Below are 72089 nucleotides of genomic sequence, written 5' to 3' on the forward strand. Positions count from 1 at the left end.
CATACAACGTATCTCCATAGAAGGAGATTTTTTTTTTTTTGAGAAACAAACTAATTGCTAAACGCACATACACACATTAATTACACTCTCTCGCCAAGCTCACCATAAAAAGAGATTGAATCCACTATTCCCAATGCAGATTAAAACGTTTAACCTCTCTTATGTAACTCTCATTATATGTATTCTATCAACCCAAAAAAACTACTCCTTTTGTCCCATTTTGTTTGTCCTGTTTAAAAAGTTAAACTTTTTAAGGGAGCATCATTTATTGTCTTGCCTGTCTTATATAAATGTATAAGTTTCCAAAACCATCCTTAAATAAATTTATCAAAAAATAGTTTTGAAAATAAAATAGGGGTATAATAGGAACATTAGTAAATTAATGACTTATTTTTAGAAACAGGACAACATTTTGGGACATCCCAAAATGGAATAGAGGACAAATAAACTGGGACGGAGGGAGTATTAAATTGCCTTTTTCTATAGAGAACTAATACCTTTTCTTCTAATGTTTTTGCATTCAAGATAATTTAAACCAAAAAAAAAACTACTAAAAGACTTCTAAAAAAATTTACTTATCTAAAAAAAATTAAAATAAATTCAAGTGCTGCCACAATTCTTTAAAAATTATATATCAATGTTGAATAAGAAAAAAGGAAAAAAAGCCCAAGTGTTTGTCACAATTATTTCCAAATATTCATTGTCCTACTACTAAAAGAGTACTTCTTAAGAAAGTTTAAAACAAGTGAAAGTGGTGGTATATATATATATATATATATATGTTGAATAACCAAAAAAAAGTGCAAGTACTATAACAATTTTTTTTATAAAAAATATTATCCTATTATTAAAAGACTTCTTGAAAAAATTTACTACTTCTCTAATAAAATTTTAAAAGTTCAATTGTTGCCACATTCTTTAAAAGAAATATACAAAAAAAGTGCAAATGTTGCCACAATTCTAAAAAAATTAAAATTACTTCTATAAAGAAAATGATAAGAAGATTAACTTTTGCCAGAAAGTTTTTTAAAAAGAAAAGGCTAATGAAAAAGTATGGTTGCAAACTTAAGCAATCCCATGCCCAATATAATGTCGTTTTTAAAAAACCATGTGCTCATTGACTGAAGCTGACGAGAGCTTATATATATAAGGCAATCATGGATCCATGCACTGGCTAACCGGACAAGTCACCGGCAAGGGATTAATTTTGGCTACTAGCCAAAGGAATCTCACAAAAAAAAAAAAGGGTAATTGTCCAATTCTGCTTAAAAGAGTGTGTTGTGGTGGTATTGTTTGAGTGAAGTTTGTGTTTATAGTGTGTCTTTGTATTCAAATCTCTTTTACTCTTTCTTGTATGTGTGTTTGTTTCTCTTTTAAAAAAAAAAAAAAATAATAATAATAATAAAAAAATCTTATTTTACATATTTTGTTGAAAATTTATTTAAAGTTGAATAGTAATAAAGAGTTGTATTTGGGCATTGCATATTTTCTAGTTTGCATAATATTGAAAGTTGATCGTTTGTCCTTAGCCTTAGTACTATAGTAGTCTAAGATTTTTTATTTTTTATTTTTTATTAGGGCCTGTTTGGTAAGGGATTCCAAACAACAGTTTTAAGTGTTTAAATATTAAAAATTGCGAAAAAAAAAACGTGTTTGGTAAGAGATTTCATTTAAGAGTATTTGAGTTACGTTCTTATTTTAGGGTGTTTAAATACTGAACTTAAAGAATTCCTCCTACTAGTTTTCAATTTTCAAATAATATTGTTTAATGACAGTTTTATAAATATTTATAAAAGTGTAGGACCCACGAATTTGACAATACCCAACCAATTTTCTTTCTCTCTCTAGACTTTTTTTTTCTCTCTCTCTCTCTTGCACACTATTATTATTATTTATTCTTCTTCTTTCTTTTTCTTTTCCTCTTTCTCTTGCATGGTACCACTCTCTCTTCTTCTTCTCTTTATTTATTCTCTTTCTCTCTTGCACACTTTTTGTTTGTTTGTTTGTTTGGGTCTTCTCTTGTTTTTCTTTTTTCTGGGTTTGGTTTCTTTCCTTGTCTTCTCATGTTATTTTTTCTGGATTTAGCTTCTTTCCTTGTATTCTCAACTAAAAAAAATAGCAATTTGGCTTTGATTCAGTTGGGTTTGCATTGATTCACTGAATTGTTCAAGCTTGGACTTGCAGAGTAGAGAGATGGGACAAATAGGAAAGAGAGAGAACAAATAAATAATTACATTTGATATTCATGTAAAAAAAGTTAGACTTTTTTTTCCTTAAAAACACCTATACATACCAAACACACAATTATGTTTTTTTGCTTTTAAAATTTTTTTATTAGAAATACGGTATCAAACACAATTTTTGTATTATGAAAACGTGTTTTCACAACACTTTTTATACCACAATTTTCACTTTATTTTGAACAATACTTGAAATCTGCTACCAAATAGATCCTTTGCTTTCCACTTCATCAAACCTTTACATTTTTGTCAAAATGCTAATCCATTATCATATGTTAATGATATATAAATTAATATTTTGACAAAAATTCAAAGGTTTGATGATGTGCAAAGGTTATTGGGTAGATATTTATTAAAGTTACACAACTTAAAATTTTTTTATTGGTTAATATATTTAAAATCTTACAATTGGATTACACATTTTCATTGCCCTTAATACGTATGTCAAATTTTGTATTAATTGGATATTATTTACTATTTGATTAATTATTTTACAAATAAATAGTTATTAATCTCTTATCATCTCAATATTTTGCAAATATAGAGATAATATAAAGAGGTAATGTAATATATAATCAATAATTTATATTTTTAACTTATTTTTAGTGAGATATAATACATAATTTCTAAATATAGTGGAGTAATATTACCAATTTAATTTTCTAATTATCATAACACATAATGAGTATTAATTATACATCATAAAGAGTATTTCTTATTAAAATTTTAAAAAATAAACTAATAGCATATATATTGTGCGGTACATCAACTAGTGGTAAATAATTGCACATATCTTCAATACAAGATAGAACATTAATACATTATTGTAGTTAGAGTCAACATATTACTGATAACACAAATGAGCACATAAGAAACCAAAATATAATAATATAATGCATACATGAAAATCCATCAAACTTGAAAGAGCTTATTAAGGAAACACTTCAATAAGAGCCCTTAAACCTAGTATGGGGGTTATCTTATAGTTACTAAAACCAGGATCCATAAATAGCTTAGCCCATTCTTTCTCATTTCTCTCTCTTCCTTTCACTAATACCATCATCACCATGTCAAAAAAGATTTGTGTCTCAGTTGACTTTTTATCTTCCTATTGATTCTCCATCATCAACTCTATGATAATCACTTTTCCCTTCTTATCATTGGTAGTGATTGCCTCCTTGCATCGCTTAAGCAGTTTCACGCAGTCCTCTTCATTCCAATCATGCAGTATCCATTGTTTCCTCATTTGCAAGATCAATCAAAAATACTAAAACTGTATGAGGTTAAACCCTTAGACATACTGAAATTTTATATTCTTTTATGATTATTTTATTTAGTCCATGCTATTAAAATAAGCCTGGTTAGGCAAAGAAACAAACTAATATACCAAAATTGGAAAAAAGAAAAGAAAAAAAAAAGCATGAAATGAAACATACCTAGTTACATGAAACAAACTTAATATTTTGAAAATTTTAAGAGTGTATTACATTCTCATTATATTCTTGACATATATGTCATATTTTGTATCTATTGAATGTTATTTACTTTATATTAATAAAATCATGTTTCATACCAAATTTTAAAATAAAAATTTTGAAATGTAAATTATTTTATAGATGAGACAATTAGTAGCCTCTAAATAGTATTGATGTTTTGAATACATATAACGCATAACAAGACAATTTATTAGAATGGTGGATTTTTCATAAAAAAAAAAATCCAAAAGTTACACCATAAACCATGTGTAACTTGAAGCAAATTTTATGTGTGTGTGTGTTGGAGGGACATGATAATTTTTATTGAATAGAATTTGAACAAAGTTTAGTTACAAAATTGGTTGTAATCTAAAACTATTCAATAAAATAAAAATTATTACATATTTTAAAAATCTAACCTTTAAATTGTATGTTCTTTGCATTCTTAATACACATGTTATATTTTGTATCAATTAGATGTTATTTACTATATAATCTATAAGTTATTATTTTATGCATAATTTTAAATTACAAAAACTTACAATTTAAAAAATTTATTGATGAGATAATTTTTAATTTTTAATTTTATAGAAAATTTGCAAGCATGGAGGACATAAGATGAAAATATAATCCAATACTGGATTTGTTAAAATTTACCCCCCATAAAAAGATATTGAGTATGATTATAGCCTAAAACTACGACAAATTTTGTAATTAAACTTTGTCTATAGAATTTTCAAAAGGATAAAAGAAAATTTTGAAGACTTTAGGAGCTATAGTGCGGTTCTCCCAAGTGGGTTTGCCACTACAAGAATAAAGTTGATCCACAATATAGAAATTTGGAAATAAATTGTGAAAATGCCTCTAATCACCGAATGTAAACCATATGATATGTACGACCATTCATGTACTGGGTGGAAATAGCACTAAAATATATTTTACCTTCATAAAAACAGCGTCAGCAGGAGGAACTGCCTCAAACATGTCCCCTCCAACATATTTCAAGTTCTTACTCCCTTGAAAGTCAGCAACTACGTGTGGGAGATCAAATACAGTGCACTCTATTTCTGGGAATGTATCGGCAATGGCCTTGGTCACAGTTCCTGTGCCACCTCCAACGTCAACAAATGACTTCAGTCCCTCAAACACCCCCTTACACTTGTCAACCACAATGCTCATGACTAAGCGTGCATCGCTAGCCACAGCATCATTGAAAATATTAGCAAATTTTGGTTCATCGCCCCCATAATCCCAAAATGTCTTCCCATGAGCCGTGTCAAATGGTGTAAGATCCTCATTTGGGAACCAAGTGGTCAAATAATTCCATGGCGTTGTCAACATTGGATCAACCATGGCCGGTAAGAAAGGTGTCACACTCAAGGGATTGTCCTTAAGGAGGAGCTTGGAAGATTCAGTCAGTACATACGCTTCTTCTTGGTCATTTTCGTTAGTTTTTTTTGGAGCAAAGAAGCCAGAGTGGATCAAAATGCGCATGAGGCGGTAGACATGGGGAGCTTTTGCAGGATGGATTGGTAGTGCAGTGATGAGCTCAGAGAGAGTCATGGGTTTGCCATGGTTTTGGATGATATCTGGTATACCTAGTTCAATTGCACATTTAAGAGACATAAAGTTTACGAAGTTGAAAATGTGGTTCCATATGTGGGCTTGAGCATCAAGTAGCTCAGTAGTATTTCCACCTGGAACCAATTTGAAACTAAGTTGTTTAGTGCTACTCATTTTGTTTTTTACATACCAACTCTTTAGAACATTGAGCATTCACAGTGGACTTGCAATATGCCAAATACAAGCCCCATTTGGCATTCAAGTCCAAGACACACCCAACAACTGGACGTGAAAAACTGCACTATGCCAAATTTTTTTGGCATAGTGCTACAGTACCATATCATCTTTGAGATGGTACTGTAGCACTATGCCAAATCACAATAATATATTTTAATCTGTTGAAGCCACTCTCTCTCTCTATCCGGGTTTTTGCTCTCTCCATCCTCTCTCTCTCTCTCTCTCTCTCTCTCTCTCGTCATTGTCAAGCTTCGCTCTTTCTCTCCGAATCACTGAGCCGCGGTTGAGTCCGTGCCGCCGCTAGTGTCAAAAAGCGCAGCCGAAGAGTCTTGCGATCCAGTTTTTCACCAAAATAAAAATACTTTTTTTTTTCTTCGGTCTGACTCATTTCTCTCTCTTTTTACTCATCCTCTCTCTTCTCTATTTTCTCTCAATCTCCCTCTTCTCTGTCTGTTGGCATGGTGGCTTTGCTGCCATGGTTGATGGATTTTTAGATCAACAACAGCAAGATTGGTGGTGGTTTTTTGTGGGTTTTTCTTGGTGGTCGTTGGCGTGGGTTTCTCTCGTGGTTGTCGGCGTGGGTTTCTCTTGATCCGGTTCTTGCGGTGATTGATTTTTGTGGTTTTATTTTTTGGAGAAACTTTTGTGGTTGTTGTTGGTAGTGGGTTTGGTGGTTTTTTTAATGGGTTTTGGGGGTGGCTACTGTCATTATGGTGGTGGTTGCTGGCCGGTGTTGTGGTGGGTTTGCTTGGTGGTGGCTGGGTTTGTTTCCTTAGTGTCGTGGCTGGGTTTGTTTGGTGCCGTGGTGGGTAATTTGGTGGTAGTGTGGGTAGTGGGTTGGGTGAGGGTTTTGTGGTGGTGTGGGCAGGGGTTGTAGTGGGTTTTGTTGGTTGGGTGGTGGTGGTGGGTTGGGTTATGTATGGTTTTGTATTTTAGTGGATATATTATTTTATTGAGTAGAATAGGAAAATAAAAATTGGGTTGTTGGGTGTATTATAAAATGATATTGTATAGTTAATAAAATAATTTTTTGAAATGGTTAAATAGAATGTGATAGAATTTTCAATTGTGAATGCTCTAAGCTGTTTAGTGCTACTCATTTTGTTTTTTACATATCAACTCTTTTGAACATTGAGCTTATATATATAATATAGAGAATTGAGTGATTTGCTCTTATCCTACCGCCAGCCAACAGTGAACATCTTTTCTTTATAAATTAATACCGAAAAGACAAAGAATGAAAAAGATATGTATCCCCTTCAGGAATTCAATTAATCAAAAAGAGGGATTGTGAAAATGAATGCAGCTAGCGCTTTCGGAAAATGGGCCCTACGGCCCCTACGCTATTTTGTTTCTTTCTGGCATATGGTGGTTTGTAATTCTGTGGCGCATTATGTTCATTAAAAAAGGTAAAATTCTGTGGCGCATGATTCTTGCATGATTGGTTTTGTTTAATGAGAGATAAAGTCCCATTTAGCAAAAGATATAAGAAATAATTAAATCATTTCATCTTTACATAATATGTCATATAATTTATTTTGTTGAAAGAATTATAAGTAATGTCTTCTTGTTAGAAATGTTCTCAAATTCTTATTTGGATTATGTTTCATTAATGGGTTTTCTTCATAGGGAAGTAAAGGATTTTTAGTTTTCATCGTTTAAGAATTAATTGAATATTTTTTGTCCATCATAGAAGATAATTGAAAATTTATAAATAGCTATTATTGTAAATGGTTTGATGGCTTTTGCTTAAGAAAGAGTCCCCCCAAATAGGGAGATGAGAAAACTTCTAAAAGAACTCAAGCGAGTGGGATTTTTTGAAGAATAATTTAGTAGATTTTTTTTTTTTTTTTTTTGGAGGTTGAAGGATAAGGTGGCGACTCTAGAAATTTTATCTAGATGGTTCATTAAGAAATATAAGTTAAAACAAAATTTAATTAAAATAAAACTTGACTATATCAAGTTACTAACAAAAAAAAAAAACATAAATGCATAAAGTTCTACAATTTCTTTCTACACCACCGCACATCCTTGGTGCGATGACACTCCACACGTATAAGTGCTTGTGAGGTGTGGAGGGTAAGAGTCGGGATTTAAGTTTCTAGGAATAAGTTTCACAAACATATATACTTAGATTTGACTAAAGTAAAATTTCTATCTTGAATATAAAATATATAAAAAATATAATTTATTTTAATATTTTGAATCATTACAAATCCTCTGTATTTCCTAAAAATTAAATTATATAAAGTTATATTATGCTTATACTATTCATGCACACATTCGCACACATCACAATTCATACAAAAAAATTATTAAAAAAAATGTTCATAATTAGTATTAAACACACTCACACATATATTATAAATTTCTAATAAAATAGACACACAAAATTCAGTCTTTATTCTTAGAGTTGAAGATACCAAGATAATTGATAATTAACTGAGATGAAATGAGATTCATGAGAGATAGATCTATATAATCTGTGTTGTTATTTGGTTTTAAGATGTGCTAATCTGTGTTGTTTTAGTTTTGGATTGGGTTGGTCTGTGTTATTGTTTAGTTTTGAGTTAGACTTATCTGTAGGGTGTGCAAAATTTAAGTTAAATATTCAAAAATATTTTTTTAAAGTAAAATAAACTAATAAAAAAATATTTTTTTATATATAATATTTTTATTTTCAAGTTAGGGGGTTCATTTGAACCCCTGAACAACACTTAATGCCGCACCTGGAAGGTGGATACCCATGATTGTGTGTTAAGAGATTGTTTATTTCATGAGCATAAGGTTTATGAGATATTGTGTTTGTGAGTATGTAAAGTTCGGTTAAATGTTGTTGTAATATACCTATATTGTTGATAGAGAATTTTGTCTATAATTTCACGTAGATCGATGTAGGTTTGGAATTAGGCGAATTATGTTAAATATTGATGTTTCTGAAGATATTTATTTCTTATTTGCCCCAAATCACAACACGTTTGTTTTTTGCCCTCACTGCACGTCTTAAATGCTTATTTAAATTTTGTCAATTAGATTTGCTACATCTGTGATTCTCAAAAAAAATAATAAAAAAAGGATTTGGTAGATCTGCTTTCCTCGTCAGGATAATTGAAGCCAGATAGATTATGGAGTTCACGTGATAGTTAATGAGAAAATACTATAATAGAACTGATATTAAATGTATATATATATTCAACAGAAAAAAGAACTCATTTTATATTATATTAGATATCAATCTTTTAAAACTAGTGCAGTACATGGTTTCCCTTCTGTTATCCGGAACTCTACCACTGCCATCGATATCATCTGGGTAATCATATCGTCTCATAAAAACTCCAATCTATTTCAGATTGGCAGTTCAGAACTTCACATTAGTTAAAATTTATGCCATGTCTTGTACAATTATTAGCATCGGCAAAAATTTTCCATTCTAAAATTTATAAAGATCCTCAAGCTTCAAAAATGAAAATGGATTGGTTTAAGGCTCTAGAAGACTAGAACACCCACCAATCACCTATAACCTTTAGAGAGAGGTGAAGAAAAGGCTAGGAACTAGAGAAGCTCTATCAAAATCCACCCTTCAATTTTCTTATGTAAATCTTTCTTTCAAAGTGTAGAAATTCATTGTGTCTTGTTCTATCAATATCCTTTTGATGTTTACGTGTATGATAATTCAAATGGAGTTAAATTTATTGCACACAAATTGTTTTATACTGTCTTACACACACCTCAAAATTACCTTCCCTTCCTCAATTAGAAGTTGTTTTTGGAGGTGCTTGTAAAAAATATGTAAAACAGTGTGTAATAAACATGACTCATTGAAAAAAAAAAATTGAAATGTCTTAGGCCTATTCTTGGTATCAAGTGTCCATCTATTTCTTTTTAAATATGGAACTTAACTAAATGCTCTCTCTTAACTGTTCTTTCTTCTAAGTTTGAAATCAATAATCATTCAAAAGTCACCGGTATACACCTTAAGAAAGGTTGCATCTACAGGAACTGCATGAAGTATGTCCGCTATATAAGAGAGTGGGAGCACTTATACCTTGTTACCTATCAATTTTTTATCATATATAGTAAAGTAATTGAGGGGGAATACATTGGCATTGGTAATGACCTTGGCTACAATAGGTGTGCCTCTTGAAACATCAATTAATGTCCTTAACTCCACGAACACACCCTTGCTGAGTTGGTCTTGTAATGCTTATGCATTGGCTAGCTCCTGGCCTGCAAGAGCAATCGGAACCCGTTGTTGACAGGGTTAATGCCATGACTTCGTTAAAATTTAATATAGCATTATAAAGAGGAGTGTTGAGTTACACTGAGGGATTATCCTCGGTGAGCTGAGAAGCATGAGTATCAAGAACAATACGTTAGAAAACGTATTTCATTCACATTGGTGTTATTCCAAGTAAATGCCTATTGAGAAGTGCACCAATGAAAGAACGTTCTTTCATTCACATTGTGTATATATTAGTACATCTATGGATAGGAATTCTTCGTAACTAGACCAATGAATTTGCATGGTTTGGTGGTTTATTGTTCTCTTGACGGCTCGCATGGGAGCAATATATATATATATATATATATATATATATATATATATATATATATATATATATATATATATATATGTATGTATGTATGTATGTATGTATGTTAAGGACATATTTTATGTAATTGGCTAATTTTTTGATAAAATACACTTTATTTGTAATTGGATAGATCTAAGATGTGTTTAGTATTTCAAGAAATAAGAGTTCAAGTCAAGTATTAAAGCCATGAAGATTGGACTAAGAAACAAGTGAAGAAAAGCTATTTATTAAAGCTCAATAGAAACAGTATCTATCGAGATTTAAGAACGAAACTCGACAGAAACTCGATAAAAGCTAAATCTGTCGAGCTTTACGAAATTAGAATTTTCAAATCTGATTTTTGGCCCTAGCTGACATGTATGTGTAGAGTTTCTTTTCCCACAACCCTAGACATATATAAGACTTATTTTAAAGGTCGTTATACATAGAGAACACATGCAGAAAGTAACTTAGTGTCTTATTCTCTTTGCAAGAAATTACGGCGTCTTTTGCGCCTTAGAGTTTTGTAACCAAGTACTTCTTGATCTTCATTGTTGATGAAGTGAAGAACTTTGCAGCCAACAACTTTCTTCAAGTTGCTGGAGTTAGTCATGTATTGGGATCCATACAAAAGGGTGGCATTCATATATTGAAGAGTTCAGAAGTTCTGATGCGGTAGAAGGTTTCTGCTGTAAGTTCATCTACGGAGATTGTACAGTCTAGAAACAAATGTTTTGTACTAGATTTGAAACTTCTCATTACTATACTGAATTATATTTGGGAAGGTTTCTCCCAAGTTTTTTACTGTGAAACTAGATTCTTTTACTGTTTTCTTAGGTCATTATATCTTGTCTTTTTTATTTCTCCTCTATGTATTATATTGACATGATATTGATATTTGTTTGTTTTAACAAAGTTTATTCATAATAAATCTAATTAATAACTTGGGTTTAAAACTTGTTAATTCTATCAACCAAAGTTTATATTTCCCAATATATATATATATATATATATATATATATATATATATAAAGAGCTTTTAACTCTTGCACGGAAAAATCATTAGTAGGATTCTTTTCATAATTTATTGATCATTATAATTTGCCGCTAAAAGTAGATATAAAGCAAAAGATTCTGAAATCTTAGACCAAAAATTAACATTAGCTTTTTCTCATGAACCATTCATCATCGTCACAATACTTTCAAGGTAATCTTTACCGATGCGGTTCATATTTCATTTGGTTTCGTTAATGTTTTAATTATATAGAGAAAGTGGAGTGAACATAATGAGAAAGATAAAGTCTTGGTGATGGTGTAGATGGCCAGACTTTCTAAGTTTGAAATCAATCAACCCAAAATCATTTTGACTAATTCAAAAGTCACTAGAATACACCTTAAGATCGAGAGATTGCATTTGCAGGAACTGCAAGAAATATGTTCACTATACAAGACAGTGGGAGTACTTATACATTGTTACCTATCGTTTCTGGATCAAATATAGTGAAGTAATTCATGGGGAACACATTGGCATTGGTGAGGCTACAATATGTTTGCCTCCTCAACAGCAATCAATATCCTTAACTCCGCAAACAAACTCTTGTTCTTGGAATGGTTATGCATTGGCTCCCGGCCTGCATGACCATCTGGGACCAGGTGAAACATGATTATTGCCATGGTTTCATTCAATCTAGCTCATCCTTGATGAGCTATGAAGCACGGGTGCGTTTCGGGATTCAGGTGTGGGTGCGGGAGCAGGTGCGGGACTCGGCAATTTCTGAAAAAGTAGGGTGCGAGTGCGGCGATTAAAAAATTATTAAAAATATTTTTATTTATATTTTTAATATATTGCTAAACATACTTTTTTCACATTATATAAACATATACCAAATTTAAGAACAATAGTAAATAATAACTAGAATACAACTTCATTATATTGTTGAAGAGTGAAGGACTGAAGGTAGAGAGTGGGAGAGACTTGAGAGCACTAGCTTGAAGAGGCAGGGGCTGGGGCGGCTGTTTGAAAAAAAATGAAGAGAGGTTTATGGCTGCTGGGAGCTGGGACGACTGATCTGTGAGGGAGCTTACTGCTTAGGCATATAAGGGTTTCAAAATTTTTTTTACAAAACGCAACCGTTTGGCCTTTTTTTTTTTCTTTTTTTTTTTGGGCTAAGTAAAACGGTGCGTTTTGCACCTGTTTCTTTTTTTTTTTTTTTTTTGTTTTGAATTTCGGCCGGTATCGGTCGGTATCGGCGTTGCGCCCGATACGGACCGATTCAGGCCGAATCGGCGCGCGTCAGCCCGATTTCAAGCGCGTCGGCCCGAATCGGCGCGAATCGCGCAGAAAAAAATGATTTTTTATTGCCCGACGCGGCACGGACGCGCAGGCAGCGGCGTCGCCTGCGCGTCGCCGCGTCGGGCCGCGTCCGACCCGGGTGCGGCGGCCCAAACGGCGCACCCGTGCTTCATAGTTGATGAGCTGACCGAGAAGCATGGGTAAGCATACATGAGATGAGTGATTACACCATAACAATGGTATTCTTTCTCACACATTTGGTCTTCTTTTAGGATTAGATATTGCAACATTAGACCTACACCCATTAATTTTCCTGAACCCAAAAGAAATGTACGCATAGGGCTTTTTGGACTCATAAAAAAAAGGGTCAACTTGAACTCAACCTGTTGAAAAAGAACAATTGAGTTCGGTTGGCTTGTGACTTGTGAGTCACACTGATGGACCCTGTTTTTTTTAATAATTTTTTTATTTGACTCTATGGATTTGTAATTTTTTAAAAAAAATATTAGGAATTTAACTTTTAGGAAAGTCCATACACACGCACACAAAATTATAATTGATTTGGAAATCCTAGACTACATTGTGCAAAGTTGAATGTATTCTTATGGTGAAAATTGCATTACAATCTGTTTTTGAGCCATCTTCAATGGCATGTGATCTCGAGTATCCCTATAACTGTTGTTACATCAACTTTTAGCATTAGAGGTAAAGTTAGTATCAATCTTGTATACTACCAAAGATTGTTGAAGCTTTGATTTGCATTTGAAATTTGTTGTGCACTAGTGGAAAACACGAGACCACTTGTTGTGCAATATCAATCATGGCTTTGAACAATAGTAAAGGAAAATAAATCAAGAAGCACCACATAGAGAATATATGAATTTATGGGGTTCAACATACAATGTACGTACCTCCATGGAAAGAGAGATTGAATCCATTATACTCAATACGAATTATAACGTTCAACTTTTCTTACCGAGCTCTCATTATATGTATTCTATCAACCAAAAAACTATCAATGACTCTATTTCTACAGAGAACTATTACATTTTCCTCTAATGTTTTTACAGTCCAGATAATTTTGTTAAACTAAAAAACTAAAGTAACTTGTCATCACCTACGTACAAAATATATTAAAACCGAAATCAAGAGAAAGTTCAATTAATTTTGAAACCCTATAATACACCTTAGGTTACCCCAAAGTAGCATAACTAATTTTGCACAAAAAAAAAAGTTTATTCATAACAGTAATACAATTCTTAAACTTCTTAATGACAAGTGATATATCTAAAATGATATAAATTTGCCAAGTGACTGGAAATTTTTGTGAAAATCATTTTCCTAATACTAAAATACTTTTAAAAATAAAGGAATTTTCTTATCTAAAAAGAATTAAAAGAATTTCAGGTGTTGCCACAATTCCTTAAAAAATATTTATTTCCATGTTGAATAACATAATTAAATGTCCAAATGTTTGTCTCAATCATGTAAAAATATTCACTGCCCTACTACCAAAAGACCTCTTAAAAAAATTAATAGAAGTTAAGGTGGAGTCACAATTCTTTAAAATAAATATACGTTGAATAACCCAAAAAAAAAAATCCTAATGTTGCCGCAAATCTCAAAAGAAAAAATAATTCTCCTAATACTAAAAGATTTATTACAAAAATTACTTCTATAGATATTAAAAAAAAAAAAAAAAGCTTAAGTTTTGTAACAATTCTTTAAAATAAAAGGCAAATAAAAAAGTCTAGTTGCAAACTTAAGCCAATCCCGTGCCCATTGACGCTTATATACAAGGCAATCATGGATCCTCACACTGACTACCCAAGTCACCCTCTAGATAAGATAAAAATCATTGCAGAAATCGGATTAAGATTTAGTCAAAGGTTGAAATTTAAAATCAAAGATTGATATTTAAAATTTCAAAGTCACTTTTATTCTCACCCATGAATATATAAAAATATATTTAAACTTCAACTTTTTACTATTTTACTTTTATATTTTATTTTTTAACTGCTCTATTATTCCATCAGATCTCAATTCTTAGAAATTTGAAGCTTAGAAAAATATTTTTTTTTAAAATCTTTGTGATATTATAAGATTGGGTATTACCACATACAGCTTTAACAGATAAAAAATAAAGAAAATTTTCCAAAAAAATTCTAAGAACTTAAAAACAATTTTGTCTAAGAAAAACAGTGCAAATGATCTACTTTACACCCATTCCAATTACTCTCTAGCTATCTTCCCCATATTTTTTTTTGTTGAATCATAGCATTTATTATTGCTACACTCCTATTGAGCCACATTAGCAATCGCATCATCCACTTTGTTGGGAAATTTAGATCCCAGTTAATAGAATTGGCAAGTTTGAAAATAAAGTTGTTAATTAGATCTATTATGAATAATTATTGTTCAAACAAATAAACATCAATATTATGTCAATATCATGCACAACGGAATAATAAATAAGACAAGATATGATAATCCAGAAAAACCAATGAAATAAACTAGTTTCACAGTAAAAAAACTTGAGGGAGAAACCTTCCCAAAATATAAAAAAGAAATCCACTATAGTAAAGAGAAGTTTTAGATCTAGTACAAAATCTTTATCTCTAGACTCTACAAACCTAGTAGATGAACTTATAATAAAAACTTTCTACCGCTTCAAAACCTCTTAACTCTCCAATATATGAATGTTCCATCCATAATCACAATTGGAACCTCCAATTGATTTCAAGAACCCATTGAAGGTTTTCTTCACAGTAGCAAGTATGTGGTGATTGCTATGACTTTAGCTTCTTCACTAACAGAATATTTAGATTTGCTTTGAAACTCTTTGGTATGATGAAATAGAGAAAACTTGGTTACAAAACCCCTGCCTCATAAACGGAGTGCTTCTCTCTCTAAAAAGCCTTCTTTCTAATAGATGGCTTATAATGTACTTTAAATACCAGTTCAAATGGATTTCAATTCGATCGGGCTTCAAAAAAATAAGTTATGTGTTTTCTTCACATTGCTGATTTTTGCTGATCTGCGAAGCTCGATGTATTGAGAAGGTGTCGAGCTTGTGTCGAGGAGGCAGTAGGTTTCGAGCTTCTACTAAGAGTAATATGTCAAAAAAGTGTTGAAAGTGTGTTTTTCTTGAGCAAACTTTGTGTCTTCAACTTGGTCTTTAATTACAACTTTAAGACATATCAAAACTCAATAAAATACACATGATTTAGCATGATTTGACAATATTTACAACCCTTGATTTTTATTGAGTAATTCATGTTTATGTGTGTTTCATCACAGATTGCCAAAGGCGAAGATTGTCAGGTTCTAAATATTTAGGTTAAATGTTTAGATTCTAAATTTATGTATGTTGGAAAATCAAAACAAAAACATGTCTAGATTAGATGTTAGACATTGCTCAAGATTGTTCAAGTCAAGATTTAAGAATTGTCAAACGGCAGAAAGAAGAAGTAAGTTTTTGTGAAGTTCAACCAATTGAAAGAAAAGTTTGACCGATTGAAAGTTGGGCCAAAATGGGCTTTTGCCATTTCATTTTAAAAAATCTAGCAAAATGTCTCACGTCTGAAACTAATTAGGAAAATGTCCTTGTTTTAAAACTCGATTTTTGAAACATTGAGTTATAGCGAATGTGGACTTAGAATTTTTTTTTTATAGAATTCGAGTACCATGTGAAGTACTCGAGTTCCACTTGAATTTTTTCAAGGAACTCGAGTTCCATGAACTCGAGTACTTCACATGGTACTCGAGTGCACGGAACTCGAGTACTTTACATGGTACTTGAGTTTCATGAATTCGAGTACCAAAATATATATATATTTTTTTTAATTTTTCAATTTGCTATAACTTGATTGTCCAAAAATCGAGTTTTAAACTGAAACTTGATTTTTAGAAAATCGAGTTTCAAAACAAGAACATTTCCCTAATTAGTTTCAAATATGGGGCATTTTGTTGAAAAGTTTTGGCGAAATAGGCAAATGCCCATTTTCTTCTTGAAAGTTGTATTCTGCAGAATTTAAATCAGGCTTAAAGCCTGTGAAAATGTTTAGGGTTTCAGTCCAATACTACTAGTTATAAAAGGAGAACCCTAAATACATTTCAGATCTTTTTGGAAGTCTTGTGAGTTACTCCTATGAGATTTGTGAGGTTTCTAGAACCTTCTAACTCAACAAGCATTTACCAGAACGAGATCTACAATCAAGAACAGGTGGAAACAAGTTGCTGTATAAAGATCTACTACTGATGATGATCTAAGATCTTTGAGTGAGATCTCAAAGTCACAAATGTGGGTGTTTGTGTTCAGCATATTCAAATAGAAGAGTCTGTAGACTCGAAGCTATACATGGTTGTGTGAGTAAGTTCTACAAGGGTTAGTTTTAGATTTCAGAGAGAAAATCTATTGTAAACTTTCATTCTATCATAGTGAATTTGTTTACCTTGAGGAAAACTAGGTTAAATCATTCTCATATTTTTACCTTGAAACTGTTGGTTTCATTGGTTTTTCTAGATCATTGCTCGCCTTCTTTACTTTTCCGCACTAAGTAATATGATCGTATGTGTTTAATCTAGATCTCATAATAAACTTATGTATCAACTTGGTTAATTAATTAGGTTAAACAATTTGAGTATAAAAGGGTCTAAACAAACAATCACATTTGCTTCTTCTTGGTCATTATCACCCGTGTGTTTTGGAGCAAAGAAGCCAGAGTGGATCAAAATGCACATGAGGCAGTAGACATGGGGAGCTTTTGTAGGGTGGATTGGTAGTGCAGTGATGAGCTGAGAGAGTCATGGGTTTGCCATGGTTATGGATAATATCTGGTATACCTAGTTCAATTGCACATTTAAGGGACATAGAATTTTCAAAATTGAAAATGTGGTTCCATATGTGGGCTTGAGCATTAAGTAGCTCAGTAGCATTTTCTCCTGGAACCAATTTGAAACTAAGCTCTCTAATGCCACTCATTTTGATTTTTTGACAACGACTCTTTAGAGCATTGAGCTCTATGTATGATATCGAAGTTTGGGTGATTTGCTCATACCCTACGGACAGCCAATAATATTTCGACACGAGAAAATGTATAAGAAAACATCATTTCGTTATAATTGATACAGAAAAGACAAAGAATGAAAAAGGGTGATTTGCTCATATCCTATGGACAGCCAATAATATTTCGACAAAAGAAAATGTATAAGGAAACATCATTTCGTTATAATTGATACCAAAAAGACAAAGAATGAAAAGGATATGTATCCCCATCAGGAATTAATCATGAGTGATTTTAAAAATGAATGCAGCTCACGCTTTAGGAAATGTCGTTTTGATAGAAATGATCTCAAATTCCTATTTTGATTTTGTTTCATTATTGGGTTTCCTTCGTAGCGAAGTAAAGGATTTTTAGTTTTCATCACTTAAGAAATAAATGTGTATTCCTTAATTTTCCATCAAAGAAGATAATTGAAGCCTTATAAATAATCTCATCTTAAGGGGATGTTGTTCAAGAGTTTATATACATATGTTTAAATTTGCATTTAAATAATGTGTGACACTTGGATTGTAACATGCAACTATTATTAAAGGTGGTTTAATAATGTCATTTTTTTTTTATGTACTGTGGTAATGTGGTTTGAGATTTTTATGCAAACTATAAATCGATTAAATGCTAAAACAAAGGTAGAGGTAATAGATGCCACTAAAGTATCTTAATTTTTTTGAATGAATACTTTGTGTCATAGAATGTTATTTTTATATTACTCAATTTTCATTTTTTTCCCTCCTAAAAGTCTAGGAGGAACTTAGAAAATTTTATTTAGTCATTAAGTTGTTGTATTTTGGTGTCTTATGTCTCATAAAATTTTAAACACCATAGAAACATTAGAAGTGTGCTTTTGTTTCATCATATAAAAAAGACACAATATTTTTTTTTTGAAATATGTAATCTTTATTTAGTATTATAAATATTGATTTTCATTCATTTTCAACTAATTGTTGCATTGAACATAATAAGATATTTAACCATTGGGTTAGTGACTAGTGTTGAATAATGTTGAAAGTGGTTGTCCCTTTAACAAATTGTGAATTTGCTAGATGGCTAAGTCTGTTTCTTGATGACTTCTTTTTAATAATTCATATATAATTTAAGGTTCTTTTAAGTGACACATTACTTAGCAATTTTCTTTTCTTTTTTGATAAGATAGCAATATTCTTCATTTAACCTTTCACATTATCAAGCATTTGCTTTATGTCAAAATATTAATTAATTATCATATGCTAATGGTACATGAATTAATAATTTGACATAAATGCAAAGGTTTGATGATGTACAAAGGTAAGGTTAATGGGTAGCTTTTTATTAGAGTTGCATAACTTATTATTTTTATTTTTATTTCTTTAACATATTCAAAATTTTCACAATTGGATTATACATTATCATTGTTCTTAGTACGCATACCAAATTTTGTTTTGATCATATATTTTTATTATTTAATAAAATATTTTACAAATAAAATAGTTATTAATCTTTTATCATCTCAACATTTTGCAAATATAGAAAATATGAAGAGGTAATATAATATCTGACCAACTAGTTATATTTTTTTAAAAACTTATTTGAGTGACATATAAAATATTATTTCTAAGTATAATAGGTGACATGTAATATAATCATATTAATTTTCTAAATGTCATAACACATAATGAGTATTATACACCATAAATATTATTTCTTATTAAAGTTTAAAAACAAATTGATAGCGAACACGCACATTGTGCAGGATATCAACTAGTGGTAAATAATATTACACATACCTTCCGTACAGGATAAAACACTAATCAATTATTTTATTTGGAGTCAGCATATCGCTGATAACATACATAGGCACACTAGAAACCAAAGCATGCATGCAAATTTATCAAACTTGCAAGAGCTTATTAAGGATAAACTTCAATAAGAGCCCTTAAACCCAGAATAGGGGTTATCTTATAGTCACTAAAACCAGCATCCAGAAATAGCTTAGCCCATTCTTTCTCAGTTCTCTCTTTTCCTTTCACTAGTACCATCATCACCATGTCAAAGAAGAGTTGTGTCTCAGTTGACTTCTCATTTTCCTTTTGATTCTCCATCATCAAGTCTATGATAAATACTTTTCCTTTATTATTATTGATTGTGATTGCCTCCTTGCATCGCTTAAGTAGTTTCACGCATTCCTCTTCATTCCAATCATGCAATATCCACTATATTTTCATTTGCAAGAACAATTAAAAAACACTAAAACTATGAGAGGTTAACCCCTTAGAAAAAATTATATATATTTTTTATATATATATTCTTTTTTTATTATTTTCTTTAGTCCATGTAATTAAAATAATCCATTTTTGGTGAAATGAAACATATGTAATATGGGGCAAAATGAAATGCATTAAATGAAACATACCCAATGACATGAAACAAATGTAATATTTTGATATTTCTAAACAAACGTAATATATCCAAATTTCTATTGCCATGTTTTCTGAACAATCATGTTCTTTATATTCTTGATATATGTGCCATATTTTGTATCAATTGAATGTTATTTACTTTTTATTCATAAACTCATGTTTTACTCAACATTTTAAATTAAAAAAAATTGAAATTGAAATATTTTATAGATGAGATAATTATTAGTATTTAATAGTATACATTTATATTTTGAAAACACACGGTGCATTATGAGAAAATTTATTTCAATGGTAGATTTATCATGAAACACATCTAATAGAAAGTTATTGATCGTTGATATAAGTTACACATTGTAACTTGTACCAAACTATATTTATATATGATCAAGTTACAAGTGGTGTATCTCTTTATAGTATTACACTACGTAATAATTTTTATTAAATTAATATTTTGAAACTCTCACTATTACATTAATTATATGTACTTTTTTTTTTCTTTTCTTATTGCACACCAAACAAATAAAAAAAAAAATTGTGTTAATCAAATGTCATTTACTATGTAATCAATAAACTCATGTTTTGTGTATAATTTTAAAGTTTAAAACATTTGGTATTAAGTGTTTCATAGATGTTCATTATTAATTTATAATTATTATGATATTTTGCAAGTATGAAAGAATATAAAAAGACTATATAATTGTAGAGGCTAGACTACACCCGCTTAAGACTGGGGCAAGAACTTGTAAGTTTTGGATTGGAAGTTGACCAAACGCAATCGAAGCCACAAGGGAGGACTCAAATCTAGTTAGACGCCTTTAACTACTACAAACCATAATAGATAGCTGTTCAAAACCAGTGACACCATTCCCTCCTAGCTATTGGATCGCAGTGACATTCATCCCATCCTCTAAAAAACCTAGGATCTTGGGAAAGTTTTGGACGAAGAAGGAGGCATGATCTTCAACTATATAATGGGGTCTCTCACCCCAACAATGGTATGAAAAAGACTTTTGAGAAGTTTATAGTCCATTCTTATTAATCTTAGATCAGAAAAATAATTTAAATATTAGAGTTGTTTCGACCAACCATTTCGAGGAGGCCATTTCACTAAGAAGGTTTAGCATCATAAAGGTGCGACAAGCTATTAATCGAATTGTTGATCATCCTCTCTCTGTGTGGTTTTACCCTATAAAAGATTTACTCTTATTGTCTCACATAGTAATTTAGTGGTGGATTTGTAAAAAAAAAAACAAAAAGAAAAAACATTTATATATAAAGAAAAAACATATTTATTAGAAAGTTATTAAGGCATGTAATATTTACAACTCATATGAGTTGTAAATATTACATGCATGTATTACATCGAACATGCTTCTTGTCTCAGTATAATAGTATATCTATTGTCAAAATAAAAGTGTGGTGGGGCCCAGTATAATATGGTTTTCTGTAATAGGAGATACATGCAGTGGATTTATCACTAACACTACTCATTTTAGCACGTACATATCACAACAAAGTAGGTAAGTTATTTTGAAAAAAATTGATTTTTGCCTAGATTTATCGATCATTAAAACTGCCTCTCTTGATGCTTTCAAAAAACCCCCTCTTGTCTTTTCTCTTAAGGTACTGAATAATACGCAAAAAAAAAAAAAAAAAAAAAAAAGGTGAGACAAGATTTTTATTCTAATATAAGCAAATATGAGAATAGTCATGCAATTAATTTATATATATACAACCATTCAAGTACGGGTGTAAACAGCACAAAAATATATTTTACCTTCATAAAAACAGCATCTGCAGTAGGAATTGCCTCAAACATGTCCCCTCCAACATACTTCAAGTTCTTACTCCCCTGAAAGCCAGCAACTACGTGTGGGAGATCAAGTACAGTGCACTCTACATTCGGGAATGTATCGGCAATGGCCTTGGCCACTGTTCCTGTGCCTCCTCCAATGTCAACAAATGACTCCAGTCCGTCAAACACCCCCTTACACTTGTTAAGTACCACGTTCGTGACTAAGCGTGCATCACTAGCCATAGCCTCACCGAAAAAATTAGCAAATTTTAGATCATGCCCCCCATAATCCCAAATTGTCTTCCCATGCGCCGTAACAAATGGCGTAAGATCCTCATTTTGGAACCAAGTGGTCAAATAATTCCATGGCGTTGTCAACATTGGATCAACCATGGCTAGTAAAAAAGGTGTCATACTCAAGGGACTGTCCTTAAGGAGGAGCCTAGAAGGTTTAGTCAGTACATATGCTTCTTCTTGGTCATTTTCACTAGTGTTTTTTGGAGCAAAGAAGCCAGAGTGGATCAAAATGCGCATGAGGCGGTAGACATGGGGAGATTTTTTAGGGTGGATTGGTAGTGCAGTGATGAGCTCAGAGAGAGTCATGGGTTCGCCATGGTTGTGGATGATATCTGGTATACCTAGTTCAATTGCACATTTAAGGGACATAGAGTTTACGAAGTTGAAAATGTGATTCCATATGTGGGCTTGAGCATCAAGTAACTCAGTAGCATTTTCACCTGGAACCAATTTACAACTAAGCTGTTTAGTGCCACTCATTTTGTTTTTTTACATACCAACTCTTTAGAACATTGAGCTTATATATATAATATAGAGAATTGAGTGATTTGCTCATATCCTACCGACAGCCAACAGTATTTGGACAACAGAAAAAGGTGTAAAAAAACATCTTTTCTTTATAAATTGAGACAGAAAAGACAAAGAATGAAAAAGATATGTATCCCCATCAGGAATTCAATTAATCAAGAGGGATTGTGAGAGTGAACTGTTTAGGAAAATGGGGCCGTAGGACCCCTATGCTATTTTGTTTCTTTCTGGCATGTGGTGGTTTGTAATTCTGTGGTGCATTATATTCATTTAAAAAAAAAAATAGTAATTCTGTGGCGCATGATTCTTGCATGACTGATTTTGTTTAATGAGAGATAAAGTTACATTTAGCAAAAGATATAAAAATAATAATTAAATAATTTCATCTTTGCACTATATGTCATATGATTCATATTGATGAAAGAATTATAGGTAATGTCGTCTTGTTAGAAATGTTCTCAAATTCTTATTAGGACATTAATGGGTTTTCTTTCTAGGAAAGTAAAGAATTTCTAATTTTCATCATTTAAGAATGAATTTAGTATTTTTTTTTAACCATCAGGAAAGATAATTGAAACCTTATAAGTAGATATTATGTAAACGGTTTGATGACTTTTGCATAAGAGTCCCCCCATATAAGGAGATGAGAAAACTCCTAAAAGAACACAAGCGAGTGAGTTTTTTCGAAGAATAATCTAGTAGATTTTTTTTTTTTTTTTTTTTAAAGTTGAAGGATAACCATGATTATGTGTTTAAGAGTTTGTTTGTTTGTTTTATGCGCTTAAGGTTTATGAGATTATTTATGTTTGTAAGTAGGTGAGGTTTGGTTAGATGTGGTTGTAATATGTCTATATTGTTGATAGAAGATTTTGTCAAGAATTTCTCGTAGATGTAGGTTTGGAATCACAACATGTTTTTTTGCCCCCACAGCACCTATTAAATGCTTATTTAAATTTTGTCAATTAGATTTGCTAGATCTGCTTTCCTCATCTTAATAATTGAAGCCAGATGGATTATGGAATTCACGTGATAATTAATGAGAAAATACTATTCTACTCAACATAAAAAAGAACTCATTTTATATTAGATTAGATATTAATCTTTTGATACTAGAGCAGTGTATGGTTTCCCTTCAATTATCGGGAACTCTACCACTGCCCTCGATATCATCTAGGTAATCATTGTCTCATAAAACTCTAATCTATTTCAGATTGGCGGTTCACAACTTCACATAGTTAAAATTTATGCCATGTCTTGTACAATTAGAATGGGAAAAAATTTTCCATTAAAATTTATAAAGATCCTCATGCTTCAAAAATAAATATGGATTGGTATAAGGCTCTAGAAGACTAGAATACCCACAAATCACCTATAACCTTTGGAAAGAAGTGAAGAAAAGGCTAGGAACTAGAAAAGTTCTATCAAAATCCACCTTCTAAGTTTCTTTTTTAAATCTTTCTTTTAAAGTGTAGTTTTTCACTTTATTTTTGTTCTATCAATATTCTTTTGATATTTGTGTATGATAATTCAAAAAAAGGTTAAATTTGTTGCACACAACAAATTGTTTTATACTTTTTTATACACCCCAAAATCATCTTCCCTTCTTCACTTAGAAGTTGTTTTTGGACGTGCTTATAAAATTTTGTGAGACATTTTATTTTGTGTAATAAACACTACTGATTAAAAAAATATTTAAATGTCTCCGGCCTATTCTTGGTATCAAGTATCCATCTATTTCTTTTTAATTATCGAACTTAACTAAATGCTCTATCTTAACTGTTCTTTCTTCTAAGTTTAAAATCAATAATCAACCCCTGAATTATTTTGACTCATTTTAAAGTCACCGGTATACACCTTAAGGGAGATTGCATCTACAGGAACTGCATCTGCATGAAATATGTCCGCTATATAAGAGAGTGTGGGAGCACTTATACCTTGTTACCTATCATTTTAGGATCAAATATAGTGAAGTAATGAGAGGGAGCACATTGGCATTGGTAATAACCTTGGCTACAATACGTGTGCCTCTTGAAACATCAATTAATGTCCTTAACTCCACAATCACACCCTTGCTGGGTTGCTCGTGAAATGTTTATGCGTTGGCTCCTGGCCTACATGGAAACTGGGATCAGGTGCTGACAGGATTAATGTCATGGCTTCGTTAAAGTTCAATATAGCATTACAAAGGGGAGTGTTGTGTTATACTGAGGGATTATCCTCGGTGAGCTGAGCAGCATGGGCAAGCATTGCAGACATGTAATGGGTGATCAAACCATAACGTATCATATCTATATAATATATAAAAGCCAAAATTGAGAGAAAGTTGAATTTTAAAACCATATATATATATAAAATAATACCTTAGGTTATTCCAAGTGGTATAACTAACTTTGCAAAAAAGTTAATCACTACAAGAAAACTGGTCTATTGCGGCGGGTGCGAAAACTGCCGCTATAGGTCACCTATTGCGGCGCTTTTTCAGCCTGCCGCTGTACATGAGATCTATTGCGGCGGGTCAATGGCCCGCCGCAATAGACCTAGTATATTGCGGCGTACTATTGCGGCGGGCCAGTGACCCGCCGTAATAGACCCGCTTTAGTGGCATTCGGCTTAGATATAGCGGCGGGTCAATAACCCGCCGCAATAGACCCTGAAATTGCAGCGCGCCTATTGCGGCGGGTGCAAAAACTGCCGCTATATGTCGCCTATTGTGGCGCATTTTTGGCCCGCCGTAGTAGATGAGATCTATTGCGGCGTTTTTTGTGACCGCCGCTATAGGTAAGGTTTTTCTATAAAATCAAGTTTTTGTAGTTTACAATAACGCATAAAAGATAAGTTTAAAGATCAAATGGTAAATTACATCCGATTGGCATGAAAATTGGCATGCATGTTAAGAACATATAGGAAATGTGATCCAACGGTTAGATTTTCAAAATATGAATTCAACAATAAGTTATTAGTTGATGTAACAGTTTTTAGAGTTACATCAAGTGTAACTTGAATCCAACCCTATATTTCTTAATTCGATGTGAATTTTGACAAATCTACTGTTAGATTACATTATCTTCATATATTTTTCATTCTTACAAAATTTCAAGGTGATCAAAGATTAATAGCCATGTCATCAATCAATTTTTTGAATTCAAGTTTTTGTAATTGAAAATAACGCATAAAGGATGAGTTTAAAAATCGAATGGTAAATTACATCCGATTGGCATAAAAATTGGCATGCATGTTAAGAACATATAGAAAATGTGATCCAACGGTTGGATTTTCAAAATATGAATTCAACAATAAGTTATTGGTTGGTGTAACATTTTTTAGAGTTACATCAAGCGTAATTTGAACCCAACCCTATATTTTGTAATTCGATGTGAATTTTGACAAATCTACCGTTAGATTATATTATTTTCATATAGTTTTCATTCTTAAAAAATTTCAAGGTGATCAAAGATTAATAGTCTTGTCATCAATCAATTGTTTAAATTCAAGTTTTTGTAATTGAAAATAACGCATAAAGGATGAGTTTAAAGATCGAATGGTAAATTATATCCGATTGGTATAAAAATTGGCATGCCTGTTAATACCATATAGAAAATGTGATCCAACGGTTGGATTTTTAAAATATGAATCCAACAATAAGTTATTAGTTGGTGTAACATTTTTTAGAGTTACATTAAGTGTAACTTGAACCCAACCCTATATTTCTTAATGCGATGTGAATTTTGACAAATCTACCGTTAGATTACATTATCTTCATATATTTTTCATGCTTACAAAATTTCAAGGTAATCAAATATTAATAGCCATGTCATCAATCAATTGTTTAAATTCAAGTTTTTGTAGTTTACAATAACGCATAAAAGATGAGTTTAGAGATCAAATGGTAAATTACATCCGATTGGCATGAAAATTGGCATGCATGTTAAGAACATATAGACAATGTGATCCAACGGTTGAATTTTCAAAATATGAATTCAACAATAAGTTATTGGTCGGTGTAACATTTTTTAGAGTTACATAAAGTGTAACTTGAACCCAACCCTATATTTCTTAATTCGATGTAAATTTTGACAAATCTACCGTTAGATTACATTATCTTCATATATTTTTCATGCTTACAAAATTTCAAGGTGATCAAAGATTAATAGCCATGTCATCAATCAATTTTTTGAATTCAAGTTTTTGTAATTGAAAATAACGCATAAAAGATGAGTTTAGAGATCAAATGGTAAATTACATCCGATTGGCATGAAAATTGGCATGCATGTTAAGAATATATAGAAAATGTGATCCAACGGTTGGCTTTTCAAAATATGAATTCAACAATAAGTTATTGGTTGGTGTAACATTCTTTAGAGTTACATCAAGTGTAACTTAAACCCAACTCTATATTTCTTAATTCGATGTGAATTTTCACAAATCTACCGTTAGATTAAATTATCTTCATATATTTTTCATGCTTACAAAATTTCAAGGTGATCAAAGATTAATAGCCAAGTCATCAATCAATTGTTTAAATTCAAGTTTTTGTAGTTTACAATAATGCATAAAAGATGAGTTTAAAGATCAAATGGTAAATTACATCCGATTGGCATGAAAATTAGCATGCATATTAATAACATATAGAAAATGTGATCCAACGGTTGGATTTTCAAAATATGAATTCAACAATAAGTTATTGGTTGGTGTAACATTTTTTAAAGTTACATCAAGTGTAACTTGAACCCAACCCTATATTTCTTAATTCGATGTGAATTTTAACAAATCTGCCGTTAGATTACATTATCTTTGTATATTTTTTATGCTTACAAAATTTTAAGGTGATCAAAGATTAATAGCCATGTCATCAATCAATTGTTTAAATTAAAGTTTTTGTAATTTACAATAACGCATAAAAGATGAGTTTAAAGATCAAATGGTAAATTACGTCCGATTGGCATGAAAATTGGCATGCATGTTAATAACATATAGAAAATTTGATCAACGGTTGGATTTTCAAAATATGAATTCAACAATAAGTTATTTCTTGGTGTAACATTTTTTAGAGTTACATCAAGTGTAATTTGAACCCAACCCTATATTTCTTTCGATGTGAATTTTGACAAATCTACCGTTAGATTACATTATCTTTATATTTTTTTCATGCTTAAAAAATTTCAAGGTGATCAAAGATTAATAGCCATGTCATCAATCAATTTTTTAAATTCAAGTTTTTATAATTTAAAATAACATATAAAGATTAATAGTGAGTCATTTTTTTATATATAAAAAAAAATCTAATGTGAGGTTTAATTATAAAAAATTATAATTATTTTTTTAATCATAATTCTAAAGTAAGTCAAAAATATCAGTTTTATATTATATATAGATAATAATAATAAACAACTAAAATGTATGTAACCTTAGTGGTTAACCCGCGTGCCTTGCATATTTTTCAAGGTCTTGTCCAAGGTTCTAACCTCCATGACAGACCCCTTTTTTTTTCCTTTTCATTTTTAAAATTACTATATCCAAAACTACGTTGTTTTGGTTCTATTTAAAACTAAACATAAAAAAACCCTACACATCTCTTTCTCATTCAGCCGCCCTCCTCATTCCCCTCCCTCCCTCCCTCCCTCCCTCCGAACCGCCGTCTCCGCCGCCTAAAACTTGAGTAGATCGACTGCTCAAAAGCCAGCAATGGACGCCGATTTTGTCAAGAGAAACAACGATCTTCAAGGCAAGCGCCTCAATCTCATCGATGTCTCCTCAGAGGACGATTCCCACATATTCAGTTCCTCCTTCTCTAAATCACTCCACCATTCTTTTTCAGGTTCTAAATCCACAAGTTTCTTTTTCATTTTCGAATTAGTGTGTTGTATGTGTGAGTGAATCTGATTGATCTTGTTTGTTTATAAAGAGAGCGTGATTTAGGTTTTTGAAAAACTTACTGCTTCATACTAAACCTATGTAAAGAGAAAACAGTTTTGATCTTTGCTTTTTTCACTGAAATTGAGTTTTTGAATAGCTTTGAATCGAGCTCGCCAAAAAGGAAGCTTTTTTCATTTGGTGGCTGAAGTCCCTAAAATTGTGCAATTTCTTCTTGATCGTACTCTACTTAGTTGTTTTGAAATGAAATGAAAGTGTTTCCTTGGAGATTCTAGGGCTGCCTTTCCAGTTTTGCTTTTTTCGGATTCAATTTTTGGGTCGATAATTTTCCTTCATATCGTCTAATTTGTTTAGCTTATTGTTTATTTGCATTGGTTCTTAGAAAATAAGTTGAACAAAAGTACAGTTATCCATAGAAAGAGTAAAGCAAATATTTAATTGGATCTAAATCTATTTTGATTTAATATAATGTTCAGAAAATGAGGAACATGGAAGTGTTGAGTTGTTGGAGTCCACAGGATGCGAACACGTTAGAGGACACATTTGGCAGTTTTGATCATATGGAACAGGTGCCTCAACCATCTGAATCAAAGGAACCCGAAATGACAACAAAAAATCACAAATATAACTTGCGCAAGAGTTCAGCGTGGGATAGTGCTTTCTTCACAAGTGCAGGTATGCTTTCTGCATATTCTCGAAAAATATAGAAGCTTATTGTTTGAAGTTCAATTGTGAGGAGCATGACTTTGTTGGTATATATATGACAGGTGTTTTGAAAACAAGGAAATATTCAAGAGGCTGAAGCTTCATTACAGGAAGGCTTATCACTCAATTTCGAGGTTCTTTTTTTATTATTTTTTTTCCATTTTCATCTTCAAATGTAGTTCGTTTTTTAGATCCCATTTTGATTTCTTCATTCATAAAAATGCTTTTCAAACCTTTGTAGGACCATGAATACACTTTTAAAGAAATGGGGTTCATTGTGTCTGTTCGAATTTTGATATAGATAATAGAGGGCATGTAAGGGTCAATGAGAACTCTGGCTCAAATGTAATGTATTTGAGATGCCTCCATGGTTTAATTTACAGGAAGCAAGATCCCTTCTTGGAAAGTTGGAGTATCAAAGAGGTAATGTAGAAGGAGCTCTTCGTGTGTTTGAGGGCATTGATATGCAAGCTGCTATACAGAGATTGCAACCTTCACTTGCTGAAAAACCGTCTTCCAGGAGGGGTCGCTTTCGCACTGAATCACTGCACGCAGTCTCACAGCATGCTACAAGCCTGGTTCTTGAAGCCATATACTTAAAAGCCAAGTCTCTTCAAAAGCTGGGGAGAGTAAGTGGTAAGTTTAACTTTCGCTCTCTTTTCTTTTTTTTAGCAGCTTTGTTGGTTTTATGAGTTGTTTTGATCTGGGGTCATGTAAAGTTTTAATTTTTTTCATTGCTATGGTTGTGATTTGTGGTAAGAACAAAGAAATGGTTGATGGGTATTTATTTTTTGGGTTGTTTTATGGTTTGGGGTTGTGTTTTTTTTTTTTTTTTTTTTTAGGTTTGGGCATGCTTTTTCTGACATAGAATTGAAATCAGCTTGTGGGTGTATTATGTTTTGTGGGGCTTATGGTAATATGAGACTTGGTTATGTTTTGCTTAGGTATTTGGGATTGATTTCTGTATATTGATGTTTAAATCAGTTTATGGGGGTTACGTTTTTCTTGACTAGTTCAGGACTTGGATTAGTTGTTGTTTTTTTTTTTTTTTTTATTGTGGTTGTTGCTGTTGTTAGATTAAGAGGAGAGGGATCTTGTTGTACTGAGATCTCTTTTATTTTTTTTTCTTGTTAGATCATGGTCCCTTTGCAGCAGGGGCAGAACTGTGTGTATAGCAGGGGGGGGGCAAGGCCCCTACAACAATTTTACAAAATAGTTTATTGTAGGTTAAAAACTAAAAATGTGACTCAATACCTTTTTTTTTTATGAGCTGGTTCCCCTTCAAGGAAATTGATTGCCCCCCCACAGCATAGCCCCACCTGTCCATGTCCCTTACAAGCCTCAAAATTGCTTTCCCAAACATGTAGCCACTACACTAGCCTAGCAAATCAACACTAGCCTAGTTTCTTTTTCATTCAACTCCATAAATTAATTTCGATTTCCTAGTACTTTTCTTATCTTTTTTATTTATATTTCATTTCTAGTTCTATTTATTTTGTCTTGTAGCTTATGATTTTAGTTTTTTTTTTCTTTTTAATTTATAAAGCCAATTGATCATCAGTTGATGAATACATTTTCTTGTTATATAGGTATGTTTAGTCATTAGATTATTTAAAGAGGAGTAAATTTGATGCCAAATGTTTTACTATTGTAGTATAATGCTACATTGCCACTTTAAGGTCAAGATGCTAAGCCATTTTTTGAATATTTTTTATACATGTGTATTGCAAACTAAAAAAAAATTGTATACTCAAAAGGATTTAGAAAGATATAATGCTCTTGTAGTGCTTTGAGTTTTTACTTGAATGTTGATTCAAAATAATAGTTTAGTCTTGATCCCCCAAGCAAAAGTTCCTAGTTTCGCCCTTGCCTTTGCTCTCTTTTCATCTAGGAGACAAAAAATGGATTTGGTGTTTGAGTTGTTTGTCCTTCCTTCATGAGATATTTGACTCATTAGTGCACTCTCAGACTCAGTGGATGGGGTATTTACTTTGGGTTAATAGTTTATTTCTCATTAATACTCCACGGATTGACTTAGTGAATTTGATACCAATAGTTTTTTTTTAATTTTTTTTTATAGTATGACACCCCCCTAACGTAAGGTCAATGTCTCTCACCATAAAGAACTACTTTATTACTTGTATTAATTTTTCAGTATTTCAGCTAGACCCTTTTTTTGTTTTGTTTTTGTTTTTTTTTTTCTATTTACTGATTCTATATTCTCTCCTTCCCCATATTTGTATGGGTTCAATTATTTAAGCTTGTGTGTGTGTGTTTTTTTTAATAATGAATTTCACCATTCAATGCTCAAGCTGAACTATTACTTGGTGACAATTCTCTTATGGTTTTACTTATTATACTTGTTTATTTAAACACAGTAATGTTTGATAATTTGCAGGCATCTTGCTTGCAAACATGTTGAACAGATTGAGGAACTTCCTCCTAATATGGTTGTACAGGTATTGAATTTTTTTTTAATAAAAAAATTCTTGCCCTAAGATAATTGCTTTTAGGTTCTCTTTACTAGTTGTCTCTTCTTATGATTTAAGCACATACTAGTGCTTGTACTTTCTCTTTTTGATTTTTTTTTACTAAAAAATCTGCATTTTTAAGTCCTTGGTTTACCTTGAAATTGTTATATATGCATTCTGAATTGGTATTTAATTTGTGTTTGTGCTCTTTCTTTGGCTAGGTTGGATTACACAAAATTTATTCAGTTACAGACGTAGAATATATGTTAGATAATTTTAAGTCAATGGAGACAAAGATATAGTTCACAATCCTATGCCTTGTTCATGTACAGTGCGTAAATCAATTTCATTTTATAAATTTTGTGACTTTGAATGTGTCTTTCATGCTTGTAAAGAATGTGTCTCCTTAAAATTATATCTCAATGTTTGTGTGTTTTTTTCTTGAAGAATTCATTATGTTCTAATACAATTATTTGAGATTTGGCTGTTTTAAGATTGACTGTGTTATTTGAGATTTTTAAACACATTGTGGGATTAAGGTTTTATGTATAGGATGATAGTGTGCAGCTTTTATGTTTATAAGGGAAAGAAATGAGTGTTGTGTTTCTACATGAATACAGGATGCTAGATCATGCAACTTATATATATGTATGTAAGCATTTGTGTACCAAAAAAATTAAATTAAAAATAAAGGAAATTATAGTTAATAAATTATTTTGTTAATCTTATTTCAAGTCTGGTAATGTCATTGATTGGATCTTTGCTCACAATGCTTGTAGTAAGTTTTTTTTCTGCAAACTCATGTGTCTGCTTCTAGTGGTAGTTATGTTGCATTTGGTTCAAGGATATATAATTCTGAAGCTTGTCTATTTTATTATATTAACACTTATTTTTATGACAGACATTGATACTTCCTTGTGCTTCTATGTCAATATAATGTTTGTTTGGAGGCATTTGTGGTATTGTTTTAGTAGAACTAAAATTATTACCAGTTGTTCGTAAAATTATTACAGGTTGTTTGTAATTGGATTGGTTTTTTTATTTTATTTTTTATTTTTTTTTAATTTTAAATTTAACCTATAGTGGCGGGTAAAAAGCCCCGCTAAAGGTCTAAAATTATGCTATAATTGAAGCCCTATAGCAGCGGGCTATCCTGCCGCTAAAGATTGTCACCTATAGCGGCACGCATATCCCGCCGCTAAAAGGTCAATAGACCCAAATGTAACCACATATGGCAGTGGTTTTCTGCTCGCCGCAATAGACCAAAATCGCCGCTAAAAGGCGTATCTACAGCGGCGGGTTTTTGTACCGCCGCAATAGAGATACTGCATCGCGACAAGGCTGGCGGGTAGAACCGCCGCAATAGGTGAAATGTACCTATAGCGGCGGTTTTTGGGGCTTTAGCGACGGTTTTGGCCCGCCGCAGTAGTCCAGTTTTTTTGTAGTGAATCCTACATTTAAACATTAGGAGTTTAAAAAAAAATTAATCAATTTTTCTTTAAAAGTAATACAATTCAAGGACTTCTTATTGACAAGTGATTTATCTATGTTGGGTTAAAATAGATCAACCCAACTTAATTAATTCATTTACCCAAGTTGGTTAATTAGGTCAAATTACATGCAAATCGTAGAGGTACCAACAAATCATCAAATAAACTAAATGTTAGGACATATGTGGAATTTGTTAAAGACATATGTTATGTAAATTAGCTAATCATTTGACTAAACGCACTTTACTTGTAATTGGGTAAATCTAGGATGATTTAAAACTTTAAGAAACATGTTGTTCAAGTCAAGTGTTAAAAGCACGCAAATCTGTCCAAGAAATAAGTGAAGAAGTAATGTTCATTAAAGCTCGACAGATCATATCTATCGAGGTTTAATCTTGATGATCGACAGCAGCTCGATAGAAGTAGTATCTGTCGAGAACTACGGAATCAAAATTTCCAGATTTGATTACACGCATATCCAAGTATATTTGTGCAGGATTTCTTATCTCACAACCCTAGACATATATATAAAGATTATTTTAAGAGCCGTTTCAGTGTTGCAAAAGGTTTTGTGTTGACACTTCATTTTGCAACCCGTATTTAACCTCACTTGGAGGGTAAAAGGGTAATTTTGCCTTAGAAATATGTATCTTGATTCTAGTCATTAGATCTTTAATCTCATTTCACCAAAATGATCTTGATGTAGTAACAATTAAATCGACCAGTTATAAGCCCTAATCGGACCACCAGATTGAAAGTTATCATCAAATCAAGTTTTAATGACTGAGATGCACTATCACAAATTGAGTCTGAACATATGTGATTATGAACAATTGATTTCAATTGGTTATATGTATAATCAATTTGAGATCAATGATGTGTCATAATTTGATTGGTTAGGACTACATTTTATGGTAGGGTTGCACACACCTAATTAACTAGATAATTAAACATTAATTATTCAATGAGTAATTTGTACAATTATATTCTTAATTAGAGTAAATTTGGAATCAATTAAGTCTGAAATGAGAGTGATTGGAGCCATTTAATGTTAATTGGGAGTTAATTTGGGACCTATTAAAGTTAATTGTGCTGAAACCATTTTTTAACTAATGACCTCTGCTCACCATTTCATTGATATCTCTCAGAATATTTTGAATCTGTGAACGAGGTTAATTTTCCCAGAAACTAGACATCTAGGGCTTCAATTTGAGTACAAGAATGAGACAATTCCGATCAGAATTGAGTCAGATATGATTTTTTGAAGTTGGCTCTACAGGCTGTTGCAGCAGCTACGAGAAAACCGAATTTTGGCTTGCTCCTCACTCCCACCAATTTCTACATTTAATGCTTCGAATTTTCCCCAAGGCTAAAATGAGTTCTAGGTTCATGATTCTTTGTCAACCCTCATTAATGGTCTTTCATTCATATTTCTTCCACCACTATTATATAAACACCCCCCTCTCCTTCATTCCAAGAAACACAAAAAAACCCTCTCTTCCCCTCTCTTGAGTTCTAGGAAGTTGAGTAATCTTGTCATATCTTGGTCTTCTTGAGACTTAAGGTATTGAGTGAGACTCAATTTTCCTCTCCTAACTCTTCTTTTCCTCCACCCTTAAGACCTCCCTCAAGAGTCTCCTCATCCAATATATAGATATTGCATGAAGGTATAATCCATTTCCCTAACTTTTTTTTTGTATTGCCATGATGAGAATTTAGGATTAAAGCATGATAGTAATTAAATAAATTCTCTTGAATATGTTTGAATGTTCTTAAATGTTTTTATACATTCTTCACATGTTCTTGGTTGGTCATCACATGTTCATGCATAAACACTAGTTTTGATCTTAAATACACATCAAAAATATGAAAAACATGTTTATTTCATAATTTTTTTAAATTCTTGAATCTAGGATATCACCATCCACACACATGCACTAGACTTTATTTTTCAATCCAAACGAAATGCTTAATAAATTGAATTAGGGTTTATCACATGCACAAATTTTAAATTCAACATGCAAATTGATTGATAACATATTGGATGATGTGATATGAATGTTGGCCACCATAGTCTAGAAGACCGGTTTCACCGGGTAAGGTGGGTGTCTAACACCTTCCCACCTTGTAACATAGTCTCCGAACTTAGATCAAGGGTTAGTAAATCAAATGCTTATCCATGTAATTTTCAATTTTTAGATTGTAACTAGGAAACAAAACCATGTACTTTATCTTAGATTGTATCTAGGACCAAAGTCATATAATTTTCCTATGATCAATGTAAATTCAATTGAAAATTAATAAAATGTAGGAATTTTTCAATTTTGGTTTTCTTATTTTTCCAATAATTAAATAAGTGGCAACTCCCTTGTAAAACCCTTAATTTAAAGGGAAAAATATAACTAGTCGAATCTCCATTTTGAGAGGCAATAACACGACTCCACCCATTCACGTGGGTTTGGTCCGACACTCCATAAAAAATGGGGTCGGAGGCACAGTCTCTCACAATGGCGACTCCACTAGGGATATTGAGGGCTAAGTTTCAATTAGGTTATGATGGCCAAACATGTCATTGTTTGTTTATTGCTTTTTGTATATAATATGTCTAATATGTCATTATATTGCATGTCATGCATCATTTTATTGAATGAAATTTATTTTATTTGTGTGCTAGCCCGGAAGCCCGGTAGTATTAGCTGTGGATTATGGTCTTCCTGAGACTCACATACCCAGTGGTGAACCTACCACCCACCGCGACAAGGATCATCATGGTTATGCCATGGTGGTTCATAGGGACAAACTGTACCGTTCGGACCAACGCGGCGCTCCTAGCGTCACAAGTTGGGAGGTACGACGTCCTAGCTTATGGGAACCTTTAACCTACCTTCTACCCATATTGTAATGACCCATAGAACCTACCTTTAGGTCGGTCCATGTAAATTGCATTGCATTATGCATGTGTTTGGCTATTGTTTGAACCATGATGAGTCCAAGTCCAACACTTGAGCCTATCATAATTGTTTGAACCATATATGCTATGAATGAACCTAAGCCCAAATGCTTGTGATTGAAGCCTACTCGCCATGGAGGCCCAATTTGTTTTTCTAGAGATAATATAACATGTGTGTATGCAGTTTTCCAAGTGCAATCCCAATCAATTGAAGGTGCATGCCTTTAAAGTTCCAGCTCAAGTCAACCAAGCTCATCGCCAAATTCATTTGCCAACCCAAACTCATTTCTTGTAGCCATGGTTGAAGAGAATACATCAAATGAGCTCATGACCAACTTCCATGAATTGTTCAATACTTTGGTGGCAAGCCAAGCCAAACTTCGTGAAGAGTTCAACACTTTGAGTCAAAAACTCAAAGGAAAAGATACTACCACTTTCCAAAATGATGAAGTTCAAGGCCCACAATTGACTGAAAGTGAGAAAAAGTTGAAGGAGCGTTTGGATCAAATGGAACAACTATTTCAAAAGTTTCAGTGGAAGGAAAATGCCATGAACTTCCATTCTCTTTCCCTTTTCCCACAAGTAAGAGCTCCACCTAAATTCAAGATGCCAAGCTTGGACAAGTTTGATGGAACAGGCTGCCCCAAAGCCCATTTGAAGATGTACACAAGGGCCCTCCAACCCTTGGGAGCTACTGAAGAACTTTTGGCCCAAATGTTCCAAAACACACTTACTGGGGTTGCTCTTCGTTGGTTTTTGAATCTTGAAGACTCTCGAATCCCTACTTGGGAGGACATTGCTAATGAGTTCTACAAGCAATGCAAATACAATATAGAAGTAGACATTACTAGGCGTGATTTGGAGACCACCAAACAAAAGCCCAAGGAATCTTTCTCAACCTTTATCACAAGATGGAGGTCAAAGGCAGCCCAAATGAAAGATAGGCCTAATGAAGAGAAGCAAATCCAAATGGTTGTGAAGAATTTGTTTCCCATATACTTTAAGCATCTCTTTGCACAATACTTTCTCAACTTCGAAGCCTTGATCGTAGCTAGTACTCAAGTGGAAGATGTTGTCAATAATGGCATATTGAAGAATGAGGAAAGCTACTCTTCCAAGAAAGCAGTGACCCACACCACAAATGGGGAAGCGATTAATGTTGTGAATTTCCAAACATCTTCAACTGTCAATCCTAAGCGTTGAAGAAAGTTTGATGAATTAAACATGACCTTGAGTGAGGCCTTGGAGAAGCTACAAGCTAAGGGGTTGTTGAAACCATTGGATCCTAAGCCCATACTACATCCTATGCCTAGAAGCTATAATCCCAATGCTCACTACAAATATCATCAAGGGGTAGGCCATATGACAGATAAGTGTTTTCACCTAAGGCATGACATTCAAGATCTTATCGACCGACAAGTCGTTATCCCACCTTCATTAGTGGATCCACATGAATATGTCTAAATTCAACTCCACAAGTCTTTGATGGTCATAGTTTTTGTTTTAATTTGGTTGTTGATTTAGAGTTTGTTTGTTGTTTTCCTAATCAATAAATTCCATGCTATGCTTGTTGCATTTTGTTATTGAATGAATATACCCAAAAAAAAAATTCCAAATCTTTCCAAAAAAAAGAAAGAAAATTTCAAATGTCTTCAGACTAGGGGCATTGGGCCCTTGAGTCATTTTCAAAAAAATAAAATAAAATTTGACCTAGGGCATTGAATTTCCTAGTGACTTTTTCAAAAAGACCCAATTTTTTCTCTTTCAAGATTTAAAAAAAAAATGAAGAAGAAGTCTTATTTTTAAAATGGTGCATGAGGATCCCTTGGACAAAACATTTTCTAAATCTTAATGTTTAAAGGCTTAAGCATTTAACTTGTACTAAGGAATGATTAATTTCATTTGATCCAAGTAAAGACTTTTGCTACTTGGCTTAGAATATAAGAAGAAATGGTCTTAAAATGCAATAAAAAAGAATCCATCCATCAGAAAATCCCAAGAATCCATGCACTCGAACCAATTTTCAAAGATCTTTTGTTTCACAACATTAGAGCATTCATACTTTTTCTTTTAAGATGAATTTATTAAAAGAGCTTAAGTCACTGTAATTACAAGCAAGCATTACTAGGGTTAGAAGGTCATCTTTGGTTAAACAAGATTATTCCATATTACCTAGAATGTTCATTATCCATTGCTAGCCCTTTTGAGTCTTCGAACATTTAGCATTTTCTTTGCATGAATCCACTAAAATCTAAACGTGGGGTGGGAAAAATCAAGATATGCATACTTAAATCTCATGTTGAGGAGGAGTCGACCTTGTAAATTTGAAACTAATTGATAAAGCTCTCCTAGAAGACAAGTAGGGAATTCATTAAACTAAAGATAAGAGATCATCAAAGTAAAATGAGCTTTCACTCAATCAAGGAAAGAGAAATGAAATTCTATCAATGTGAGAGAAAACAAAATGTGTGTCAAGTTTGAAGAACCTAAAATTCATCATGCCAAGAAGAGTAGAAGGTTCATCCAAAAAAAAAAGTTCATTCAATCAATAGATGAAAGACAACAACAACAAAAAAAAAAAGCCCACTAGGCTGAAACCCAAAAGGGCAGAAGCTAGGGCCAAAAAAAAAAAAGAAAAAAAAGAAAAGAAGCCCGCTAGGCTGAAAAGCCAAAAAAGTGGTCTAGGCAAAAGTTAGGGCCAAAGAAAAGAAGAAGAAGAAGAAGAAAAGAAAAATTGGAAAATCCTACCAAGTTGGAAACTTGAGGATGCAACCTAAAAAGAGAAGAATTTTACAAGATGAAAGTCTAGAGGTATGATTTAAGATGAATGAGCATAAAAACAAATGTTGATACAAGTGACCAATGAAGACTAGTGAGAAGATGGCAACGAAGAAATGAGAAAACTCCTCCAATACTTGATTTTTGAGTAATGCATACTTGGGGGAAACATCATAGGGAATTTTGAGCCTTTTATATCTTTCATTTCATAACTTCAACCCGGCCTACATTACAACCCATGAGTAAAGACCTCCTTGAAGTCTTGCTAATTGTAGGCGCATCTAATAATATTTTTTCTTGAATTAAAAAGGAAAAATGCTTAAAATTGTCAAACCCCACAGGATGATATGTTCGAGGACAAAATTTCTCAAATCCTTAAAATGACTCAAAAGAACTTCCAAACTTGGAGCACTCTCGTTATTTGCACCCAACAATGCGATTCATAAATATTATCACATTTCATTTCTTGATTGCCTTTGGAGACTTAATCTGACGATGTTCAAAAGGATGAAGCAAGTTTGATTATATGAGTTCAATGATCTTGATCCTTCCTAATCAAAGACATTTGTTTGATTCTTAAATACTTTGATTTGCCAAAATGGTTGTTCAAAGGATCACCTCTTGTTCATAAATAAATAAAAAAGAGAAGAAGAAAGAAGGATAAATCTCATTTCCACACAAAAAAAAAATAATAATAATAATCTTTTTCAAAATCCAGTTCTCTTGAACTACGTCTTGACTTGATCCTCTACAAGAGAGGTACGTAGGCAGCCTTTCAAAGGCTCGGTCCCAATCACCCAAAAATCTTGGGGAACAAATTCAAAACAATGTGACAAAATTGTTTGGGTGCATGTTAGGCTAAGCTAATTTGTTTTACATCAAGCATGCTCAAACTTGGGGTATTGGCCTATTTATATTGTGTGCAGATATGTCCTTTTCGCATGAAATCATGTTTTCATTTGAGGCATCAATCCATTTTTTTTGCAAGCATGTTCACACTAGGGGCATTGGCCGAAAATGTTTTCACGATAATTAATTTCTAACAAGCTAGAGAAAGAAAGCCTCTTTGCAGGAACCAAGGATGGCGAACCATGATCTTCTTTCATGTTTCCCAATGGTCACAACATCAAATGAATTCAACTTCAATCTAAGCATGAAATATGCCCCAAACTAGTGGCATTGGGTAAGTACTTCCAATTCATTTCAATGAATAAATTCATTGCTAATTAGAATTATCTTTTTGCAGGAATTAAGTAAGGACTTATCCAACAATCCGCATCAACTTCCAGCCAAAGTTATTCTCATTCAAAGGATAGGTTTTTCAAAAAAAAAAAATCATGAACAAATCTTCATCACTTTTACTCCATCTTCATCTTCATCTTCTTCACTTTTTGATAATGAATTTCAAAAAAAAAAAAAAAAAAAGAGTAAATTCTCACCAAAAAAAAAAATCAATTCTTTCTAAATCGTTCAAAAAAAAAGGAACAAATAAAAAAAAAAAATTTTCAAATAAAAAAAGCCATGGGACTAGGGGCATTGGGCTCGTACTTCTTAGGTTTATTTTTTAAAAAAAAAATCATCAATCAAGGTTTTCTATTCCTTCAAAAAAATTCAAAAGTCCCAAAAAAAAAATCTTCATTAAACTCTTCTTCAGGAACAGAAAGCTATGATCCTCTTCCATGTTCTTCAGTGGTGCAACATCAAGTCAACTGTCCACCCTCAACATTCATCCAAGCATGGTATATGCCCTAAACTAGGGGCATTGACTTAGTGCTTCCAACACAACTGATTGAAACTTGCTTTTTTGCAAGAATCAAAGTGAAGGATCCTTTATCTCATTCAACACAAGTTATCTCAGATACACACCCTCATATAGCCAGATAATAGCATGACCTATACCATGTAGGATCGACAATAGCTCTCCTACCTTCAAGGGATCGACCTTAGTTCTCCCAAAACCCATAGGATCGACCTTAGTTCTCCTATGCACTGTAGGATCGACAATAGCTCTCCTACATTTAAGGGATCGACCTTAGTTCTCCCAAAACCCATAGGATCGACCTTAGTTCTCCTATGCACTGTAGGATCGACAATAGCTCTCCTACATTTAAGGGATCGACCTTAGTTCTCCCAAAACCCATAGGATCGACCTTAGTTCTCCTATGCACTGTAGGATCGACAGTAGCTCTCCTACATTCAAAGGATCGACCTTAGTTCTCCCAAAACCCATAGGATCGATAGTAGCTTTCCTACATTTAAAGGATCGACCTTAGTTCTCCCAAAACCCATAGGATCGACCTAAGTTCTCCTATGCACTATAAGATCAACAGTAGCTCTCCTACATTCAAGGGATCAACCTTAGTTCTCCCAAAACCCATAGGATCGATCTTAGCTCTCCTATACACTATAGGATCGACAGTAGCTCTCCTACATTCAAGGGATCGACCTTAGTTCTCCCGAAACCCATAGGATCAACTTTAACTCTCCTATACACTGTAGAATCGACAGTAGCTCTCCTACCTCTAAGGGATCGACTTTAGTTCTCCCAAAACCTATAGGATCGACAGTAGCTCTCCTACATTTAAGGGATCGACCTTAGTTCTCCCAAAACCCATAGGATCGACCTTAGTTCTCCTATGCACTGTAGGATCGACAGTAGCTTTCCTACATTCAAGGGATCAACCTTAGTTCTCCCAAAACCCATAGGATCGATCTTAGCTCTCCTATACACTGTAGGATCGACAGTAGCTCTCCTACATTCAAGGGATCGACCTTAGTTCTCCCGAAACCCATAGGATCAACTTTAACTCTCCTATACACTGTAGAATCGACAGTAGCTCTCCTACCTCTAAGGGATCGACTTTAGTTCTCCCAAAACCTATAGGATCGACAGTAGCTCTCCTACATTTAAGGGATCGACCTTAGTTCTCCCAAAACCCATAGGATCGACCTTAGTTCTCCTATGCACTGTAGGATCGACAGTAGCTCTCCTACATTCAAGGGATTGACCTTAGTTCTCCCAAAACCCATAGGATCAATCTTAGCTCTCCTATACACTGTAGGATCGACAGTAGCTCTCCTACATTTAAGGGATCGAACTTAGTTCTCCCGAAACCCATAGGATCAACTTTAGCTCTCCTATACACTGTAGGATCGACAATAGCTCTCCTACCTCTAAGGGACCGACTTTAGTTCTCCCAAAACCTATAGGATTGACAGTAATTCTCCTACATTCAAGGGATAGACCTTAGTTCTCCCGAAACCCATAGGATCGACCTTAGTTCTCCTATGCACTGTAGGATCGACAGTAGCTTTCCTACATTCAAGGGATTGACCTTAGTTCTCCCAAAACCCATAGAATCGACAGTAGCTCTCCTACATTTAAAGGATCGACCTTAGTTCTCCCAAAACCCATAGGATCGACCTTAGTTCTCCTATGCACTGTAGGATCGACAGTAGCTCTCCTAAATTCAAGGGATCAACCTTAGTTCTCCTAAAACCCATAGGATCGATCTTAGCTCTCCTATACACTGTAGGATCGACAATAGCTCTCCTATATTCAAGGGATCAACCTTAGTTCTCCCAAAACCCATAGGATCAACCTTAGTTTTCCTACACAATGTGGGATCGACTGTAGCTCTTCTACCTTTAAGGGATCGACTATAGTTCTCCCGAAACCCAAAATTCAATTTTAATGGACCTCTGGGAAGCTCGTCCAAATTCAATCCATCGGACCTCTGGGAAGCACGTTCAAAATTCAATTCCATCGGACCTCTGAGAAGCACGTCCAAATTCAATCCATCGGACCTCTGGGAAGCTCGTCCAAAATTCAATTCCATTGGATCTCTAGGAAGCATGTCCAAACTTCAATCGGTCGGACCTCTGGGAAGCAAGTCCAAAATTCAATTCCATCAGACCTCTGGGAAGCACGTCCAAATTCAATTCCATCGAACCTCTGAGAAGCACGTCCAAACTTCAATCCATCGGACCTCTGGGAAGCATGTCCAAAATTTCAATTCCATCGGACCTCTGGAAAGCACATCCAAACTTCAATCCATCGAACCACTGGGAAGCATGTCTAAATTTCAATTCCATCAGACCTCTAGGAAGCACATCCAAAACCTCAATTCCATCGGACCTCTGGGAAGCATGTCCGAAATTCAAGGTCACGACTGAAATCCTCATTTTGTCATGGCCACTGGTAAGCATCTCTTTTACTCATTTTTTTTCCAAGAAAAAAAAAGAAAAAAAAAAGGTTGCATGTATGAACTACATTAGGACCTGATCCTCTCACCAAGAGGTATGTAGGCAATCTGCCCGGAGATTCAATCCACATTTTGATCTCCTACATGCTGGTCTGCATTCTTATCTGCATTCACTACGGTTAAATACTGATTGCAAAGTTAGGTGTCTTTTTCATAAATTGACATTCGCTCTTCAAGCTCTGTCAATGAGGGGTGTTGACACTTCATTTTGCAACCCGTATTTAACCTCACTTGGAGGGTAAAAGGGTAATTTTACCTTGAAAATATGCATCTTGATTCTAGTCATTAGATCCTTAATCTCATTTCACTAAAATGATCTTGATGTTGTAACAATTAAATCAATTGGTCATAAGCCCTAATCGGACCACCACATTGAAAGTTATCATCAAATCAAGTTTTAATAACTGAGATGCACTATCACAAATTGAGTCTGAACATATGTGATTATGAACAATTGATTTCAATTGGTTATATGTATAATTAATTTGAGATCAATGATGTGTCATAATTTGATTGGTTAGGACTACATTTTATGGTAGGGTTGCGCACACCTAATTAACTAGATAATTAAATATTAATTATTCAATGAGTAATTTGTGCAATTATCTTTTAATTAGAGTAAATTTGGAATCAATTAAGTCTGAAATGGGAGTGATTGGAGCCATTTAATGTTAATTGGAAGCTAATTTGGGACCTATTAAAGTTAATTGTGCTGAAACTAATTTTTAACTAATGACATCTGCTCACCATTTCATTGATATCTCTCAGACTATTTTGAATTTGTGAACCAGGTTAATTTTTACAGAAACTAGACATCTAGGGCTTCAATTTGAGTACAAGAAAGAGACAATTCCGATCAAAATTGAGTCAAATATGATTTTTTGAAATTGGCTTTACAGGCTGTTACAGCAGCTACGGGAAAACTGAATTTTGGCTTGCTCCTCACTCCCACCAATTTCTACATTTAATGCTCCGAATTTTTCCCAAGGCTAAAATGAGGTCTAGGTTCATGATTCTTTGTCAACCCTCATTAATGGCCTTCCATTCATATTTCCTCCACCACTACTATATAAACCCCACATCTCTTTCATTCCAAGAAACACAAAAAAACCCCTCTCTTGAGTTCTAGGAAGTTGAGTAGTCTTGTCATATCTTGGTCTTCTTGAGACTTAAGGTATTGAGTGAGACTCAATTTTCCTCTCCTAACTCTTTTTTTCCTCCACCCTTAAGACCTCCCTCAAGAGTCTCCTCGTCCACTAGATGGATATTGCATGAAGGTATAATCCATTTCCCTAACTTGTTTTTTTGTATTGCCATGATGAGAATTTAGGATTAAAGCATGATAATAATTATTTAAATTCTTTTGAATATGTTTGAATGTTCTTAAATGTTTTAATGCATTCTTCACATGTTCTTGGTTGTTCATCACATGTTCATGCATAAACACTAGTTTTGATCTTAAATACACATCAAAAATATGAAAAACATGTTTATTTCATAATTTTTTTAAATTCTTGAATCTAGGATATCACCATCCACACACATGCACTAGACTTTATTTTTCAATCCAAACGAAATGCTTAATAAATTGAATTAGGGTTTATCACATGCACACATTTTAAATTCAACATGCAAATTGATTGATAACATATTGGATGATGTGATATGAATGTTGGCCACCATAGTCTAGAAGACTAGTTTCACCGAGTAAGGTGGGTGCCTAACACCTTCCCATCTTGTAACATAGTCTCCGAACTTAGATCAAGGGTTAATAAATCAAATGCTTATCCATGTAATTTTCAATTTTTAGATTGTAACTAGGAAAAAAAGCCATGTACTTTATCTTAGATTGTATCTAGGACCAAAGCCATATAATTTTCCTATGATCAACGTAAATTCAATTGAAAATTAATAAAATAAGGAATTTTTTAATTTTGGTTTTCTTATTTCTCTCAATAATTAAATAAGTGGCGACTCCATTGTAAAACCCTTAATCTAAAGGGGAAAATATAACTAGTCGAGTCTCCATTTTGAGAGGCAATAACATGATTCCACCCATTCACGTGGGTTTGGCCCGACACTCCATAAAAAACAGGCCGGGGGCGCGGTTTCTCACACTTTGTTGTATCCATACACACATATTGTAATCAGAGACAGAAATTGCCATAGTTCATCTTTCTCTCTGTAGAAACTACTGTGTCTTTCACCAAGGGTTTTGTTACCAAGAAACTTCTCAATCTTCATTTTGATGAACTAAAGAACTTTGCAACCAACATCTTCCTCAAGTTGGTGAGTTAGTCACGTACTAGGATCTGTGCAAAGGAGTAAGACACGTACTAGGATCTGTGTAAAGGAGTAAGACACGTACTAGGATTCGTGCATCATTGGTTAGTCACATACTGAGATTTGTGCATTGAAAGAGAGATTACCGCTACATTGCAAGTCCAATTGGGTATTGGGGTAAGGGTTCAATTATAGGTTGGTATTAGGTACTGGGATTCCTTTACTTGTAACCGCTTGTTTTGATAATAGTGGATTCTTGGGAGTGTTGACCTTAAATTCACTCGGTGGGGTTTTCCCTTGGTGGTTTTCCCATTTATAAACAAATCACTTGTGTCAAATTTATTTTCCGTTGCATTTAACTTAATTGGTGATTTGTTTATGCTATTATGCTTATTGCATGTAATAGAATCTAATTAATTAACTTGGCTAATTAATTTATTAATTTACCAAAGTGGTCAATATATTTGTGGTCTATTACTAAATGCAATGGAAAGTTAATTGATATGGTGACTTGTTAATGAATGAGGAGAACCTCTCGCAAGGCAAAAGCCTCACTTGGTGAATTTCAAGTCACTACTTCCAAGAATCCACTAATCAATAATCAAGATATTACAAATATAAAGAATTTTACCACTACTAGGTCTATCACAAAATATCAACCTACAATTGAACTTTTGCTCCAATACCTAATTGGACTTGATATTATAGAAGACTTCTTCCTTTTTGCACAGATCCAAGTACGTGACTAGCTCCTTTGCATGAATCCCAGTATGTGACTAACTCCACATCAACCAATTGGTTCTTGTAGTTGATTTGCAACAGTTTCACATTGAAGCACCAATAAGATCTTCAACATTGGTGCTAGAGATTTCGTTTGGTTACAGAATTCAAAGGCATACAAGAAACGCAGCAATATCTCTTTCTTCTGTAGGAGGAGGTTAGGGGTTTCAAAAAGAAAACCTTATGAAGGTTTCTAGGGTTAGGGTTTTCTTTCTCCACCCCCTTATTTAAATAGGAGCTTAATAGGCCTTTTAAATGGGCTCTCCTATTCCTATTAGGTTTACATAAACCCTAAAACAAATAGCCAATAGAATTAAAACATTGCAAGCTATATCAAAAATCCCGTAAACTCGGTAGATCGAGAGGTATCAAAATAGTAATTGAGCTTCAGTAAATCTCGATAAATTTGAGAGGTATCAAGGAGGTATTCGGGCTCACATATTTAGCTTTTCTTGAGTAGTTCTTGAGTGATTTTCATGTTTTCAATGTAACCACTTGTAATGATTATCTTGAACCAACTTAGATTTACCAAATATAAGTAAAGTACGTTTTGTCATAGGATATGTTAATTACATAAACATACGAACCTAACAATCTAACATGATATAAATTTTCCAAGTGACAAGTCAAATTTGTAAAAATCATTGTTCTACTACTAAAAGACTTCTAAAAAACATTAAAAGAAATCCAAGTGCTGCCACAATTCTTTAAAAGAATATATATTTATGTTGAATAACAAAAAAAAAAAAAAAAGTCCAAGCTTTTGTCACAATTATTTTAATACAATCGTTGTCCTACAACTTTTTAAAAAAAAAATCTCTTAAATTTTTTTTTTTAATGTGAATACTGAACTTATATTAAACTTCAAACCAAAAGAGATCACAATTATTTTAATACAATCGTTTGTCACAATTATTTTAATACAATCGTTGTCCTACAACTTTTTTTAAAAAAAATCTCTTAATTTTTTTTTTTTTAATGTGAATACTGAACTTATATTAAACTTCAAACCAAAAGAGATACATCATGGGTTAAAGCTTGCTCATGAAAGCAAGGACTATCTTCCATCCAAGTTTCAAAATCAACAATGCCTAAAGCATGTTTAGCTAATAAATGAGCTGGTCTATTACCCTGTCTTCTAATGTGAGAGAAATCTACCCTATAGCAAGACCCACAAATCATTAAAACCCCTTTGATTACAGGTTCCACGGCAGTAGGTGGAGTAGAAAGACCACGTACAGAATTAAAAACCACCAGAGAATCTCCTTCCAATGTGAAATCAAACACCCCAACCTCCCTAGCAAACTTCACACCTTCTTCCCAAGCCTTTCCCTCAGCTTCCAATGGACCCAACGAAGCATTGATTTTCTTAAAAAATTAGAAGAAGCAAAGTGGTGTCACAATTCTTAGAAAAATTATATATATATATATATATATATATATATATATATATATATATATATATATATATATATATATATAAATCTGTGTGTGTGTGTGTGTGCGTGTTTAATAAAAAAAAAAGAAAAAGAAAAACTGTAGGTATTACCACAAATATTTTTTTTTAAGTTTAATTGTTGCCACTTTCTTTAAAAGAATAAACGTTTGAATAGCCCCCGACCCCCTCCACCCCCCAAAAGAGAGTCTAAATTAAATGTGCATAATTCTTTAAAAAAAAAAACTTACTACTAAAACACATCTTAATCAGCACTGTTTTATCCTATTTAAATTTTGGCTCACTACTTTCAATTCTAAACTATTAGGTTCCAAGTACTTAGGAACTAATGTATTAGAACTCTAATATGTATTGTTGGCAAACCATGATCAAAACAAGTGTTTAGGTGTGTTTTAGACTTGCTCAAAGTATGTGATTTATGTAAAGTTTGAATCGAGTTAACTGTAGAAGTTACTGTGCATTTCTGCCTGACTCGATCGATGGAGAATTAGACTCGACCGATCAAAAGTCATGCAGATTGTTTGTTTGCAAATTTTCCAACTCAGCCCTAAGCCCATATGACGTGTAGGGTTTTATGTTTTGCCCTAGGTATAAAAGGCAAGCCTTAGTCACGTTTTTGTGGTTGCTCATATTGCTGTTTGTGTGAATCTCTTGTGAGATCTGAGAGGTGCTTGCTTTCACACAAGCTTAGGATTTTCAAGAAGGAGATAGCTTCAAGAACTTGATGATCATTCAGTTGCTGTCATAAGAGCTTAAAGATACACAAGCGGGGGTGCTTGTACTTGCTGGAGAATCCAAGAAAGAAGGAGTCCGTGGTCTCGGAGCTTGCACGTGGTAATGTCAGTAAGTTCTACTGGTAGGTAGCAATAGGATGTTAGTGGTCTAAGTCGCTATTGTACACTTCAGTTCTTTCATAGTGGATTTAGGTTTACCTTAAGGATAGCTAGGTTAAATCCTCCCTAGGTTTTTTACTGGTTTGGTTTTCTTGGGTCATCATATCTTTGTGTTTTTATATTCCGCACTTTACATTGATATGATTATATGATTGTGTTAACCTAAATCTGGAATTTGGACTAAGTAATAACTTGGCTTGTTAACTAGGTTAATCCAATTGTGGTTCAAGGAGTCTAAACAAACTCTACAAGTGGTATCAGAGTGGGTAGCTTTTGTGTGTAGATCTTTTGATCTCTGAGCTAATCCTTGACCCCTGTTGTCATGGAACACAGACACTCTCTTGTTATTCCTCCTCACTTTGATGGGAATAATTGTGCTTACTAGAAAGTAAGGATGAAAGCTTTACTGAAATCCATTGATGAGAGAGTCTAGAGCTTTATTGAATATGGATGGGAGAAGCCCACTACTTCTATGAGTGAATGGCAAACTTCTCAGAAAGAAGCAGCAGCCTTTAATAGTAAAACTATGAATGCTATTTTTAATGCTGTTTCTATGGAGGAATTTAAGAGAATCTCTAATGTTGAGGTTGCTCACACTGCTTGAATATCCTCCAGACTATGCATGAAGGCACAAAGGCAGTTAAGATCAATAAGTTGCAACAATTAACAACTAGATTTGAAAGCATTAGGATGCCTGATGATGAATCTTTTGATGAATTCTATGCTAAGTTAAATGATATTGTTAATTCTATGATCAACTTGGGTGAAATCTATGATCAACCTAAAATTGTTAGGAAGATTCTTAAATATTTGACTGAAGATTTTAGACCCAAAGTGACTGCCATCACTAAAAACAAGGATGTGGACTCCATTTCTATTGATGAACTTGTAGGATCTCTTCAGTCCTATGAGTTAGACCTACCCAAAACTAGCCAATTCAAATCAATGGCTCTTAAGTCTGTTGATGATGTTGAGGTTGGTGGATTTGATGATGATTTGTTTGCTATAGAGATTGCTTATCTTGCCAAGAACTTTAGAAATTTCCTTAGAAATAGCAACAGAAGGGCAAAAGGCAAAAACATTGATGAACCTAAAAATTTTAGGAAGAATGATCCCACTAAGGTTAACAAAATAGAAAAACCTAGAGAAAAAGTAGGTAAATCCTCAAATAATTCTATGGGTCCTTGATGTTTTGGATGTAAAGGGTATGGTCATGTGAAATCAGAATGTCCAACTTTCTTGAGGTCTAAGGGTAAGGCTATGACTGCAACCCTTAGTGAAGATGAAGTTTCTGATGATGAGTCTGGTTGTGATGAGGATGGAAATTTCATTGCTTTTACTGCTACTGTTGTCAATGAAAGTGTGACTGTTGAAGAGAACCCTTCTGATGGGGAGCTCTCTAAGGATGCAAATCTTCAAGAAGCCTACAATAAACTTTGCAAAGTTGCTGCAAAGGATGCTATGAATGTTGAATTAGGTTTAAAGAAAATTGCATCTCTTGAGCTTGAAAAGAAAAATTTGCTTGTGAATTTGTTTGATGCTACTGAACTTTTGAATAATGTGAAGACTGAGAACATGCTTTTGCTTGATAAAGTTAAATCTTTGGAATATGAATTATATGTTGCTAGAGAACAAACGAATAGGTCTGCTAGTTCCAAACTTGATCAGATATTGAGTGTTCAAAAGTCTCCTTCCGACAAAACTGGGTTAGGTTTTGTAGAGAGCATCAATATGTCTGCACCAAATTCCACAATCTTTGTTCCTTCATCTTCTTCTGAACCCCCTGTGCATGAGGTTGTCAAACCCATAGAAGTTTCTCCTCCCAAGAAGATTAGGATTGATCTGAAAGAATCTAAACCTAAGGAGTCTACCCTTTCTAGGAATAGGACACATGAGAAGTCTACTTGGGTGTGTCATTTTTGTGGAAAGTCTAGGCACATTCGTCCAAACTATTACAAGTTTCAAGCTACTAAGAGAGCAAATAAACCAAAAGTATTTGTGCCTCAAGCACATGATCCTATGGTACTTATTGGTGAGTTGGTAAAGGCTCTAAATCTTTATTCCAATTCTGGAGTTGGAAATCATTCTAATATGAGTAAGAACTCCAATGCTCAAGGTGCATCTAAAAGACTTTGGATGCAAAAGGCTCAATCTAAGTGAGTCTTTTTGACATGGTCCTTGTGCTTCATTGCTATACTCTTTGTGACCATTTTTTTTGTTCTCTTTGTTTCTAGGATCTGCATTACATAAAATTCATGCATTTCATTCTAGGATGTTTTTGTTTATTTTCATTACAAAAAAAAAAGGGAAGCAAAATATGTTTTTGCATTTATTTTCTTGGTTTTTGAAAACAAGGTTGGTCAATTTATTTTCATATAACATGTCCATGTATTCTGTTTAGCTTGGATGAGCTTATTTCTTGCACTTTACTAGTTAAAGCTTTGTAGTGAATGTTGTGTGGGAAGATGTTTGTAGCTTTTGACTACTTTGTCGTGATTTTGAAGTCACAAGTCTTTGACTGACGGACTTGATCCTTTTGAGAAAGGCATAAATAATCATCTCACCACTGTTCACTAGCCAATCATGAACACCTTAGTACATATCGTAAGATTTTGTGCTCGAGAAAGTGTAGCACATGCACAAAAAGAACATAAGGTGTAGCCTCGGGTTAATTGCTTAAAATTGGCGTGTACATTATTGGACTTAATGCAAAAATTAAATACATAAAATTGGTGTGTACATTATCCTGGTTTTTATTTAATAAGTTTCTGAAAATCTTAAAATCTGTGTGTACATTATGAGGGAAACTTAAGAAACTTACATGATTGCAAGCTTATGATCTAGGAGACGTGAGAGTTATATGATGTAACTCTTTAGGTGATAGTCTCTTTCATATTCTTTGTGATGAATTTTGAAGACTTTGTGGTTGATTTTTACTTACATATCACCTCACATGTTTCTTAAGCCTTTGCTAATTGCACACACTATACAAGTTACTCTTTGTTAAACTTTGTACATGTTATTGTGTGTGTTTTTGGTCTGACCAACCAAGTTTGAAATTGCCTTGAGAATTTCGCAAAATCATTTTGATGCTTGAGAATTCAAGGAAAATGTTTGGAAAATCTATATATTTGGGAAACTGGGTTCAAAACTTATGTTTTTGAAAAGCATTTCATCTCATACTCATGCATTTTATTCATAAAATTCAATACTTTGAGGAGTTTCTGCATAAATTTGCTTTATTTTTTCAAAAACTGAGTTTTCCAAAATTTCGACCAGTCGAACATGTTTTTCGATCGATCGAAATTGCGATTAAATTTTTGGTCAGCCACTGTCTGTTTCGATCGGTTCTTGATTGGTTTTCGATCAATCGAAGCATTTTCGACCAATTGAATTTGTTTTTCGATTGATCGAAAATCGTATAGACTTTTTAAAAAGAGTTTTCTTTTCATGTGTTCATCCACTTTTCAAAAAGTTTTTCAACTTTTCTCTCTCCATACGAACCGGTCAAGGCTACCATCCAATTTTTTGTCGTTTTCCTCCGCTCTTTTTGCAAGGTTTTTCTTTCCAAAGGCCGGTAAGACCTTTATACCCTTCATTTTGCATTTTATTTCATGTTTCATGCATAAATTCATGCATTTTAAGGGATATTTTCGGACTAAGCAATTTTTGGGATTTTTGATGATTCAAGCCTTATTTTCTAAAATTGATTGATGCATTTTTGTCCTATAATGCTATAATCATGATCCATAATGTTTAATTTGATCAATTTGGTGTTTATGAAGAATTGAAAATTCTAGGGCTTGTTTTGTTCCGAATTGGGGATTTTGTTCAATTTAGGTTGAATTGATGAAATTGGCTTGTTGATTTGATATAATTGATCATTATAAGCTGTTTTCTACCTTGTGTGATGATCAATTGGTCAATTGAGTAAAATTCTACAAGTGGTTTTTGAAAATTTTAGAGTTTTTTTTTTTTTTTAAACTCTATGCTCAAGCCAATTTTGTGATTCTAAACTTAAATTAGAACTTGTTGTCATGAAATTTTTTTTTCATGCATCATATAGATTTATTTTGTTGTGCTAACTTGCAGTTTGCCCTTGTGTTTTTTGTTTTTTGTTCTTTCTCTTATGTCTTTGTTTATTACTCTAGCACCATGCCTAGGAAGACTAGAGCCAATAAGTCATCCACCTCTTCTTCTGACTCTTCCTTTGAGATTGATAGGTTCTTGAGTGCAAAGCACCATGAGACTTTTGAGAATCTTAACACTAAGAGAAAGATTTGGGCTGAGCGTAGGGTTCTGTTAGATGAGATTGATCCTGCCATTAGGGCAAACTTTGAGCGTTGAGGCTGGTTGTCTCTTTTGGATTTTGATGCTCCTCCTCCAGCCATCTTGATTAGAGAGTTCTATTCGAACCTCTTTATTCACCCCTATGATTCTGGCACTCTTGTGAGGAGTTCAATTCTGCTGAGCTTACCTAGTCTACCTATCTTATCTTTAGGATAGCGTGTCATTCCCTGTGGCCTATTTTGCATCTGCACACCATTCCTTTGGAGCGATGTGCATTCTTGTATGCTTTGGTTACAGATGCTCCTATTAGTTTTCCTCATCTGTTTCTTCGTTCTTTGAATGAAGTGTATAGGAGTTCCTCTACTACTCATGCTCTTTTTCATCTTATTTTTATTCATAGGATTTTGTTTTTTTTAGGCTTGTTCGACTTCCCTGTGTTTGAGCATGTTCATGTTATTGCTCCCATTGGTGCCACTTTCCTTAGGCAGAGGGTTGCTCAGATGAGAGAGCGCTCTAAACGCCCTTGAGCTGGGTCTTCTGGTACCGTTCCCCCTTCTTCTTCCACAGGTGTTCCTTTGGGTGAGGAGCCTGCTGATCCTGTCGGAGATACTGCTTCTGATGTTCCTCCGCCATCGATTTCGGATGACTTTGACATTCGTCATACGTTGGAGTCTGTCGTGACCGTTCAGGCGGCTCATGGTCAGATTTTGGTGGACATTTTGGACGAGATCCGTGCTTTGCGAGCAGATTTGGTGCTTCTTAGACGCTCATCTTCGCCGCCTCCTTTTGATGATGGATTTTGATTTGTTCTTTGGCATTCCGTCACAAAAAGGGAGAGTAGATTGAGTTTGTATATCTTAGGGGGAGTTTTTTGTTTTTGGAGAGCTTGAGAGCCTGTGGAGATTAGATTGTATCTAGGTGCTTCACTGTGTATTTTTTGTTTTTTGGCTCTTGATGTATTCATGATAGGGAGAGTTAAATTGTTTCTTGTTTCACTGCTTATAGACTTATGATTATGAGTTACTGATGATTATGAGTTATTCATTGATATCATTGCTTTTTGTCTATATTTTGTGTTCTGTGAAATCAAGAATGTTATATTTATTTACTTGTATTTTTCACACATACGCTTATGCGTTTTGTTTAGTGTTTCAGGAAATATACAGGTTGATTCAATTAAGCTGCTATCTACACTTGCAACTGATGGATAGTAGTTAGGATTGGATTTGTTCTAATGGACATTTTTTTTGTAAAGGGCTTTTCTTTGTAAACTTTGAGCTTTTAGTTGTGTTTTGTCACGGATTGCCAAAAGGGAAGTTTATTAGGTTCTAAGTACTTAGAAACTAATGTATTAGAACTCTAGTATGTATTATTGGCCAACTATGATCAAAACAAGTGTTTAGGTGTGTTTTAGACTTGCTCAAAGTATGTGATTTATGTAAAGTTGGAATCGAGTTAACTACAGAAGTTACTGTGCATTTCTGCTTGACTCGATCGATGGAGAATTAGACTCGACTGATCGAAAGTCGTGCAGATTGTTTTTTCTGCAGATTTTCCAACTCAGCCCTAAGCCCATATAACGTGTAGGGTTTTATGTTTTTCCCTAGGCATAAAAAGCAAACCCTAGTCACATTTTTGTGGTTGCTTATATTGCTGTTTGTATGAATCTCTTGTGAGATCTGAGAGGTGCTTGCCTTCATACAAGCTTAGGATTATCAAGAAGGAGATAGCTTCAAGAACTTGATGATCATTCAGTTGCTGCCATAAGAGCTTAAAAATACACAAGCGGGGGTGCTCGTACTTGCTGGAGAATCCAAGAAAGAAGGAGTCCGTGGTCTCAAAGTTTGCACGTGGTCATGTCAGTAAGTTCTATTAGTGGGTAGCAATAGGATGTTAGTGGTCTAAGTCGCTATTGTACACTTTGATTCTTTCATAGTGGATTCAGGTTTACCTTGAAGATAGCTAGGTTAAATCCTCCCCAGGTTTTTTACCGATTTGGTTTTCCTGGGTCATCATATCTTTGTGTTTTTATATTCCGCACTTTACATTGATATGATTATATGATTGTGTTAACCTAGATCTGGAATTTGGACTAAGTAATAACTTGGCTTGTTAACTAAGTTAATCCAATTGTGGTTTAAGGGGTTTAAACAAACGGTACATCAACCATACTTTTAATACTTTGATACCCAAGAAAACAAATTTGGAGAGTGTGACAGAGTTTAGGCATATAAGTTTATGTAATGTATTTTACAAAAAAATTTCAAAGGTTTTAGCTAATACATTGAAGAGGGTGTTCCAAAATTATTTCTAAACATCAAAGTGTTTTCTTTAAAGGCCACTTGATTACAAATAATATTTTTGTGGCTTTTGAAATTTTGCACTATATGAAAAATCACACTTCAGGAAAATTCGGGTTTTATGGTTCTGAAAGTGGATATGAGCAAAGCATTCAACATTGTGGAATGTTTTTTTTTTAAAAAAAGATGTCGTAAGGAAGATGGGTTTTAATAATATATTAATTGGTCTCATCATGGAATGCATCAAAACTATGATCTACTCCATTTTAGTCAATGATGAGCCACATGGAAATATTTTTCTAACTAGAGGTATTGTTAAGGAGATCCTCTATCTCTATATCTCTTTTTGTTATGTTCAGAAGGTTTAAACCGACTTATTCACAAAGCTACTTCTGATGGAGAGATTAAGGGCATTTCTATTTGTCGCTATGGATCCAAACTAACTTACTTATTTTTTTGCAAATAAGAGCCTTCTGTTTTGCAAAGCTAACAACCGTGACTGTCAAAAAGTGTTAGACATACTATCTGCATATGAAAGAGCTTTGGGTCAAAAATTAAAATGAGACAAAACTGTTCTATTTTTCAGGAACTCCACGCCAAATGACATACAGATCCGAATGATAGAGAATCTTGGTGTTTCAGAACTAAAGCAGTACAAAGACTATCTGGGGCTACCAGCCTTAGTGGGAATAAACATATATGTCAAGCATTTGCATTATGTCAAAATATTAATTAATTATCATATGTTAATAGTACATGAATTAATAATTTGACATAAATACAAAGGTTTGATGATGTGCAAATTAAGGTTAATGGGTAGCATTTTATTAAAGTTGCATAACTTAATATTATTATTTTTTATTGATTTAACATATTCAAATTTTCACAATTGGATTACCATTTTTTTAAAATAAGATTTTATTTACTATTTAATCAAAAATTTTACAAATAAAATAGTTGTTAATCTTTTATCATCTCAATATTTTGCAAATATAGAAAATATGAAAAATATAATATAATTTTTGACCAACAAGTTATATATCTTAAACTTATTTTAGTGTTTTTGTAATAAAAAAAAAATAAAAATTTAGTGACATATAATATTTAATTTCTATATATAATAGGTGACGTTTAATATAACCAAATTAATTTTCTAAATATCATAACCCATAATGAGTATTATGCATCATAAATATTATTTCTTATTAAATTTTAAAAACAAACTGATAGTTTACACACACACATTGTGCGAGACATCAACTAGTGTTAAATAATATTGCACACACTTTCAATACATGATAAAACATTAATACATTATTTTATTTAAAGTCAGCATATCGCTATAACATACTTAGGCACACAAGAAACCAAACATGCATGGAAATCTGTCAAACTTGCAAGAGCTTATTAAGGATAAACTTTAATAAGAGCCCTTAAATCTAGTATAGGGGTTATCTTATAGTCATTAAAACCAGCATCTAGAAATAACTTAGCCCATTCTTTCTTAGCTCTCTCTTTTCCTTTCACCAATACCATCATCACCATGTCAAAGAAGAGTTGTGTCTCAGTTGACTTCTCATTTCCTTTTGATTCTCCATCATCAAGTCTATGATAATTACTTTCCCCCTCTTATCATTGATTGTGATTGCCTCCTTGCATTGCTTAAGTTGTTTCACACATTCCTCTTCATTCCAATGATGCAATATCCACTACATTCTCATTTGCAAGAACAACAACAACAACAACAACAACAACAACAACAACAACAATAATAATAATAATAATAATAATAATTGTGGGGAGTAAAAGGACCCAAGTGGGCATATGGGCCTTTGTATTGTAGCATGGAGGGCCGACCTGCTCCAGAATTAAGAATTTGTTAACTCTACGAATTGGCCCATACGCCGAAGATCCGAGGATACAGCCGAGGGCGAGCTTCTCCTCGGACAGATCCAAGAGAACTCAGAGCTTCATTATGAAGGTCAAGGCACAACTCTGAAAGGACTAATAGTTAAAAGGGGGAAACCCTGAACCTTTGAGGTACACCGGTGTTAGAAAAATACCAAAAGAAAAGGCTGCCACCTCCACATTAAAGACTCTGCACCTACCTCCCTGGTCGCATTAATGGGGAAGTGACCCACTGAACGATGGGGGCGAAACTTACGAGTCACTTATTCTAAGGCACTAAGAAAAGAAATATCTAGGGGGGAGGGGGTTGGAGCAACACGTGGATGAAGCATCTGAAAAAGAAGTATTTAAAGGGGATGAACGCCAGAGAAAAGGGGGGGCGGCGGGTAAGAAAGAAAGAGATTAAGAATTGTAACCTTTAAGAGAGAAAGAGAAATAATACTGAAGTAGTCCTCGGCTTACGTCCGAGGAGGTCTATTTACAATTATCATTTGTTATTTACATGTGTTTGTAACTTTTAGCCTGTTATCAAGTTCTTATTATCTCTAACCTAGATTCCAAGCCCACACTCTACAAATTTTATTGTTTAAGGCTCATTGGGCCTGAGCCCGTAGCTGTCTTTGGGTCCAGGTGCAATTGTGCACTTACAATTGAGTCAACCTACTGGGCAGGGCAGTCAAGCTGGCTCAAACAACCAGAGGAACAATCCATCTCGGCCGGCATTGGGAACAATTAACGTTATCTTCGCCGCACCTGGCAGGACCGGCTCAGGTCCCACTAGGGTGATGGCGGTTTCCCATTCTCAGGCCGAGGAGGCAGGCTGCAGGCTGAAGAGGTTGAAGGTGACTTTGCCCGTCTTGGGATTCTCCGAGGAGGGTAAGGTTGGTACCATTCAACCCCATGACGATGCTCTTGTGGTCACCCTCAGGATAGGGAATTATGATGTGAAGAGGGTGATGATTGATCAGGGCAGCGGTGCAGATATCATGTACCTTTATTTATTTAAGGGACTAAGGCTGAAGTTGGAAGATCTTACTCCTTATGACTCGTCACTCATAAGCTTCGAAGGAAGGGCCGTTGTGCCGAAGGGACAGATTCGTTTGCCCGTCCAATCCGGCTCAGAAACGGTTGAGGTGGATTTCATTGTGGTCGACGCGTACTCCCCATATACAGCCATCCTCGCCAGGCCATGGCTGCACGCTCTAGGAGCTGTCTCCTCTACCTTGCATGTTAAGGTTAAGTTCCCCTCGGGGGAGTATGTTGAGGAAATCCTCGGCAGCCAATCGGTGGCCAGGCAATGCATATCGGCCGCAATGCTTCATTAGTCAGAAGCCGAGTCATCAGCCTTGCCCATCCAAGAGTCATAGCAATTAACAGCTCTGGATGCACCTGGAGCGGTGACAGGAGATGAGGCTATTTGTGAGGAGTTAAAGAAGTTTTTAATAGCAGATGACCCAGAGAGGTTTTTCCAAGTTGGCATACGTTTGCCACACCAAGAGAAGATGGAGTTGTTGGGATTTCTGAAGGACAATATCGATGTTTTCGCGTGGGACCCTTATGAGGCTCCAGGCGTAGATCCGAGCTTCATTTGTCATCGTTTAAACGTCAACCCTGCCATTGTGCCGAGAAGGCAGCCACCTCGGCGTTCTTCCAAAGAACATTCCGAGGCTGTGAAGGAAGAGGTGCTCAAACTCAAGAGGGCTGGGGCTATTAAAGAAGTTTTCTACCCTGAATGGTTGGCGCATACGGTTGTGGTTAAAAAGAAGAATGGAACGTGGAGAGTATGTGTGGACTTCACAGATTTGAACAAGGCCTGCCCCAAGGATTCGTTCCCAATGCCGTGTATTGATCAATTGGTGGATGCCACTGTCGGACATCCTCGAATGAGTTTTTTGGATGCCTTCCAGGGTTATCATCAGATTCCATTAGCATTGGAGGATCAGGAGAAGACTGCTTTTATTACTCCAACAGGGAACTACCACTATAAGGTCATGCCATTTGGATTGAAGAATGCTGGGGCTACCTACCAAAGAATGATGACCAGAATTTTTGAACAGCAATTAGGGAAGACCATTGAGGTGTATGTAGATGATATGGTGGTGAAGAGCAAAACAATACCTTCACACGTCAAAGACCTAGCCGACACCTTCCAGGTGCTAAGAAAGTACAAGTTGCGCTTTAACGCCTCAAAATGCTCTTTTGGCGTGGGATCTGGAAAGTTCCTGGGGTATATGATTACTCACAGAGGCATAGAGGTGAACCCAGCCCAGGTCAAGGCTATTCAGGATTTGCAGCCGCCTCGAAACACAAAAGAGATCCAGAAATTGATCGGAATGATTGCTGCATTGAATAGGTTTATCTCTCGGTCAGTTGACTGATGCCGTCCTTTCTTCCAATTGTTGAATAAGTGGAAAGGGTTTCAATGGACCGAGGACTGCGTGTTAGCTTTCCAACAGCTTAGGCAATATCTTTCTCGGCCACCCATTTTGTCTCGCCCCGAGGCGGACGAGGTCTTGTTTGCTTATCTGGAAGTGGCCGTCCACGCGGTCAGCCTGGTCCTTATAAGGAATGAAAGCGGGGTGCAAAGACCGGTCTACTATGTTAGTAGGTCTTTGAATAAGGCTGAGGTGCGCTACCTACTCTTGGAGAAAGCACTTCTGACCATAGTTCATGCCACGCGGAAGCTTCCTCATTATTTCCAGTCCCACACGGTGGTGGTTCTTACTCAATTGCCTCTCAAGGTGGTGTTACGCAGCGCCAATTACTCTGGCAGGGTGGCAAAGTGGGGAACCATTCTGGGAGCCTTTGACGTTAAATACAAGCCTCGCACCTCGGTGAAGGGCCAGGTCCTCGCTGACTTGGTGGCAGAGTTTACCGAACCATTGCTAGAAGAAACTCTGAAAGAAGCACACATGGATGGAAAGTCAGTTGGTGTTATCATGGCCGCAGCCCTTCCGACTTGGAGAATGTATGTGGATGGGGCAGCTAATCAGAAAGGGTCTGGTGTCGGACTTGTCCTGATATCCCCTGACGGGATTGTCTTCGAAAAATCTTTGAGATTGGCGTTCTCGGCTACTAATAATGAGGCCGAGTATGAAGCAGTCTTGGTGGGCATGAAGATGGTGCGTAGGATGGGTGGAAAGGAAGTCCAGGCGTTCTCAGACTCTCAGTTAGTGGTCGGCCAAGTCACGGGCACCATGAAGGCTAGAGACCCTAGAATGCAGGAATATTTGGCCCAGGTCAAGCGTCAGCAAGCCGAATTTGACTCCTTCGTCTTAGCTCACATTTCTAGGAGTGGAAATACCCATGCAGATTCTTTGGCTACGTTGGCAACGTCTTCGGCTCAAGGTTTGCCCAGGATTATCCTCGTGGAGGATTTTTTAGAGCCAACTCTTACCATTGTCAGCGCAGTTCACATTCATCTGATAAGGCCTAGACCTAGTTGGATCGATCCGGTTATATCTTTTCTTAAGAATGACACCCTTCTTGAGGACAAATCTAAAGCAGATAAGATACGTCGAAAGGCGCCACGTTTCTGGTTGTCCGAGGACCAGAAACTGTACAAACGATCCTTCTTGGGACCGTACTTGTTGTGTGTAAACCCGGAATCAACGGAAACGCTTTTGGAAGAATTGCATGAAGGGATTTGTGGAAGCCACACTAGGGGAAGGTCCTTAGCCCATAGAGCCCTGACTCAGGGTTATTGGTGGCCTAATATGTAGAGGGAGGCTCAGGACTATGCCAGAAAATGTGATCAATGCCAGAGGTTTGCCCCTAATATTCATCAACCTGAAGGGTTTCTTAATCCTCTCTCCAGTCCTTGGCCTTTCGCACAATGGGGATTAGACATAGTGGGGCCATTTCCGAGAGCTGCGGGAAACAAAAGATGGCTTCTCGTGGGGACAGACTATTTTACTAAATGGGTTGAGGCCGAGCCCTTAGCAAATATCAGAGACGTTGACTCTAAGAAGTTTGTTTGGAAGAACATCATCACTAGGTTCGGAATACCACATACGCTTATATCAGACAATGGCGTTCAATTTGACAGCAAGGCTTTTAGGAAGTATTGCGGTGATATGGGCATCATAAATGGATACTCCACCCTAGCTTATCCTTAGGGAAATGGGTAAGCCGAGGCCGTGAACAAGGTCATAGTCAGTGGGCTGAAGAAAAGGTTAGACGATGCGAAAGGCAGATGGGTAGAAGAACTCCCACATGTCCTGTAGACATATCGGACTACACCGCGCAGGTCCACGGGAGAAACGTCATTCTCTATGACTTATGGAGCCGAGGCGGTGATACCTCTGGAATCTGGTTTTCCCACCCTGAAGACGAGCTCTTTTAGCCCAGAGAATAACGACGGCCTCCTGGAGAAAGGTCTTCATTTTCTTGAGGAACGACGCGAGGCAGCTATGGTCCAAATGGCTTATTATCAACAGAAGCTTAAATGGGGATATGATGCCCACGTGAAGCTAAGGCCACTCGCACCTGGGGATCTTGTACTAAGAAAAGTTGTGGGCACTTCTAAGAACTCAGCTTGGGGTAAGCTAGGGCCAAACTAGGAAGGCCCCTATCGCATTGTTTCAGTAGCAGGCATAGGGTCATATCGGCTAGCTGACCTAGATGAAAGAATTGTACCACGCCCATGGAATGTAAATAACCTTCGAAGGTATTATTATTAATAAAATGTGCTTTTGTTAGTTAGTAATTCAAAGTTATAAACACCTCAGGGGCTTAAAGTTACTATTCTTAAGAGTCAAACATAAACTTGGTTAAGTGTAGTCCTCGGACCACAAACCTCGTGAAAATTGATATCTTGTCATTTGTTAAACAGAACCCTAGTTATGCCGGGTCCTCGGACCTCCTACTTTGGGGAAATTAACATTTGAAGTTACTATTCTTAAGAGTCAAACAGAAACTTGGTTAAGTGTAGTCCTCGGACTACAAACCTCGTGGAAATTGATATCTTGTCATTTGTTAAACAGAACCCTAGTTATGCCGGGTCCTCGGACCTCCTACTTTGGGGAAATTAACATTTGAAGTTACTATTCTTAAGAGTCAAACAGAAACTTGGTTAAGTGTAGTCCTCGGACCACAAATCTCGTGGAAATTGATATCTTGTCATTTGTTAAACAGAACCCTAGTTATGCCGGGTCCTCGGACCTCCTACTTTGGGGAAATTAACATTTGAAGTTACTATTCTTAAGAGTCAAACAGAAACTTGGTTAAGTGTAGTCCTCGGACCACAAACCTCATGGAAATTGATATCTTGTCATTTGTTAAACAGAACCCTAGTTATGCCGGGTTCTCGGACCTCCTACTTTGGGGAAATTAACATTTAAAGTTACTATTCTTAAGAGTCAAACAGAAACTTGGTTAAGTGTAGTCCTCGGACCACAAACCTCGTGGAAATTGATATCTTGTCATCTGTTAAACAGAACCTTAGTTATGCCGAGTCCTCGGACCTCCTACTTTGGGGAAATTAACATTTGGAGTTACTATTCTTAAGAGTCAAACAGAAACTTGGTTAAGTATAGTCCTCGGACCACAAACCTTGTCACTGTTCTTAATATCTTGTCACTGTTCTTATTCTTATCACACGTTTTGTGGAAATCAGTATCTTACCATTCATTAATTTGGATCCTAAGTTCTATATCTTTAAGTGTTGAACAAATTTTTGTAAGGAATGGTCCTCGGACCTTACATCCTACTAAAAGCAATACCTCATATTACAAAGGTTTAACCGTCATGTGAGTTTTCTAACTAAGGCATTTTTTAATATCCAAACTAAGTTATACGGCTGTTTTGAAATTATAGTTGTTTGATTAGTGGAGTTAGACTTATTTATTCTGTTCTCCCTTTAACTATTTATTAGTGAGTACTTTCATGACAAGCGCAAAAAGAATAAAGTAAAACAAATATAACATGAATGAAAATTGAATAAAACTGTTCTTCATTAATCATATACAACAGAAAAAAGGGGGAGGAATACAAAAGGTTCTATCCTAGGCCTTAAGCTTGTGCATGGGGGTCTTGGAGGGAGCTGCTGCCAGCCTCGGTACTCTTCAGTTCCAGTTCAAAGGTGGACAAAACTTGCTTCCCTTTGTCTGTTGAAGGGACGAGGGGTTTCATGTCTTGAACTTGCTCCTTCTCGGCGCCATCACACTTGTCCTTCTCTTTATAGGAACCTTCGGGTCTGGCAGGATCGAGGAGCAAGTTCTTGCACCACGGGAGGAAGGGCGGGGAGGCGACGACAAGAGGGTCTTCAATTTCCTGTATGTCTAGGGGAAGCCAAATGTTCTCGGGCTTCCTCAGCTCGGAAGCTTGAGGAACCCCTGCTGCATTCATGGCCTCTCCCCAGACCTGCTGACAGTACTCTCGGCACAAGGCTGCAAAAGCCTCTGTCAGCTGTTCTTGCGTTCTAGTCACCCCTCGTGCGATGGCGCGCTTCTTCGCGGCCTCTAGTGCGTGCTTGTGGGCGTGAGCCTCCTCCTTCGCCCGCGTAAGCTCCTTTTCCAAGTCAGAGCGTGCCGTTGGACTTGGGCGAGCTCGTCATCCTTTTGGTGAAGAAGCTTACGCTGCCCCTCCACTTGGCTCTCCATCGTCTTCAAGCTGGCCTTGTCACCATTTCTCTCTCTTTTCAAGTCGGCCAGCTGTGACGTGATCTTCCCGTTCTCTGCTAGGGCCTGGCCTAGGGACCTTTCTGCCTCTTGCCTTAGCTCTTGCTCCATCCCAGCGCGCTTCCGAGAATCCTCCACGAACTTCTCGGCCGCGAAAACTTCTTGGATGGACTGCAAAAATGTCAGGAGGTTTGGGCTTCTTTGGCTTCTGCTGCTGGGCCGACGGTGGCTGCTGTTTCAGCTTCTTTGGCTTCTCGCCACCAGCCCCCTCGGCATCCACCTTTCTTTTCTTCTTAGAATCGTCGGTGGGAGGTTTGGGCTCGACTGGAGGAAGGGGTGGTGGCAAGGCAGGGGGAACTTGGGACCCCCTCGTCCCCTTCTTCGCCACTTGTGCGCCTCTCGCGGTCATAAGGCCCTTCAGCTCGTCCATCTCTTCTTCAATGGAGCTGTCATTTGGATGCGCTATCACTAAACCTTCGATCCCAAATTCCTCGGTTGCTTCTTCTTCCTCGTCGGAAAGAACAATGAACGGGTTTCCGTGAGGTCGTGGGGAGTCCTCGAACTGAAATTGTTCTATCTCCTCGTCCAACGTGTTCGAAGAAGACACTCGCTCCTCTAGGACAGCAATTGCCTGAGAGTGCACAGCGAGGGGAACTGCCGCTATGGGCTGTGTGTACAACACTGTGTGAGGGGCGTCAGGAATGTCGTGGTCGGCCAAGAAGTGGGGTCGGGCTACGTGAATCCTCCTACGCCTTCGGTCACCCGCGATTATTGCGCTCTCGATCTCCTGGAAGTCCGAGGAGATGGGATCGTACCCCAGAATCAAGTGGGCCGCCCTAAGTTGTAAGTCTCCGCTGACGAACACCTCGGAGCGTAGCACTCTATTCAAATCTGCAATGTTGCAGTGGCTTAAGCGTGGGCGCACGTTTTGCTTATCTGCAAAGAAAAACATCCAAATAAACAAACATGGTTAGATTCGTAGAACATATAATAAATTAAAGTTAGACGCTCAAGTAAATGCGAATGCACATTCCTAGATGATTTAGGGAGTTATGGAGGGGGAAGTTCAATCCTAAGGTGTCGCACCTGGATCTCCCCACTCAACTGGGCAGTGGGGGCTGTCGTGCCAGTTGCCAGAGACGATGAGGTAGTCATCCTTCATGCCTTTATTGGACTTGGGCAAACAGGAGATCAACCTAACTACGCTAGAGCGGGATTTGATGTAATAACCTACTCCAGTGAGTTTGTGGCATTCGTACATAAAGACGACATCATGCCAGGTGAGGTTTAGACCCATTTGCTCGTTTAGAGCATCGACGCTTCCTAAGACCCTAAAAACGTTAGGAGCGCAGTCGGGGCACGATCGGTGGTTTGCGGAGATACTCACGGTAACGGGTTTCATTGGGAGGGTCATCCCACCTTCTACGAAGGCGACCATTGGGATGATGACCTCTCCGGCTTTCCTAGAACCAGCCACTGCTTCCGCCGGGCAGTATCTTAAACCTACGTCGCTGGGAATGAGGTACTTAGCTCTAAAACCCTCTATCCCAGCAGCGGTATCTACTAGACACTTAAACTTTCCCATCAGAAAGAAACGAAAGACTAAGTTCTAAGAGAGGGAACAGTTAAAAGGGGGCCGAGGACAGGATCCGAGGAGAAAGGGTTAAGGAAAAGGAATAAGAACTTACGAATTTCAAGTTGTGCGAATTTCCACGGATTTCTGCAGACAAAAGGTGATTACTAATGTTTTGATGGGATTAGCCTCTAAGGAAATAAATGAGGGCGCAGGTTCCCGAAGCGTCACGACGTGCGGGAAGCGGCCTCAAAATTGCATTTGTCCCGCCCAAATTTTCATGGAGTAACAAGGGTCGTTGGATGCTCATCTCACCGTTGAACGTGGGGGACAAGGTGTAACTTACGGTAATAAATGCGCGCGTTTTTGAAAATAAAACCGCCAAGTGGCATCCTCTGGAACGCGAAACGGTTTACACACGTGCAGTTATTTACAAAACGTGTGGGGTAAGTCCTCGTTGAATCAAAACCCTATTTTTTCTCATCGGATGATGAAAAATAAAGTTTTAAGGGGCTATTGTGGGGAGTAAAAGGACCCAAGTGGGCATATGGGCCTTTGGACTGTAGCATGGAGGGCCGACCTGCTCCAGAATTAAGAATTTGTTAACTCTACGAATTGGCCCATACGCCGAGGATCCGAGGATACAGCCGAGGGCGAGCTTCTCCTCGGACAGATCCAAGAGAACTCAAAGCTTCATTATGAAGGTCAAGACACAACTCTGAAAGGACTAATAGTTAAAAGGGGGAAACCCTGAACCTTCGAGGTACACCGGTGTTAGAAAAATACCAAAAGAAAAGGCTGCCACCTCCACATTAAAGACTCTGCACCTACCTCCCTGGTCGCATTAATGGGGAAGTGACCCCTGAACAGTAGAACTGAAACTTCTGGTCACTATTCTAAGGCACTAAGAAAAGAAATATCTAGGGGGGAGGGGGTTGGAGCAACACGTGGATGAAGCATCTGAAAAAGAAGTATTTAAAGGGGATGAACGCCAGAGAAAAGGGGGGCGGCGGGTAAGAAAGAAAGAGATTAAGAATTGTAACCTTTAAGAGAGAAAGAGAAATAATACTGAAGTAGTCCTCGGCTTACGTCCGAGGAGGTCTATTTACAATTATCATTTGTTATTTACATGTGTTTGTAACTTTTAGCCTGTTATCAAGTTCTTAGTACCTCTAACCTAGATTCCAAGCCCATACTCTACAAATTTTATTGTTTAAGGCTCATTGGGCCTGAGCCCGTAGCTGTCTTTGGGTCCAGGTGCAATTGTGCACTTACAATAATAATAATAATAATAAACATTAAAACTGTGAGAGGTTAACACCTTAGAAATAATTATATATATATATATATATATATTCTTTTCTTATTATTTTCTTTAGTCCATGTCATTAAAATAATCCCTTTTTGGTGAAGAAAGAAACTTTTTTACCCAAATATGGGACAAAATGGAATGCATGAAATGAAACATGCCCAATGACATGAAACAAATGTAATATATTGATATTTCTAGAAAAAACGTATTATATCCAAATTTCTATTGTCATGTTTTTTAAACAAACATGTTCTTTATATTCGTGACATATATGCCATATTTTGTATTAATTGAATATTATTTAAGGGTATGCTTATATGAATGTTGTCTTTGTATGCTTTAGCTACTTTAGGATTTTAATTTCAACTTTGTAAATAACATGTTTTAATCTTTATGCACATGCATAGTGAATTATGAATTTATATGATTATTGGTTTTCTTATCCATGATTGTTTGGCCATTGAAAAATGGATATGGCATGCATGCATAAACGAGAATGGTAGTATTACAACTATGAATGGTATGTCTTAACCAATATACCCCATGCATCATAATTTACATGAACATGCATATGGATTGTTGGCTTTCTTATTTACATTGTCTTAGTGTTTTCCATGAGTTGCAAACATGCTTGGACAAATAGATAATGAATAAAATCTCATTTCACTTGGTAGTACTTATTTGATGGATTAATGTTCATACATGATTGTCTGATCTCACATGAGTAAATATGTATTTGAGAGATACTACGTTCACAACATTTCTACAACATTTTCACAATAAATCATAGGTGGTTAGTTGTTATTTATTCAAATTTGACCCTAATACTAAGATTACTTTTTTGCCCCAACAATAATAACCCGTAACAACCTACCACTTAAGATTTGCTGTAAAAATATTGTGGAAATATCATTTATATATATATATATATATATATATATATATGCATGTATGTGAGAATTAATGAGTTAGCTATACATGTGGATTTTCATTCCATGGAATATTTACCCAAGCATGATATTGTCCTTGTTCTTATGAATATTTTCCTCATTTGTGTGTTCTTATGATTATTGTTTTCCCTTTTTGAATGGGCTTATATATTAGTTCTTTAGCTAATATTGTAAATCCCATCACATTACCTCAAATGGCTTGATTAAAATTCTCTCTGAAAAACATTTCAAAGTTTTAAATTTTTTTGCAAATTGTCTTTACAAAAAGCATTCAAAATGATTTTTCAAAATAAGCTCTAAAAGTTTTTTTTCAAAATAGTTTTTACCACTTGCTCTAAAATAATTAATTAATAAGTGGTCTATCAAAAGATCAACACAATTTACAATCATTCTAGTTAAATAAATTTTTTAAAAGAAAATTGTTTCAAATATTCACACACAAAATAAATAAATAAATAAAAGAGCTTCTGTCAAATGATTTATCATATATTTAGGGAAATTTTGTGTTTTGACTTGTCAGGTTAGTGGGTCAAATTCGTACTATCTCATCTTTCACAAATCGGGTTTTAGTTTGACTCATTTTTTCATTGGTCAAAAATCCATCTATAGTTTTTTCTTTAAGGCTACATTTATTTTGGCTAAAAAGGATTTCAAGAAATCATTTTACACCGGTCTATGTGTTTGGTAAACACAAAAAATTGGGTCAAATGGAAATCAATTTCTGTGTTGACCGTAAAATAACTCTCCCAAGCTAGAAATGAATTTCAGTTTCTATTTTACATTCAAATGAATTCCAGGACTCACAGAGAGAGAGAGAGAGAGAGAGAGAGAGAGAGAGAGAGAGAGAGAGAGAGAACAAGAAGAAAGAGCACAGGTGGCCGCCCAGCCAAGCTCCGACCAGCCCAGATCGTGTCGCTCCCATCGCCTAGATCATGCGCCGGCCAAGCTTTTTTTTTTTTTTTTCCTTCTCTCTTCTTCCTCTTGCCCAACGTCGCTGATCTGGCCGTCACTGACCACCAACCCACTCCTCACAAACATCACACACTTGAAGATCTCAGCCCACCCCTCCCTCATCACAGATCCACAAACACCCAAGACCCACCTCTCCGATCGCTAGCCATGCACTGACGAGCATAGGTTGAGCTCCGATCTTGACAACCGACTACAGGCCGTGCTCCAATGTGGCCGCCATCTAGACCGGAGCCTTGCATCTCGTTCTTGTTGCTACCGCTGAAGATCGACGCCATCGCTGAAGACCAATCTCTCTTTTCCGATCTATCTCTCTTTCCCTCAATCCCTCAATCTTTCTCTCTTTGATCTCTGATTATTTTGTTGTTGTGGTGGTGGTGTGGGTGGTGGTGTTTTGGTGGTTTTTGTGTTGTGTGGTGCTGGTGTGTGGGTGGTGGTGGATTTATTTAGTTTATCTAGGGATTTCTTAGATTTTAAGACTTCCCTAAAAAACTTATTACACACACTTAGCACACTAATAGAATTGACATCAAACATGTTATTGTCATCTCAAGTACTAATACATTGAGGCCTATCCTTGACAACATAAATCACTGATCAACTTAAGAATTGAATCCTAAACAAGAGTTAAATTTGGCTCTGATACCAATTAAGAAGTATGTTATGATCTCGTTGCTTATTATCTCCTAATGTTGCTGACTTATTAAATTAATCAGTTATGATGGTGAATGTATTTCTAGTTAGTCAAGCCACAACAACAAATCACAATATAGAGTAAAGAACACTGTGATTCTTGACAATGTGAAAAACCGAAGGTCGGATTGAAAGGAAAAAAACACAATAAAGGTATTAACTACCTAAAGCAAAATTTCACTACTTAGAATTGAGTGTATAATTGAAACAGACCGTTGTTTTAATTTCTATCCACAATAGAACTTACAATATGGCCCCAAACTACTCCAAGTTCCTTGAACTCTTCTATTATGAAATTATACGCACTAACTTTGTTCATGATTTTGAGGATTGCCTTGAAGATTCCTTCCCCGCAACAAACTTTGGTAGCATTGTGGTTTCAGTAATCGATCACCAATCTTCAACAATACAATCTTTAGATGAACTTTCTTGATCTTTTGTTCAGTAGTGATACAAAAAAAAATTAGGGTTTTCAACTTTTGTGGCACAATATAGGCTTTCTCTCTTCTTATTTCAGTTGACTTTTGTGTCCTTGTATACTTTTGCATTTTAGGGCTTGAAATCCAATTCATAAGTTGACTTAATGGGCCTTAACAAGAATCTAGCTTCCCAATTCTCAATTGATTGAAACTCAGTTGAGAGTCAATCGAAGGCAAGTCTTGATTGATCGGGTCAATTGAGAGCAATGTGGAGATTATAGAAACATAGTTTTGCTTGAGTTAAAGTTAGGTCTTCGTCTTGAACTCGAACAATAACATTACAACACACCAAGATTTGCAATTTGTCATGGTTTGCCAACACTAACCCAAGATATCTATTGCATATCACCCTACCAATCTACTATATCCCGCTTAAGAATCACACAAAAGCTTCTTAAATAGGTCATTGTACCTCAAAATTCTCAATAATTTTTGCATATTTAAAAATAAACTACAAGATCAAGGATCCAATCTATGAAGTCTCCTTTTTTATTCTATACCATCTAAAGAATGACATACAACTAAATTTAGGAATGCAATCACTCTCACACATATTCTAATGAATAAATTTGCTAGCATCTTGTTTGTAAACCACAAGTCCATGCAAAGACAAGGCTATGATACCAATTAATGCAACTATAAGAAATACAAAAGTTCTATTTCAAGAACAAACCTCTATAATCCACAAGGAGTTACTTAAATTCATAAGAAGAGCTACTATTGAATCCACTAGAAATAAGTAGAATTGTCAAAAGAGCTTTTAATTGGTCACTATTAGACTTCAATTCCGTTTATAAACTTGGAAGCCAATTTAAAATCTCCATAATTGATTGACAATTAAAAATATTTTAAAAGAAATCTTAATTGATTCCCTGTCATAAAAGGATACTAATAATTTGACTAGAAAAATATTAAAAACACCTAATATCAAAGAAAGAACAGCCTATAGCCTAGCATTTCAAAAATTACATAAAAAGGATCAAAATTAATAAACAAAAGAATTGAACTCTCTATTCTTTCCTAAATTGATAAAATAGAAAAAAAAATAATGTTGTTTTCAGCTTGCTAGTCTAGTTAACAAGAGTGAACGAAAGCACCATGTTGAACTCGATCTGTAAGTTTAAGCACGAAATTGGAAAAGACTAAACTTTAAGGACTGTATTGAAACCAACCAAAACTAATGTATGTAATATATAATTAAGTAAAAAAAGAATAAAGTTCATTCTCAAAAAAAAAAAAAATAAATAAAGTTAATAAAATTTATTGTATTGCAATACCTAAAAATACCTTAAGAAATAAAAGTAATTATATAAATAGAGTAATACACTTCTTTCGATTATTATTTTTTACTATTTAAGTCAAACAAATTATTTTTTAATTGATCAGTACGATAGTATTATAAATATATGATTATTTTTTATCATCAAGTCAAAAGATCAATTGATTTTTTTTATAGGTAAGGATGAAACTCTAAATTTCTTTTTCTTATTCGACTACAAAAGATTTTACTAATTAAGCTAATTAAAACCTACAAAATTAAAAAATTAAAAACAAATGATTTGCTTACTTTAGCAACTGATATCCTTCCAAATATTTTTAAAAATTGATTAATATATATATATATATATGGTGTAATATATATACAATTTATTTTCATATTTATTTCATTATTTAGGTTATATATTCTAAAATGTAAAGGTGATTCACTATCATGTCATGTAAAATTTCAAAAGATGTGACAGTACTCTTGACAGTATAATAGTAACTTAAGATCGTATTCTCTTCTTAATTAGATTTTTTTTTAAACGCTTAGAGAAGATAAATTTTTAAAAACTTATTATAAAAAAAAAAAATTAATTTAATAATAACTTTTTATATTTTCTATAAACAATTGTATCAAATTTTTTTTAAGATGAATAATTAGCATATGCCCTAAAACCCACTCATCGTGTTGCGCACGCATTGTCGCGGCTTTTTCCCAAAGCCTAATTCCACCTCTTTTTTCTCGAAGCAGAGGCAGAGTGAGCTACGGCTACCACAAAACAACGGTCGACTTTTTCAGCTCCTGAGCTTCTCTGTTCCGTACAATTTCATAACACTCGCACGCAATTCCAATTCCAATTCCAATTCCATGTCCCAAAAAGCTTAACAAAACGCAAATCAAGCTTCATGTAACATTCACAAAGAAGCTGCAGTGCACTGAGAATATGATCCTACCAGTGGTGAAGTTGGGAACCCTCGCTCTCAAAACTATTTGCAAACCCATTGCCAATCGGCTTAAGAAGGAGGCTGGCTTGCACCCCAAGTTCAGACGCTTCATTATCGATTTCGCCCAGGTTCTCTCTCTGTCTCTGCTTTCACTGTTTTTTTTTTTTTTGGTATTAATTTATACGTGGGTTTCGCATTGAATTTGGTTTTCAATTTTCATATATGGGTTCCTTTCATTTTCTGTTGTCATCGTTTGAGTCTGCGTTTTGGTTTCTGTTGCTGATTTGGGCTTTGTGTTTTGCATCTGTACTGTAGAAATAGCTCTGTGGTCACATGTTTATAATATGGGTTATTTGTCAAACACAATTGATACACGTTACAATT

At 34.9% G+C, this 72089-nt stretch overlaps 3 protein-coding genes and 1 pseudogene across 7 annotated transcripts in view; 2 read left to right on the forward strand and 2 right to left on the reverse strand.

Moving 5' to 3' along the window:
- Positions 1–3171: 3171 nt before the first annotated feature.
- Positions 3172–5452, reverse strand: LOC142637978 (putative O-methyltransferase 3; annotated as a pseudogene).
- Positions 5453–19101: 13649 nt separating this feature from the next.
- On the reverse strand, positions 19102–22439 carry LOC142640992 (trans-resveratrol di-O-methyltransferase-like). The gene is made up of 2 exons (XM_075815335.1): positions 21619–22439; positions 19102–19634 (listed from the first exon to the last, which is right to left on the reverse strand). Exons 1-2 carry the CDS (start codon positions 22411–22413, stop codon positions 19332–19334), a joined length of 1098 nt encoding a protein of 365 aa, XP_075671450.1. The 5' UTR covers positions 22414–22439; the 3' UTR covers positions 19102–19331.
- A 5640-nt stretch (positions 22440–28079) lies between these two features.
- On the forward strand, positions 28080–29668 carry LOC142641504 (uncharacterized). The gene is made up of 4 exons (XM_075815938.1): positions 28080–28276; positions 28809–29007; positions 29100–29171; positions 29421–29668. The coding sequence occupies exons 1-3, from the start codon at positions 28205–28207 to the stop codon at positions 29132–29134; spliced, it is 306 nt and encodes a 101-aa protein (XP_075672053.1). The 5' UTR covers positions 28080–28204; the 3' UTR covers positions 29135–29171; positions 29421–29668.
- Positions 29669–71442: 41774 nt separating this feature from the next.
- Positions 71443–72089, forward strand: part of LOC142638991 (uncharacterized) — a 10640-nt gene continuing 9993 nt past the window's right edge. For all 5 annotated transcript variants that reach the window (XR_012845098.1, XM_075813074.1, XM_075813075.1 and 2 more), the window contains exon 1: positions 71443–71833. Coding sequence is in view for 4 of the 5 variants with exons in the window: in XM_075813074.1 (XP_075669189.1) it covers positions 71705–71833 (129 nt within the window). In the remaining variant the exon portion in view is untranslated. The remainder of the gene's footprint in view (positions 71834–72089) is intronic.

The sequence above is a fragment of the Castanea sativa genome, chromosome 6 (assembly GCF_040712315.1).
Source record: "Castanea sativa cultivar Marrone di Chiusa Pesio chromosome 6, ASM4071231v1".
NCBI classification, from domain to species: domain Eukaryota; kingdom Viridiplantae; phylum Streptophyta; class Magnoliopsida; order Fagales; family Fagaceae; genus Castanea; species Castanea sativa.

Excerpts from the sequence above, each read along its gene's own strand:
- LOC142640992 (XM_075815335.1), bottom strand. The coding sequence starts at position 22,413 with ATGAGTGGCACTAAACAGCTTAGTTGTAAATTGGTTCCAGGTGAAAAT. Across the intron at positions 19,635-21,618 it reads CAGATGCTGTTTTTATGAAG|TGGATATTGCATGATTGGAA; the intron begins GTAAAATATATT and ends ATGAAAATATAG.
- LOC142641504 (XM_075815938.1), top strand. The coding sequence starts at position 28,205 with ATGTCTCCTCAGAGGACGATTCCCACATATTCAGTTCCTCCTTCTCTA. Across the intron at positions 28,277-28,808 it reads ACTCCACCATTCTTTTTCAG|AAAATGAGGAACATGGAAGT; the intron begins GTTCTAAATCCA and ends TATAATGTTCAG. Across the intron at positions 29,008-29,099 it reads TGCTTTCTTCACAAGTGCAG|GTGTTTTGAAAACAAGGAAA; the intron begins GTATGCTTTCTG and ends TATATATGACAG.